The 67862-nt window shown below is 45.8% G+C and overlaps 1 protein-coding gene and 1 long non-coding RNA gene across 2 annotated transcripts; one reads left to right on the plus strand and one right to left on the minus strand.

Annotated features, from left to right (window-relative positions):
* Positions 1-38499: 38499 nt before the first annotated feature.
* Positions 38500-47263, plus strand: CCDC190 (coiled-coil domain containing 190). Its single transcript, XM_043567551.1, has 5 exons — positions 38500-38961; positions 40006-40204; positions 45179-45302; positions 45573-46140; positions 46330-47263. Exons 2-5 carry the CDS (start codon positions 40018-40020, stop codon positions 46444-46446), a joined length of 996 nt encoding a protein of 331 aa, XP_043423486.1. The 5' UTR covers positions 38500-38961; positions 40006-40017; the 3' UTR covers positions 46447-47263.
* Positions 46666-60472, minus strand: LOC122475606. Its single transcript, XR_006295254.1, has 4 exons — positions 60038-60472; positions 50344-50572; positions 49307-49426; positions 46666-46778 (listed from the first exon to the last, which is right to left on the minus strand). It is a non-coding gene; the product is annotated as an uncharacterized LOC122475606 (long non-coding RNA).
* Positions 60473-67862: the final 7390 nt, after the last annotated feature.

Raw genomic sequence — 67862 nt, forward strand, 5'->3', positions numbered from 1 at the left:
TTAGAAAACAAACACATCTTTTGTGGTAGAAAACATGGAAAATACAGAAAAGTAAAAGAAAGAAAATAAAAACATCAATAGTAAACCAGTAGTCACAGATCATCCTTGTTAGTATTTTGGTTTATTTATTTTAGGCATTTGAAGCACAGCCAACATTTTTATAAAACTGATCATACATTATAGACTTAGATCTATATAGATTTAGATTTGATTCCCGATTTTGAATTTAATATTGAACCATCAGATTTTAGCTCTGTATCATTAGATAGTCTTCAAAAATGTCATGAATGTGAAATTAATTAGTTGGAGACTTGTACATGCTAGAAATATTTTCCAGTGACTCTTCTGATAAGTAATACTGACTTCTACTTCTGCCCCCTGTGTTTAAGAGCACTCACCTTTGCACTGGATATTTTATTTGGAAGGTGACAGATGGTTTATTTGTTTATTTTTAAATGTTTATTTAATTTTGAGATAGAGACAGAACATGAATGGAGAGGGGCAGAGAGAGAGGGAGACACAGAATCCAAAGCAGGCTCCAGGCTCTGAACTGTCAGCACAGAGCCCAATGCAGGGCTGGAACCCATGAACTATGAGATCATGACCTGAGCTGAAGTCAAACACTTAACCAACTGAGCCACCCAGGCTCCCCAGTGACAGATGGTTTATTGTTAGGGGCCTTTTATATACTATGTGACTTTCTGGAAATGCAGTCTGCACAGAAGGAATGTCCTAGGACAAATTAAAGGAGAGCCCTGAAAGTCCTCAAGTCCTCACCTGTTCCAATTCTGAGGAATGTAAAACTTTCCTCCCAAATTCCCATGTGAACCCAGAACCCAAAGCAGGAAGTCACTGCCTCCCCTCTCGACAGGACTAAAGCCTCATCCAGCACAAAAGGCCCATCACTGGTTGGGCTGCTGGGACTCAGAGAAGTCAAATATTCCTTAGTCCTGTCTCCTGACTAGAGAACCTACCTTAGATCCAGACAAAGGTGGGATCTCCAGGGTAAATCAGGAGGAGAGGAAAGAATAAAAGGGAGGAAGAAAAGGAGAAGAAAATGTTTGCTGGGCCTCACCTCTGACTATCGTTTGTCCAGATACGTTTGTGGAAACCCAATGGCAGAGGCTTGCCCTGGGCCCCACATGAAATCCTAAGGCATGGGGTCTCAGTAAGGGAGTGGCTGTTTGTCAAGGAGTCATATGGTGTCTCCACTGTGAATAGCAGCAAGGGAACAGCCATGAGGCTCAGTGGACGGGATAGAGGAGGGACACCAAGCCTGTTTCCAGGCCTTCCCAGTGAGTGCATTCTTGCTGTAAGCTGTTGGAGAAGCTACTGAGCATCGCCCGTCTCAGAGGCTTTCTTTGTAAGCAAACTGGAAGAGAGACAGGGGAAGGCAACAAAAACAGCATTTGACAATGACTTTGTTCAAAAAAAACAAGGGCTTTGTATACGTGAATCACTGTTCTCTTATTTGATCTTCACAACAACCCTATTGGATGTTTTTCATTCTCATTTTACGGTTGAAAAACCGAGGCACAGAGAAGTTCCAAACCCGAGGTGGTTACGCATCTGGGAAGTCAGTGGTAGAGCCAGGACTTCAATGCCAATGTCTGATTCCAGGGCACGTGCTCAGGCCACAGAATTCTGGCTCTATCCTGAGCAGAGCACTTGCCTTCTGAAAACCTGACCATCCTCTTTTTAATGTGGAAGAAGCAGAAGTAATCACGCAAAGTTATCAGAGGCAGGCACATCCTACCGTGACCTAAAACATACGAAGTTATCTGTAAATCTCATCACAGGGATGCTTATGTGTTTGCAGCCTCAACAGGAGAGAGTCTGTGACTCAACATTTAATTTATTCCTACGATAACCTATTTATATGACAGGCAGTCAGCATGCTCTATAAATAGAGAGTAATGAAATCTTATTTTTAAAATTCATAAATTTAAATTTAATCATTGCCTAAATATGCTCATGTCCCCATCAACGATCAACTATTTAGTTCAAAACTATGCAAGTCTGATCCAGCACCAGAGGTAGACCCACTGCAAAATTCTCACGATAGCAAAGAAAGCTGACAGTGTCCCCCTTTGCTGTCTCTGCCCTCTTGCCATGTGTCCACTGAGCTCTTTATCTCTTTTCCTCTATTCCTCAAAACCCACTCTCAAGAGTCCTAGCATCAGGTATCTACAATTTAAGATAAACTTTAAGCATTGTGCTGCTGGGTATTTAAATTATTCATTGCTTAGCTCAGCTGCAGGAGGTACAGGAGCAGAGGAGAGGGGCAGGTGGGCAAGAGAGAGGACGTCAGGCTCAGTCCTTCATGCTGAGAGTGACACTGTCATCACATCAGCCCCCGGTACTGAGAAAGAGACGGAAAGAGGGGGGAAAGACAAGCATTTCTTCTCTCTCTACACAGGGATCACAGACATTGTTCAGTAATGTGGGCACAGGGTCACCTGGGTGGCTCAGTCGGTTAATCTTCCAACTCTTGATTTAGGCTCAGGTCATGATCTCACGGTTTCATGGGTTCAAGCCCCACATCGGGCTCTGTGCTGACAGCTCAGAGCCTGGAGCCTGCTTCGGATTCTGTGTTTCCCTCTTTCCTGCCCCTCCCCACCCACCCCCCCACACTCAGTCTCTGTCTCTGAAAAGTGAATAAACCTTTAGAAAAAAGTTTTTTTTAATTTATAAACAAGAAAAATGTGGATGGAAACAATGCATGAAATGGGAAAAACACTGGCCTTCAAGCCCTCAGGCCTGAGATTTAGCTTCCCTGCCAGTCTCCAGCGTCAAACTTCAGGTGGATCACTCTTCCTCTCTGGACCTCTATTTCTCCAACTACAAATTTAGAAGCTTGAAGTATCCACTTCTAAGGACCTTTTGACATTGAGTTTCTATGATGCTAATAGTTGAGCATTCTTGAAATCACAACATGCGAGTTAATGACCACCATGCTTAAAGTTTACAAATAAGCAGGTTTACACAAGAAGATTCTCATCCCCAAACTCCAAAAGCATACTTCCCCTCCCCTGGTACAGGGAATAAGTCCCCACATGCTGAGATCGAATCATCATTGGTTTTCACCCAAACTCCTATCAGCACGTGCCATTTCCACCACAACTTGGGACCACTCCTGCTGCCCACATGGCCCCCTTCCCCCCATCCCAGGACCACCCTCCTCTCTCCACTGAGCCCAGACCTCTTGGCTACCCTGTAGTGTGTGCTAATCCCCAGGCAAACCATGTAGGAAGAAATAAGCCTTCTTCAGGCTGAGAAACCCAAAGCATCACCCTCTTCACAACACATGGTCACAAACAGTCCCTGCCAGCCCTCAAAGTGCCCTGACTCCTTCTGAGAAATCCCTCCTCTGAACCCCTTCCTCCCCATACCCCCCCCCAGGCCTCCCCTCTCTTTCTCCCCCACTCATTCTCCTCCCTGCCGTGTCCAGGATGCCTCCCACCACAGCTGGGAAAGTACAGGCTGCTGAGGACAGGGCACGACTTGGCTCCTCTCCCAAAGCAAACAATTAGGAAGCATTAACTTCCCTTAATGGGCAAAGCAACATTAAGCAGATGGAAGTCAGACCCGGGTCACTTTGCACGGAGCCCAGGCTGTGATGGGGCCGCCAGTGTTCGTATGTGACCTCTAAATTGAAACTTAATCGGCCATTAATGGAATTCATCCAATTAAAAACACTTGTAATTAAGCATGAATAAGAAAAACAGCCTGAATTGGGGACTTGGAGAAAGCAGAACCACATTTGATATGGTCAATAAACCCATACTTAAGAGCATATTCAATTGTTTCCTGTCTCCTCTCATGCAGTGCGTGATTATACCACGTAAGAAAGCCCACGATAGTGCCGTCCACTCCCTGGCTTCACCCCTCACAATCCAGAAACTTCAGGACAGTTGGCAATAGGAGGTGTGGTAGCTCTGTGGTGTCCCCCAGCATGGAAGACAGGAACAACACGGAAAAACTTTAGAAACTGTAAGAAACTGCGGCAATACTTTGGAACAGATCGATGTGCCCCGTTTGGAACCCCAGAGTTCAAGAGGTCCTCCAAGATAAGAACAGAGTTTCACAAACTTATTTTTTGTGCATTTCAAAAATGCAAATAGAAATAGCACATTGACCTCCAAGGAGGAGGCAAACCGAAGAAAATAGATTCTCAGAGAGGTTAAGTCACTTGCCTGATGTCACAGAGCAGAACATGGCAGAGTGAAGGCTTTCTAGTCATCCTTCCTTCCCTCTCTCAGGGAAGGCTGGGTCATCAGAAGGCTGCAGTGAGGTGACATATGTGAAACCTATAACCTGTAAGTATCGGGTGGGGAGCTAGTAGGTCCAATTGTACCTACTTGGAAAGAAACAATGGCGGCCCAAGCCCATAACATCCCAATACAACCCCTGATGTGTACTCAGAACACTTAGCCCGGGGCATGTAGAACAAGGTCATCGGTAGCTCCTCTCCCAGCTCAAGCAGAGAGCCAAGATGCTCGTGTAATCCCAGGAGGGGGGGAGGGGTAGAAGGCTCCAAAGCTGCCCCGGATGCCAGAACAAGCCATCTCTGCGCTGCTCTTCCTGCAAGAGCGGCCACTCAAAGCCGGTGGCCTCGCACTACCCTGGGCTGGCCTATCTGAACCACCCATTCCGTGCCTTGTGACATCGGGGAGAGAAGACTGCTCCCTCCGGACCGCACCATCCCAAGCACAGCCTGAACTCATGGAACCGCATCCCCCCCACTGGATGAGGGAAGCCATTCTGAGACCCCCAGTGAATGCCTGAAACTGTGGATGTACCAAACCCCGTATATACTATGCTCTGTCCTACACACGCACACCTATGCTCGAGTTTAATTTATACTTTAGGCACCGTAAGAGATGAACAATGATAACTAACAACTAATAATAAAATAGAACGATTACAACAACAGACTGGGATAGAAGTTATGTGAATGTGGTCTCTCTCTCTCTCTCTCTCAAAATATGTCACTATGCTGGACTCACCCTTCCTCTGGTGAGGACGGGAGATGATAAAATGCCCACGTCATGAGACGAGAGGAGGGGAATGATGAAGGCATCGTGACACAGCTTTAGGCTACTATTGATGCTACATCAGAAGGAGGAACCTCTGGGGCGCCTGGGTGGCTTAGGCGGTTAATCATCAGATTCTTGATTTCAGCTCAGATCCTGATCTCACAGTCATGGGATCGAGCCCTGCATCAGGCTCTGCTTCCAGATAGCGGTTGAGCACGAGTAACTGAAACCTTGGAAGGCAAACCCACAGATAAGAGGCACAACTATAACATAAGCTTAGACCTGTGTGAGAGTCCCTTAGTGGACCCAGCCTGTCTTTGTCAGCCTACCACGCGGTGGGAGCCAGTACAGGCTTCGTGATACCCTAGCATCCGGGTCTTGTCTACTTCTGGCCCAGATGGAGGCCTATTCCCATCTGAAGACTAAACCCTGCCAGGACCAACTTCACTGGCATGTGACTGATGCAGAAGGGCTCCGTGCTTGGGGCTCTGTGGTGACCATCTTGAAATTCTTAATAATTTTATCTTTGAATTTATGTTATATAAGTGAAATCCAACAAGATTATGGAGCATGTGCTGTGACCTCCCCAGCTCCATGGGACAGGCTCTTAGCCTCCCTCTCCTCACCCCTTGCCCCATGACTGCTATTGTCCTCTGCTCAGGATGACTGCTTCATCTGGATGGGGGTGGGGTGGTCCTGGGTATGATGTCATCTAAATGAGGGTGGGGTGGTCCGAATATGACATCATCTGGATGAGGGTGGGGTGGTCCTAGGTATGATGTCATCTGGATGGGGGTGGGGTGGTCCTAGGTATGACGTCACCTGGATGGGGGTGGGGTGGTCCTAGGTATGACGTCATCTGAATGGGGATGGGGTGGTCCTAGGTATGACATCACCTGGATGGGGGTGGGGTGGTCCTAGGTATGACGTCATCTGAATGGGGATGGGGTGGTCCTAGGTATGACATCACCTGGATGGGGGTGGGGTGGTCCTAGGTATGACGTCATCTGGATGGGGGTGAGGGTGGTCCTGGGTACGACAGGAGAGTAGGGGCAGGTGTCCCAGCCAGGGCAATAGGCATCCCTCCACACCAGGCTGGCAGCACCAAAGAGCATTTGGCAGCAAAAAGGAGTGACAGGCAGGGCCTTGGTGGGGAGCTCTTGCCAAGTGTCTGCACCAATGTTGCGATCCCTTGACATCCTCCTGTCCGCCAGGGTTTGGGGCAGTGGGGGCCGTGGAAAGGGCGGACTGATTGCCCCATCCCTGCCCAGGGCCCACATTTTCATTCTGCACGGGTCAGCAAATTATGCTGTGAGCCCCAACACTTTGTAGGATGTTTGGCCATGTAATACCAATCACCTTTCTGGAAAACCCCATTTCTTCCACAGAAATATGGTCAGACTCCATGACCCCAACAAGCCAGTGTTCTTAGATGTTATCTGTGATTACTTATAACAGATACCATGCCAATATGAAATGTTATACCACAGGATTTTGGGCATTACTAAATTCCAAAACGTTGCCCTAAAGGTGTCTATCTTTTCAGGGCTCCTTTGGGATAATAATAATAATGGTAGGCAGACCTGAGACCCATGGATGGTCTTGATTCGCTACACAATTGGAAGCAATGAGAGGAAATATTTGTTCAGGAATGTTCTAATGAAAGCAAGGGCTGAGAATACCAAGGTAGGACTTGGTAATGTAACAAATCACACAGAGCCTTAGGAAAACAGGAGAATCATTTTCTAAACACAAAATTAACTTCATCAAAGCCAACTTAGGGAGTCATTTCTTTGGCCATAATGTGTCAGAAGCAGCCGGTAGAGCCACAGGGGCATCACCTCCTATTCGGGAAAATAAACATGACTCAAGACCATGTCTCATCTCACCTAACTCTCCAAAGCTCCCCTGTAGATATTAAGGCTCCTGTTGCCACATAGGACACCTCCATCTAAAAATGTCCGTGGCGGGGGGCACCTGGGTGGCTCGGTCAGTTGAGCATCCCACTTTGGCTCAGGTCATGATCTCATAGTTTGTGAGTTCAAGCCCCACATCAGGCTCTGTGCTGACAGAGCAGAATCTGCTTGGGATTCTCTCTCTCCCCCCCCCCCGCCCCTCCCCCACTTGTGCTCACTCTCTCTCTCTCTCTCAAAATAAGTAAATAAACTTAAAAAAAAAAATGAAAATGTCTGTGAACAAAGGTAGCCGTCCCCAACAGGAGGGGACAATTGGAGAGGTTTCTAAGGAATCTTGTGCTTTCCTAAGAGAATTGTGACTCAAACCAGACCATCTCATCCCACTTGTTCCCACTCACCCAAGAGGTAAATATTATTACTGGTTATGCAGAAGCAAATAACTCCCATGATGCTTGCAATGGTCTTTAATCTAGCTATCCCAGTGTTTATACGTTGTCCCTTTTACATAATTGTCAAGTCTTTGATGAGGTGAAGTGGCCACCTGCATTATTTATCCACTTTTTCGGTAGCTTTTGGCCACCCCTGTATTTCCTACGGACCAACCATGTGACTTGGGCAGAAAGGCAATGGCTGAATGGTGAGAACGCTGTCAGGAGCTGGGACAAACAGCAAGGACATTGGTGAGTAGATCTAAATGGTGGCTCTTCCTGTTCTACCGTGGCCACCCCTCCAAAAAAAGGTTCCCAAATTCCACCTAGAAAGCAGCTGAAGTTGTAATCTTCCTCAAGAGATTGTGGTTCCGATCCACCTGTGGGCCCAACTATGTGCCCTTCAAGGGTAGGAAGTGCGTCTGGTCCACGTCTTAATCTCCAGGATGTGACCCAGTGTTGACATACATTAGGTGCGGGGAACATGTGGAAGGAAGGAACGATCACACCAGCCATCACAAGATGGTAAAGAATGTGGGGTTTTTCCTCCACTAGTTGTGTGGAATCCTCTGGAAATGTATTTTGAGCACAGAGATAAGCATGGTAATAACTGAAAGCTGTGAACCTCTTCAGGTCCAGCACGTTTAGAATTTCACTGCTGAGTGTGGTGCCAGATATGTAGGGGGGTCAAGAATCACTTGTAAATTGAAAATGTGCCACTTTCTGTGACTGCACTGAGTCAGGTCAGGCCACCAGCCCCTCTTACTTTTTTACATATATAAACTTTTTTTTAAGTTTATTAATATTTTTTGAGAGAGAGAGAGGGGGGGGGGGGGAAGGGGCAGAGAGAGAGAATCCCAAGCAGGCTCCATACTGTCAGTGCAGAGTCTGACTTGGGGCTCGAACTTTGAACCATGAGATCATGACCTGAGCTGAAATCAAGAGTTAGATGCTTAACCGACTGAGCCACCTAGGCACCCCCCACCAGCCCCTCTTTTTTTTTTTTTTTTAATTTTTTTAACGTTTTATTTATTTTTGAGACAGAGAGAGACAGAGCATGAACGGGGGAGGGGCAGAGAGAGAGGGAGACACAGAATCGGAAACAGGCTCCAGGCTCTGAGCCATCAGCCCAGAGCCCGACGCGGGGCTCGAACTCACGGACCGCGAGATCGTGACCTGAGCTGAAGTCGGACGCTCAACCGACTGAGCCACCCAGGCGCCCCCCACCAGCCCCTCTTTATCACAACTGGACTTCATTGTTTGTCCACAATTTTGGATGCAGGACAAAGACCAAATCACAGAGCTTTCATGAAGGTCAGAGACTGGGGTGCTCCGTCTGCCTACCCCATCGGGAACTCCACAGGGCTCCCCACGTTGGTGAACCTTGCAGACCCCTCCCCTTCTTGCCAGCTGAATGACAGCGAGAAGTGCTCACAAACCAGTCAGGACTCACCTGTGTGGAGCAGGGGCCAGAGAACCCAGCAATCTCCCTCAACCACTTACTTCCCACTCTCTCCTTGCCCTGGGGCCTGAATTACAAGGTCAGAGGAAGTTAAACAACATAATGATGTGCTGTGCACAGCATGAAGGACACCTGGCAACCGTTCATCTCTGCAAATCCCTAATCAGGAAAGGCTCTATTGATCAAGCTGGTTAGCTTGGCCCAGCGGATGCCTGTTTGCAGAAACTCTCCCGATCTGAACCCACGAAGGGCAGCTGCCTGGTAGAATTTCGTTCTGGCCTGTCGGAGAAAAACACAGAGCTGCCCCCCCAACATTTGGGGCTGGATCATTCCTATCACCGGCAGGCCAAGATTGGAAGATGGATACGATCAATCTGACCTGCTCTGTTTGCAAGAAATACCAAAATAGAAACAAGAAAAGAGCAGGGTCCAGGTGAACCCGAATCCCTCCCCCACACGATTTGGCACCGGAACAGAATTGTTGTGGTTAAACTTCCATTAGACCCTGATGGATGGCTCCCTCCACCCACCACCACTGAGAGAGAAACACAGCTCCCACCCAGGAAAAATCCAGCCATAAAACATTTCAAGGTTCCAGAAAACATAACAAGACATCTAGTTTTAGAAAATACAAACATTTTCCTCAGCACAGACGCATCATTGTGTAAGGGGCAATAAACCGGGTGTTGGAAACACCAGCCTGGAACACCGACACTTGACAGATCTCTTGCCTCTAGGGGAAAATGCGCCCGAGATGGAAAAGCTCATTTCTAAGTTTTTCAATGTCATGTTTTTCCTTTAAGGGGCATGTGTACTTGTTACTGCCTCACGGATATAGAATAGGTAAGAGGTATGACTAATTGGTTTTGTTTTTGCAAAAATATTCACCAGGCAAAAGGCATAAGGATCAAAAGGCATCAATTCAAGGCAGGGCTCGTTCATCAACTTCTGATAACAACAATGTTATAAACAACAAGGGCCATTGCTTTTGATGTACAGAGTAGCTCAGTGGTCCTCAAATTGTGGCCCCCAGATCAAAATCAGTATCACCTGAGAGCTTGTTAGAAATGCAAATTGCTGGGGACACCCGGGTGGCTCAGCAGGTTAAGCGTCCCAGTCTTGATTTCAGCTCAGGTCATGGTCTCACAGTTTGAGTTCGAGCCCTGCATCGGACACTGCACTGATGGCATGCAGCCTGCTTGGGATATTCTCTCTCTCCTTCTCTCTCTGCCCCTCCTCTGCTCTCTCTCTCTCTCTCAAATATAAATAAACTTTAAAAAAATGCAAATTTCTGGGCCTTGCCCCAAACCCACTGAATTAGAAATTCTGAGGGTGAGACTCAGCCATCCGTGTTTGAACAATCCCTCTAGGGGGATACCCCTAGGGATATTCAATTTAATTGGTATAGGCTGTGATGGGGAGTTTTAAAAACTCCCCAGGTGATCCCAATGTGTGGCAAAGTGTGGGAACCACCAAGCTAAAAGTCGAAAATCGATCCCTACCCAGTCTCTGAGAATTCCTCTGTGTCTGGCATTTACAGCCACTTCAGTTTTGAAGAAGAACTTTTCAAGGAGTTACTCGCCTTTCAAAACGTTGATGGAAAAACCTAGATAGGTAGGCTGCCACCAGGTGAGAGCACTTTCCCATGGTCCCACGTTCCTCAACAGCCTCACTTACTGAGTCTGGTGCGCCCCTGTGTTCAAACGCTGCAGTTAGGTTCCCGTGAACCTTTTTTTTTTTTTTTTAATTTTTTTTTCAATGTTTATTTATTTTTGGGACAGAGAGAGACAGAGCATGAACGGGGGAGGGGCAGAGAGAGAGGGAGACACAGAATCGGAAACAGGCTCCAGGCTCTGAGCCATCAGCCCAGAGCCTGACGCGGGGCTCGAACTCACGGACCGCGAGATCGTGACCTGGCTGAAGTCGGACGCTTAACCGACTGCGCCACCCAGGCGCCCCCCGTGAACCTTTTTAAAAAATAAAAACACGTTTATCAAACCAGGTAAAATCAACAAAGATTAAGCACCCATCAGTTTTAAAAGCAATGGTTTAGAACAAAGTTTACAAGTGTTTGGTATGCAACAGTAACTTTCCCGATGATATTTCACTCTTGTCAACTCATCCCATATCATTGTAGGATTGACAACTGTCTTAGTAACTTAACTTTAACTTCCAGGTAGCTCAGCCTGAAAGTGACCACCCTGTTGCTTGTTTCTAAGGATACTTGTATACCTGGCTTCGGTGAGAGGCAATCCAGTTCGTGGCTTATATGCCTTGAGTTCCAGAAGGGATGTCCTACTTGGGCATGGGTAGTGGCAAAATGGAAACCTCTAGGAGACACTGGACCTGGGAGTTAGATGGCCCCAGAGGAGTAGAGGGTCATGGGATGAGTGCAGAGGCAGAAGGCAACACAGAGCAAGTAAGTCTGGATCAGGATATGGGGAACCATGCAGGGCCAATCAGTGATATGAACCAGGGATCTAGATTATACACTAAATTGGAGAAAATGTAAACAGTGGATGGGAGCACAGGCATCCGCAGACAGAGTAACAGGAGTCAAGAACTTAGAAACAGGCCAAATCCAAACACCGAATGACAGCAAGACATAAATGTCTGTAGTATTAATGTCCCTGATCCTGATTCTGTTTGAAACCAGATGCGGCTTATACCAGGACAAGGAGACGGCAGGGAACCAAGTTCCAGAGCCCAGTCCACCAGGGTAGCAGAGGACCACAAACAATAGATATTCAGTCAGGTTTATCGAGTGAATAGAGTTGCAAACTCATTCCTGGTTGTATTTGCATAGTTTTCTCTACCAGTGACCGTGGTGTGCCTACCACAGCCTGCCCTCATTCTCTGTTAGAAACGAATCTATCAAGGGGCACCTGGGCAGCTCAGTAGGTTAAGTCCAACTCTTGATTTCAGCTCAGGTCATGATCTCACAGCAGTTCGTGATTTCGAGCCCCGGCATCGAGCTCTGCGTTGACAGCACAGAGCCTGCTTGGGATTCTGTCTCCTTCCCTCTCTACCCCTCCCCCTCTCGCTCTTGCTCTCTCTCTCTCTCTCTCAAAATAAACAAAAATAAAAAAAAAAAAAGAAATGAATCTATCATGGCCGCTGGAGGGCAGAACATAAGTTTAGGTGTGCTTTGGGTAGAAAACACCAAGCTATGGGCTAGGAAATCTAGATTTGCACCCTAGCTCTGCTTCTAACTGTGTGGCTTCGGGCAAGTTCTTTTCTGCCTCTGCATCTCAGATCCCCTCGTAGACAATGAGGCAAGGAGGAAGGAAATATCTATTCCATGATCTCTAAAGCATGTCTCAATCCTCAAAACCTCTGGCCCCGCACAGCAGCGACATTCCTAAAAACCCATATCGAAGACTGATCTGCCAGGTCAGCTTACACAGGGCACCTGCCTCTTACTGGCTCCCCATGGCTGGTGATCTTCCGGACATTCTCAAGGCCTCCACAGTCAACGGGAAGTAAATCTGACCTTTCGGGGGTGTTCATGCGGCCAAAGGGCAACCCTGTGGATATACTGATGCCAGCCTTAGAGGGCTTTTCTTGGCTCCGTTTAACTGGAAGTTCTGCAGGGTTTCCCTGAGGAAAGCCCTTGTATTCAGGGCAGGGAAGCAGAAATCGGAGGCGCGGAACCAGACATCTGGTATTAGCTCTGGTCGTTGTGCGCTGGGGTCAGAGGTCGGGGTGGGAACCAGCAGGGCAGTGGAGAAAAGTATCCCAGACACATGGAGAGTGTTCTTCCCCCCTTCACGTCCTCCGGAGGGCCGGGCCCGCACCCGGGGCCGCTACGTGCTCCGCAGCACTCTTAGCCAGATGCAGGTTGGCCCGAAGGCCAGCCATCTGGACTGGAAAGCCAATTATAGCCATAACAGGCAGCTGATTCTAGTTATACACGACAGCCTCTCCCAGCCTGCATGTCTCAAGCTGGAAATCACACATTTAGGAAGCATCTGCTTGGGACACGAGACACCGCTCCCATGGGGACGGAGGGAGAAGAATGTGGGGCCATGGACACAGGCTCACAGGCTGCTGGTAGAAGCAGGTTCTGAGCAAGGTCTGCAGGCTCCTTCCTGCCATCCCAGCCCTGATCTGTTATCTTCTCTCACCTCCCTGGGAGGAGCACGTACGTCCAGGGCTGTCCAGCAAAGAGCACTGGGAATAGTCACATCCACAGACCGTCCAAGCCTTAGACAAGAGGAGGCTCTGCTGTGGGGCTGCTGAGGCCCTCGGGGGGGGCCACCCAGAAAACCCGGTGCTTACCTCCACAACCCTTTCTCCACGAACCTCCGGAGGACCCCATGCGGTGTCCAAAGGCTGATGGCCATTCAGAAGGTGGGACGCACAACAGCAAATCCCACCTTCCTCTGCTCAGGTGCCCTGATGCCCTAATGTGCCTCCCTTCCCCAGGATGGGCCAGGGTCCCCCCCTCAGCCCAAGTCAGCCTGATGTCCGAACTAGAAGACCAGAGCAGATGTCCTGAGAAGTCCTGAGAGCCCCAAGCCCCGGCCTCCCATGCCTGGCTGTGTCCCACCACAGCTAACTGGGCTTTTGTGAAGACCACCCCTCCCCCACCCTGTGTTCTCCTGCCTCCAAGACCAGCACAACCTGAGCTCTCTTTCTGGAATGTCTTCCTGCTCCACCCCACCTCTTCAACATACAGGAAGCAGAAGAGGGGGCAAGAACACCACCTCTGAGTGCCAGCTGTCCTGCGTTCAGAACCTAGCTGGGCCACCCTTAGTAGATGCTTCCCTGGCCTCTCTGTCCCTTACTTTCCTTTCCCGGAGTGTGAGGATGACGACTACCCAGTAGTTACTTCACATGGCTGCTTTGAGAATTAATCGAGCCAGGGCACCTGGCCGACTCAGTGGGTGGAGCGTGTGACTCTTGATCTCAGGGTTGGGAGTTCGAGTCCCACATTGGGTGTAGCGATTAAAATAAATCTTTAAAAAAAGATTTAAAAAATAAATCTTTAAAAAAAACAGATTTAAATAAGCTAATACTTATAAAAGATTTTTTTAAGTTTATTTATTTATTTTTGAAGGAGAGAGAGAGAGAGCACATGCTAGCAGAGGAGTGGCAGAGAGAGAGAGAGAGAGAGAGAGAGAGCGAGCGAGCGAGCAGGCTCCACATTGTCAGTGCAGAGTGCAATGCAGGGCTCAATCTCAGGAACCGTGAGATCATGACCTGAGCTGAAATCAAGAGCCGGCCGCTTAGCCAACAGAACCACCCAGGCGCCCCCCGGGAAAAATTTAAAACAACACCTGCTCCATAGGAAACACAGGATGGCTGCTGGTCTTTTTCCAGGAATACCCTCCTGACTCTCCCCATCCTCTCTCACCGCTTTCCCCAACAATTCCTAAGTAGAGCGCTCACACTGTTTCTCCATTATTAGTTCGGATGCCTATCTGCTGCTCTAGGAGTTTCTCAAGGAAAGAGATGGGGACTTATTTGTATTCCCATCTCCAGGACGAAGTGATGGGCATCAGGCAGGGATTTGAAAGGACGCGTCTTGAGTTAAATTGGATGGGAAACTGCTAGTAATGCCTTTCATTCAATGGGCGGAACCCACACCAGGACGTGTTGCTAAGAAGTTTATTTGTATTAATAAGTATTTTCTGTCAATTCCATTTCTCAAGTTCTCAGAGCTCACAAGTTGGGCTTTAAGAAGCGTGACGACACATTGCTACTATAAACCAAAATTTGAGGACTTAAGGAAAAAGAACTGGAGAAGTAGAGATAAAGACATGGGGCGCCCGGGGGGCTCAGTTGGTGAAGCAACTGACTTCAGCTCAGGTCATGATCTCCCAGTTTGTGAGTTCGAGTCCCGCGTCGGGCTCTGTGCTGACAGCTTGGAGACTGGAGCCTGCTTCGGATTCTGTGTCTCCCTCTCTCTGCCCCTCCCCCACTCACACTTTGTCTCTGTCTCAAAAATAAACATTAAAAAAATAAAAAAAAAAACAGACACACAGTGACCTCTACGGAGAGAGATACAGCAGAACTGTCACCTTGGAGTCTTTAGCACAAAAAAGGAGATTCTCTGTGGCCAAATGAGCTCTCAGGAAAGCAGACTTAAGTCCAGAAAAAACAAATATATAATCAGACATATGTCTAAAAATATATAACAGAAAATTACATAGAAATAATTCAAAATAATAGAAAAATGGGGCACCTGGGTGGCTCAGTCGGTTAAGCGTCCGACTTCAGCTCAGGTCGTGATCTTGTGGTCCATGAGTTGAGTCTGTGCTGACAGCTCAGAGCCTGGAACCTGCTTCGGATTCTGTGTCTCCCTCTCTTTCTGCCCCTCCCCTGCTCATGTTGTCTCTCTCTGTCCCCAAAATAAATAAAAACAAAAACAAAACAAAACAAATAATAGAAAAGTAAGTTCAGGGGATCCGCATAAAACAAACCAAAGTAGATGAATGGGAGGTTCTCTATGTTATACACACACACACACACACACACACACTCATGTCCTTGTATATATTATATGCATGGCTATATATTACGTAATATACATTATATTAATTGTTGTAGTGCTACAGTAATATACATTATATAATCTTAATTATACCAATATTCTATGTACTAAATAGAAATAGAATGATATATTATACACACATAAAGTAATAATATAAGATAAGGAGCCACAAAATGGAAGTAGCTCAGTCTGCACCCACTGAGGGTGGCCTGGGGCTGTGAGGACAGGTGTCAGAGAGGCAAACTTCTGGAGTGAACCGGGCAGGAGAAAAAGGCTTAGACAACAAAGGAGATTCTTCTCTGAGGTGGAACAGGTGCTCGGCCAGTGTTCAGATGAACAGAAAAGAGGGAGCTGCCCCTTAGGAAGGGCGCTGTCTGGGTGGATGATGGGGACTGTGTGCATCCCTCTCCTGGGAGGACAATCATCGGCCAGTTAGGAACTGGGGAAGAACTGATGACCAAAATAAGTGAAATGATAACAACAAAGTCCTCGGCGATGCAAAAGAACATAAACCTCTTGCCCGGGCAAAATTTTATAATGACAATCATCATTTTATGGTTTTTAAAAAGTCCTCTCTGCTATTTGATGAACTTAACTTCAAAATGGCTTAGGTGGTTCAGGATGAAGAGCTGATGTGGGTCTTTGGGCAGGGCCCTGCAGAAATAATTCTTGGACGCAGAAGAGTCGTCTTTCACTCACACCAAAGACAGAATCAACTCACGTGGAATAGTTTTACCATTTAAAAAAAGGTATTTTTGGGGCGCCTGGGTGGCCCAGTCGGTTGAGCATCCGACTTCGGCTCAGGTCATGATCTCACCATTTTTGAGTTCGAGCCCCGCGTCAGGCTCTGTGCGGACAGCTCAGAGCCTGGAGCCTGCTTCAGATTCTGTGTCTCCCTCTCTCTCTGCCCCTTCCCTGGTAATACTCTGTCTCTCTCTGTCTCTCAAAAACGAGTAAACGTTAAAAAAAATTTTTTTAATAAATAAATAATTAAAAAAAGTATTTTTTAAATGTATCCCAAATTCTATCATGAAGAAAACATTGCCGCAGCACAAGTCCCATTAAAAGAATAATCCCCTCCCTGCCAAAAAAAAAATGAAAACCCCATTTCACAAAACGGGATCTGGAGGACTGGAAGACCGGCAAACCGTTCAATGCGAGGAAAAGGGGGAGGGAGGGTCCCCTTGTTGGTGGAAACCCGGCTCAGCCCCGCTCTCACCTCCACCCCCCTCCCGCCTGCATTTCCCGCTCCCAGTGCAGCGCAGAGGCCTGAACGCCCAGCAAGCGGTTTAGCAGCGCCACCCGGTGCCAGAGTCACAAACCACAACAAGGTTTCACCTGAAAGGCTGTAACTGGAGGCCTCCTTCTGAAATTCGGCGCAGGCACAAACTTCTTGCCTGGGGTTATTTCTGGAGCCCAAGAAACCTAATTCCAGCACACTTTTAAGAGTTCTATACAGGAGAGGAGCCAAGATGGAGGAACAGCATGGAAGTTTTTTGTGTGTCTCGCGTCCGTGAAATGCAGCCAGACCGACACGAAACCATCCTACACACCTAGACAACTGATCGGAGGATGAACACAACAATCTGCACAACCTGAACCACAGCATTCAGCAGGTACGCGGCGCAGAGAGGTGAATCTGGGGAGCGAGAAGCCGCTGGGGATAGGGAACCGCTTTTGCGGGAGGAGAGAGGACGGAGACTGGGGAGGGGGGGAGAATACGGGAAAAGCACCCCTCCCCAAAAGCAGCTGGAGAGAAAGTGGAAAATTGCAAACGGCCGCAGGGACTAAACCAAAAAGGGAGAAAGGGGAGGGTTTCAATTCCACTAAGACTATAAACAAGAGGAGCTCAAAGGCTGCAACTCGGCAGCTCCCTACCTGGCGGTGCTCTGGTGGGAAGGGTGAATCCCCAGGAGCGGAGTGGGGTCCGGGAGGTTCTCGGGCCACAAGGGGAGAAGCGGTTCCACTGCCGGAGGGACTGTTGAAGCCACCTGGTCCCGGCAGACCCCAGAAAACGGCCACATTCGCTGGTGCTGGAACAGGGTCGTTGGGGGTGGACCCTGGTGCCAGATGTGTTGTGATTTCCCATCATCCCTGAAACGCTGCTGCTGCACTAGCTTGCGAAGTTTTTCTGGGCCGGGCTGGCACCTCGGCGCAGTCTCGGGCACCAGCAGCAGCAGGGTCCAGTGGGCGTCCCTGGGTGCAGCCGACATTCGGCCATTGCTCATTTGTCCGTTGCTCGGGGAGACCCTCCCGCAGAGGGGCGGAGCGGGTCAAGGCCGCAGCCCTTCGGAAGTAAGGGGCCGGGGAAAACAGCCGCGTCTGAGACAAAACTCGGGAGAGAGCTGCTGCCTGGGACCTGGTCACGGAGAGTGAAGAAGCGGGGAGTGGACGAGAGCTGAAGACGGAGGACGGGTGCGCGACTGCTGATCTGGGAGAACAGACCGGGTGACGCCATTTTTACCGCTCCCGCGCAGGCGCATACGCACCTATGAGCGCCGCAACACTCCGCCCCAGTAGGCTAGAAGCGCCATCTAGTGGAGACGGGAGCCATTACACTGAGCCCTGCCCAACGGGGTCAACCTCACTCTTCAAGGACACAAATCTCACCGCCGGCTTAGTTTATGGACTATAAAGAGCTTCATGATCTGACTTCTAGGGGAAAACGAAGTAATTTCAGTCGTATTTCAGTCTGTTAGCAGGTCCATCTATTCAATTTTCTTTCTTTTTTCTCTCTTTTACACTACTTTTTCTTGAATACAGAAAGAAAAAATTCATTTTTATTTTCAATTTTTATTAAAATATTTTTCGTTAATTTTTTTACCATATTTTTTACTTTTGTGTGAATTTTTCAAACTCCATCCTACTTCCATCATTTTATTTTAGTCTACCTCACTGTACTCACCTTTTCAAATTTTCAAACGATTTCCTTTTTTTTCTTTTTTCTCTGTTTCATTTCTTTTCTTTTTCTTGAATGCAGAAAGAGAAAAACTTCATTTTTACTTTCAACTCCTATTAAAAATATTTTCTTTAATTTTTCTACTACATTTTTTCTTTTGTATAAATTTTTTCAAATTCTATTTTACTTCCATCATTTTGTTAGTCTACTACAGTGTATTCACTTTTTCAAATTTTCAATTTCTTTTTTCTCTTTTTCCTCTTTTTTGTTTCTTTTCTTTTTCCTGAATACAGAAAGAGAAAAATTCATTTTTATTTTTAATTTTTATTACAAATATTTTTCTTTAATTTTTTCTACTATATTCTTTACTTTTGTGTAAATTTTTTCAAATTCTATCTTACTCCCATCATCTCACTTTAGTCTACTTCAGTGTATTCATTTTTTCAAATTCTCAAACGATTTCCTCCCCCCCCCCTTTTTTTGTCTAATCTGTCAAACCACTTTCAACACCCAGACCAAAACACACCTAGGATCTAGCATCATTTATTAGATTTTGTGTGTGTTGTGTGTAATTTTTAATTTTAATATTTTTAATTTTAATTTTTTTTAATTTTAATATTTCTACCTCATTAATTCCTTTTCTACCTTCAAAATGACAAAACGAATGAATTCAGCCCAAAAGAAAGACCACAAAGAAACGACAACCAGGGATTAAACCAACACAGATACAATCAAGATGTCTGAACCAGAATTTAGAATCACGATAATAAGAATACTAGCTGGATGGGGTGTCTGGGTGACTCAGTCGGTTGAGCGTCCGACTTCGGCTCAGGTCACGATCTCGCAGTCTGTGAGTTCGAGCCCTGCATCAGGCTCTGTGCTGACAGCTCACAGGCTGGAGCCTGCTTCAGATTCTGTGTCTCCCTCTCTCTCTGTCCCTCCCCCACTCATGCTCGCCCTCTCTCTCTCTCTCTCTCTCTCTGTCAAAGATAAATAAACATTAAAAAAAAAGAATACTAGCTGGAGTCGAAAATAGATTAGAATCCCTTTCTGCAGAGATACAATAAGTAAAAAATAGAATGAAATTAAAAATGCTATGACTGAGCTGCAATCACAGATGGATGCAGCAGCAGCAAGGATGGATGAGGCAGAACAGAGAATCAGCGATATAGAGGACAAACTTATAGAGAATAATGGAGCAGAAAAGAGCACAATTTAAGAATTAGAGAAATCAGTGACTTATTAAAAAGGAACATCAGAATCATAGGGGTTCCAGGAGAGGAAGAGAGAGAAATAGGGGTAGAAGTGTTATGTGAGCAAAGCATAGCAGAAAACTTTCCTAACCTGGGGAAAGACACAGACATCAAAATCCAGGAAGCACAGAGGATCCCCATTAGATTCAACAAAAACCGACCATCAACAAGGCATGTCATAGTCAAATTCACAAAATACTCAGGCGAGGAGAGAATCATGAAAGCAGCAAGGGAAAAAAAGTCCTTAACCTACAAGGGAAGACAGATCAGGTTTGCAGCAGACCCATCCACAGAAATTTGGCAGGCCAGAAAGGAGTGGCAGGATATATTCAGTGTGCTGAATCAGAAAAATATGCAGCCAAGAATTCTTTAGCCAGCAAGGCTGTCATTCAAAATAGAAGAAGAGATAAAAAGTTTCCCAGACCAACAAAAACTAAAGGAGTTTGTGACCACTAAACCAGCCCTGCAAGAAATTTTAAGGGGACTCTCTGAGGGGAGAAAAGATGAAATATATATATATACCAAAAGCAACAACGATTAGAAAGGACCAGAAAACGCCACCAGAAACTCCAACTCTACAAGCATGATAATGGCAATAAATTCCTATCTTTCACTACTCACTCTAAATGTCAATGGACTCAGTGCTCCAATCAAAAGACATAGGGTAACAGAATGGATGAGAAAACAAGATCCATCTATATACTGTTTACAAGAGACCCACTTTAGACCTAAAGACACCCTCAGACTGAAAATAAGGGGATGGAGAACCATCTATCATGCTAATGGTCAACAAAAGAAAGCCGGAGTAGCCATACTTATATCAGACAATCTAGACTTTAAAATAAAGACTGTATCAAGAGATGCAGAAGTGCATTATATCATAATCAAAGGGTCTATCCACCAAGAAGACCTAACAATTGTAAACATTTATGTGCCAAATGTGGAACAGCCAAGTATATAAATCAATTAATCACAAACATAAAGAAACTCATCGATAGTAATACCATAATAGTAGGAGACTTCAACACCCTGCTCATAGCAATGGACAGATCATCTAATCAAAAAATCAACGAGGAAACAATGGCTTTGAATGACACACTGGACCAGATGGACTTAACAGATATATTCAGAACATTTCACCCTAAAGCAGCAGAATATACATTCTTCTCCAGTGCACTTGGAACGTTCTCCAGAATAGACCATATACTGGGACACAAATCAGCCCTAAGTAAATACAAAAAGATCGAGATCATACCGTGCATATTTTTAGATCACAACACTATGAAACTCGAAATCAACCACAAGAAAAAAATTGGAAAAGTAACAAATACTTGGAGACTGAAGAACACCCTATTAAAGAATAAATGGGCTAACCAAGCAGTTAAAGAGGAAATTAAAAAGTATATGGAAGTCAATGAAAATGATAACACCACAACCCAAAACCTCTGGGACACAGCAAAGGCAGTCATAAGAGGAAAGAATATAGCAATCCAGGCCTTCCTAAAGAAGGAAGAAACATCTCAGATACACAACCTAACCTTGCGCCTTAAGGAACTGGAAAAAGAACAGCAAATAAAACCCAAAACCAGCAGAGGACAGGAAATAATAAAGATTAGAGCAGAAAGTAATGCTATCAAAACAAAACAAACAAAACAAAACAGGAGAACAGATCAGTGAAACCAGAAGCTGGTTCTTTGAAAGTATTAACAAAATTGATAAACCACTAGCCAGTTTGATCAAAAAGAAAAAGCAAAGGACCCAAATAAATAAAATAAAAAATGGAAGATAAGAGATCACAACCAACACAGCAGAAATAAAAACAATAATAGGAGAATATTATGAGCAATTATATGCCAATAAAATGGGCAATCTGGAAGAAATGGACAAACTCCTAGCAACATATACACTACCAAAACTGAAACAGGAAGAAATAGAAAATTTGAACAGACCCATAACCAGTAAAGAAATTGAATTAGTAATCAAAAATCTGCCAAAAAACAAGAGTTCAGGGCCAGATGGCTTTCCAGGGGAATTCTACCAAACATTTAAGGGAAGAGTTAACACCTATTCTCTTGAAGCTGTTCCAAAAAATAGAAATGGAAGGAAAACTTCCAAACTCTTTCCATAGAGCCAACATTACCCTGATTCCAAAACCAGACAGAGACCCCACTAAAAAGGAGAACTATAGACCAATTTCCCTGATGAACATGGATGCAAAAATCCTCAACAAGATATTAGCCAACTGGATCCAACAATACATTAAAAAAAATATTCACCACGACCAAGTGGGATTTATACCTGGGATACAGGATTGGTTCAATATCTGCAAAACAATTAATGTGATTCATCACATCAATAAAAGAAAGGACAAGAACCATATGATCCTCTCAATAGATACAGAGAAAGCATTGGACAAAATACAGCATCCTTTCTTGATAAAAACCCTCCAGAAAGTAGGGATAGAAGGAGCATACCTCGAGATCATAAAAGCCATATATGAACGACCCAAAGCTAATATCATCCACAATGGGGAAAAATTGAGAGCTTTCCCCCTAAGGTCAGGAACAAGACAGGGATGTCCACTCTCACCACTGTTATTCAACACAGTATTGGAAGTCTTAGCCTCTGCAATCAGACAACACAAAGAAATAAAATGCATCCAAACTGGCCAGAAGGAGGTCACACTTTCATTCTTCGCAGATGACATGATACTCTATATGGAAAACCCAAAAGATTCCACCAAAAACCTGCTAGAATTGATTCATGAATTCAGCAAAGTTGCAGGATATAAAATCAATGCACAGAAATCAGTTGCATTCCTATACACCAACAATGAAGTGACAGAAAGAGAAATCAAGGAATCAATCCCATATACAGTTGCACACATACACACACACACACACACACACACACACACACACACTGTAAAATACCCAGGAATAAATCTAACCAAAGAGGTGAAAAATCTGTACACTGAAAACTATAGAAAGCTTATGAAAGAAATTGAAGAAGACACACAACAAACAAACAAACAAACAAAAAATGGAAAAAGATTCCATGCTTCTGGATAGGAAGAACAAATATTGTTTAAATGTCGATACTACCCAAAGCAATCTACATATTCAATGCAATCCCTATCAAAGTAATACCAGCATTCTTCACAGAGCTATAACAAATAATCCTAAAATTTGTATGGAACCAGAAAAGACCCTGAATAGCCAAAGCGATCTTGAAAAAGAAAACCAAAGCAGGAGGCATCACAATCCCAGACTTCAAGCTATACTACAAAGTTGTAATCATCAAGACAGTATGGTACTGGCACAAGAACAGACACTCAGATCAATGGAACAGAATAGAGAACCCAGAAATGGACCCACAAATGTATGGCCAACTAATCTTTGACAAAGCAGGAAAGAATAGCCAGTGGAATAAAGACAGTCTCTTCAGCAAGTGGTGCTGGGAAAACTGGACAGCGACATGCAGAAGAATGAACCCGGACCACTTTCTTACACCAGACACAAAAATAAACTCAAAATAGATGAAAGACCTCAATGTAAGACAGGAAGCCATCAAAATCCTGGAGGAGAAAGCAGGCAAAAACCTCTTTGATCTTGGCCGCAGCAACTTCTTACTCAACACGTCTCCAGAGGCAAAAATGAATTACTGGGACCTCTTCAAAATAAAAATCTTCTGCACAGCGAAGGAAACAATCAGCAAAACTAAAAGGCAACTGACAGAATGGGAGAAGATATTTGCAAATGACATATCAGATAAAGGGTTATTATCCAATATCTATAAAGAATTATCAAACACAACACCCAAAAACAATACAGTGAAGAAATGGGAAAAAGACATGAATAGACACTTCTCCAAAGAAGACATCCAGATGGCCAACCAACACATGAAAAAATGCTCCAAATCACTCATCATCAGGGAAATACAAATCAAAACCACAAAGAGATACCACCTCACACCTGTCAGAATGGCTAACATTAACAACTCAGGCAACAACAGATGTTGGCGAGGATTCGGAGAAAGAGGATCTCTTTTGCATTGTTGGTGGGAATGCAAGCTGGTGCAGCCACTCTGGAAAACAGTATGGAGGTTCTTCAGAAAACTAAAAATAGACCCACCCTATGACTCAGCAATTGCACTACTAGGCTTTTATCCAAGGGATACAGGTGTGCTGTTTTGAAGGGGCACATGCACCCCAATGTTTATAGCAGCACTATCAATAATAGCCAAAGTATGGAAAGAGCCCAAATGACGTCCATCAATGGATGAATGAATAAAGAAAATGTGATATATATATATATATATATATATATATATATATATATATTCCACAATGGAGTATTACTGTGCAATCAAAAAGAATGACATCTTGCCATTTGCAACTACGTGGATGGAACTGGAGGGTATTATGCTAAGTGAAATTAGTCAGAGAAAGACAAAAATCATGACTTCACTCATCTGAAGACTTTAAGAGACAAAACAGAGGAACATAAGGGAAGGGAAACAAAAATAATATAAAAACAGGAAAGGGGACAAAACAGAAGAGACTCATAAATACGGAGAACAAACTGAGGGTTGCTGGAGGGGTTGTGGGAGGGGGGATGGGCTAAATGGGTAAGGGGCTCTAAGGAATCTACTCCTGAAATCATTGTTGCACTATATGCTAACTAATTTGGATGTAAATTTAAAACAACTTTTAAAAAAAAGAGTTCTATATAGGATGATTCACGCACTGTCTGAAGGCCAAATAGGGACCGGATATATATCATCACCATCATCGTCACTGATCACTAAGTACTCCCTTGACCATGTGGGCACGTGCCCTAAAGATTCAGGTGTTTCCAAGTGGAAGCCCTCCCCTTTGCTGAGTGTGTTAATGCCCTTGAGTCTCTTCTTCAAACCGCCCCACCTTTACACCCTACACCTGAGGGAATAACCAAGCCTCACCCCAAACCCTTCTTGTGTCTTGAAAATTCTGCCACCTCAGACATCAGTTCAATCTCCAAGATGTTCTTTTTGGTCCAAATTTTGCTGAATTTGGAATCAGGAAAGGATGTGCCTTGGTCTTAGGGATGGAAAAAGGAAGTAGAAAATGGATTAGGGCATGTGGGTGGGCAGGTGGGTCGGGGCACGGGGCAGGTGGGACAGAGCCTGGAGAGAAAAACAGGTGCTTCAGCTTCAAGGCACCCCTCCATCGTATTTCCCCCCTAATTCACCTAAAATGTTAACACACTTGGTGCCTCAGAACTTAATTTTCTCCCAATGATCATATAGATCAACCTATACAATCCTTGTAAAAACAAAAAGTCCTTAGCTCTACTTGCAAAATAGTAACCCTGACCTCATTGTGTTAAAAGTAAATCTGACTTCTTCTTTTCTTGGTTTTAATTACAAATGGTCCCCACATTAACTCAGATGCTTCTGCTGATTCCAGAACAGATGGCCTTTTATTGAAGTCATTTCTCTCTGGTCATAATTTTCCCAAACATGTGACCTATTCTTGTACAGACAATACCTTAAAAAGGGGAACAAACTCAATTTTGGAATCTCTTCATCTTTCTACCCACTAGTTCCCCTCAACCTGCTTTTCACTTCCTCGAAGCAAGAATTATTTTTACCTTCTCCACAGCTCTCCAACTACTGAGCACAGCGTAACTCTCAGTGCATGTGTGTGTTGGACTAACCCGCAAAGAATGACAGTTGATGTGGAGGAAACTTCTTGATAGTGGCAGTGACAGAATTTCAGAATGGGTGGTCATGGGCAGGAACAGAATCCCTGGCTCTGGGGCTCCTTAAGAAGGGAGTGGATGTGAGGGCAAGAAGCTCCAAATCTCAAGAAAGGACTCTAGCTTCTCAAACAGTAACCTCTTTGGATAAATAACCCAGCCTGTGAACCGCCATCCAGTGCAAAGATGGAGGAGATGAGGAGGTGATGGGAGTAGAGGGAGAGACCTACAGGGAAGAGCCTGAAAGGAATGTCCGTCTTCTGCATGTGAGGGAGGAGACACTGATACTCTTCCGTGGTCGTTTCCACTCTCCTCCGGGAGCTTCCAGTTCAATTGTTTGCATCCGCGAAGCCATTCCCAGGTTTCTCTTCTTAATGAAGGGGAAGTCGGATGGATCTTGGAAGCCAAGGATGTCTTTAATTTGTCCGTTTCAGGGACGAGGTCAGATGGGATCATACAAAGAGGGACATCAGCCTCTCTGCACGGGTAGTTGAGTTCAAAGTGGAACTCGTCTTCCTAGAAGCAAGAAGGCAGGTCTTCAGAGATGCCTGCGGGTCTCCATGGAGAGTGGCCAGAACCGTCCTGTCTCGTGCTCTTGCCCCCCACTCTTGAAGATCTCCTCTGGGAAGGTTCCCCCGGTGCTGCTGGTTTGCAATCGCCTTACTTCCTTTCTCTCCAGCAGGTGGCGCAATAAGATTCAAGATGCTTTGGAAAATCCTCAAGACCCCAATTCCTCTGAAGCTTGGTTTGGGGAGAAGCCTCAACTCAGCTCCTAGACATAAGAAAAGAACGTGTGGAAAACATTGAACATGGAATAAGCATGTATTGGCTAAGTTAAAATAGTCCGAGACTGAAGAGGTAGGGATAATAAGAGGGGTAAGGAGGTCTGTGGTGGCCTGGAGAGAGACTACACATTCATTAGACATTCATTAAACCGCCCTCGTTAGACACTTTTCCTCCTTAAAGACTAGACAGAAGAATTTCAAAATGTTAATAGGTTGATGAGCCCACAGAACGTTTTTCCACTATTTTACCGACAAAATTTTCCAAATTTTCTGCACAAAGTAGATCTTCATTTCATACCTACCAAGTATTAAACATTATTACAAAAATCTCTTTTATATCAATATTCAATATCTAAGTCATACTGGTTCTATTATCTCTGTTTGTAAGTAGTGAGTGACAAAATCTGACTTCTCTTGGATGATTGGGCATGTTGGAGATCATTGTGCTCGATGCTGTGGATATTATGTGCCCTGATGCCATATTGGTAAGACATACAGAACATGAACCCTTCTATCACCCACGCTAGAGAGTTGTTTCCATGTCAAGCTTCTAGTTCTCCCAAGTTAAAGCATTTCTCTCATTCTTCAAAGACATATTCTAGAAAAGTTTTAAACAATGGGGTTACATGAGTACTAACCCAATGGTATGAGGAGAGACCAAGGTTGGGAAATCAGTTAGGAATCCGTTATCATGGTTTAGGAGTCAAAAGCATGATGGCAGTGAGTATTAAGGAAGAAATGGAAGCAAGAGGTATTCTAACGGATGGGTACAGAGGGTTTAGTAATGGATAAGCAGTTCAAGGGGAAAAGAGGAATCAGTAATGGGGACAAGGCCAAGCAGCTGGAAACATTCGAGCACTGGTGACAGAAATAAGTAAGTCAAATGGCGAAGATGGTGCATTAAGACGTGTCATGTTACTGGAAGTTTTGAAATAGACTGGGGCGCCTGGGTGGCTCAGTCGGTTAAGCGTCTGACTTCGGCTCAGGTTACGATCTCCTGGCTCAGGAGTTCGAGCCCCGCGTCGGGCTCTGTGCTGACAGCTCAGAGCCTGGAGCCTGCTTCGGATTCTGTGTCTCCTCTCTCTGCCCCTCCCCTGCTTGTGCTCTGTCTCACTCTGTCTCTCAAAAATAAATAAATGTATGGGACGCCTGGGTGGCGCAGTCGGTTAAGCGTCCGACTTCAGCCAGGTCACGATCTCGCGGTCAGTGAGTTCGAGCCCCGCGTCAGGCTCTGGGCTGATGGCTCAGAGCCTGGAGCCTGTTTCCGATTCTGTGTCTCCCTCTCTCTCTACCCCTCCCCCGTTCATGCTCTGTCTCTCTCTGTCCCAAAAAAATAAATAAACATTGAAAATAAATAAATAAATGTAAAAAAAATTTTTTTAATAGATTAATAGGATATGTTGGGTCATTAAAATAGCGTAACACCTATTAGTGAATATAGTAAATGTTAATATTACAGCAATTTTGGGGGGCGCCTTGGTGGCTCAGTCGGTTAAGCATCTGACTTTGGCTCAGGTCATGATCTCACGGCTCATGAGTTCAAGCCCTGCATCAGGCTCTGTGCTGACAGCTGGGAGGCTAGAGCCTGCTTTGGATTCTGTCGCCCTCTCTCTCTGCCCCTCCCTCGCTCACACTTTGTCTCTCTCTCTCCTTCAAAAATAAACATTAAACAAAAATGTTTTAATGACAGCAATGCCTTTATTTTAAAAAACATACAGGGCACCTGGATGGCTCAGTTGGTTAAGCGTCTGACTCTTGATTTCAGCTCAGCTCATGATCTCACCATTCATGAGTTCGAGCCCCACATCAGGCTCTGCAGTGACAACACAGGTCCTGCTTGGGATTCTCTGTCTCTATCTCTCTCTCAAAAATAAATAAATAAACATTTTAAAACTATACATATACAAATTATCCATTTGCAAAAATTAGAACTAAAAAATTAAGGGAACCCAAAAGAAAGGGTTCCATAGGATTTCCCTGGTCCCTATGAATGTGAACTTACTTCAAAATAGGGTCTCTGCAGACGTAATCAATTTAAAATGATGAGTTCACACAGAATCAGGTGGGCCCTAATCCATTGTGACCAGAGTCCTTTGAAGACAAGAAAAAACATCGGGGCATCTGGGTGGCTCAGTCAAGTGTCCGGCTTCGGCTCAGGTCGTGATCTCACACTCTGTGAGTTCAAGCCCTGGGTGTAGGGCTCTGTGCTGACAGCTCGGAGCCTGGAGCCTGCTTCGGGTTCTGTGTGTGTGTCTCTCTCTCTGCCCCTGCCCTGCTCACGCTCTGTCTCTCTCTGTCTCAAAAATAAGTAGTCCTTTAAAAAAGAATACAAAAAGACAAGAACAGACATAAAAACAGACACAGAAGGGAGACAGCCAGGAGAGGATGGAGGCGGAGAGCAGCAGCATGCTGCCACAAGTCAAGTCCAGAGCTACCGGAAGCTGGGAGACTCCTCCTCCAGAAGCATAGGAGACAACACGTCCTGTCTACACCTTGATTTCAGACTTGTAGCCTCCAGAGCTACGAGGGAATACATTTCTGTTGTTTTAAACTGCCCACTTTGCTATGGCAGGACTGGAGACTAATACAGTCCCTCTTGAACGCTCAGAGCACGCGAGGAGAGGTAGATGTTTAGTTTTGAAGGCGGGGTGGATATGACAGGATTATGTCACTATGGAGAGCCACACGCCATGTAAAGTTACCCACGAAACAGATGGGGAGATTAGGAGCGTGTTGGTCCAATAACTCTGTGTACTTTTTCCTTGATAAGGGTGGCTGCTGCCCTTATCACTGTGTGATGAAGGCTGAAGCCTCGTCACCAGAAACAAAGAGGTGTTTGGCCAGCCCACTCTCCTAGCACACCCCATCCCCACCAAAGAAACACGTCCTAGGCACCTCAGTGTACCCCTTCCTCCCTGGTGAAGGCTGCTGGTGCTTGGAAGGCCAACAAGCTCACAGAATGTTCCAACATAACACGGGAAGACAAAAGGCAAGAAGCTCATCTATAAATCGAGAATGAGCCAGCTGGGGAGACAAAAGGGGAAAAGGAGTCAGGTTTCAATAATATGAGATAACCATGACAAGCACGGATGTGCCCCGTAGGCTACAGTCTTCCCCACTCGAAATGTTAGTAAGACATTTGGCATTCTCTTACAAAAAAACACTCTCCCCTTTTCAGTGTGGTAAGAGAAGCCCCAACATCCTCTTGGTTATTAATTAACAGGAAAATTTGAAGGTTGAGTTAGTTGTGTAAGTGTCCAGGGGAGATTATTTAACTTGCTGAATATTTTTTTCCTAAGGAAGTTTTAATTCAGCAAACACGCATTGAACACTTACCTGCTGAAGAGACCAAGAACTTTTTTCAAGTCTCTGCTCTCAAGGAGTATGCACGCCAGTGGGAGAGACAGACAAAGAAATAAATAGCTAGAGGATACTGACGTTTTAAAAAATTGCAGTGCAGTAACGGTCCCTGTTGGGGGTTGTGATAATAATAACGATAGTGGTAATAATAATGTCGAATGTACTATATGTTTTACATACGTTAAGGGAGCAGAGAGAAAAGTGTGCCCAGCTCCCTCTGGGGTGATAAGGGTGCCCGTCTGTCCCATTGGCAAGCTCCTATTCCTCCAAAGAGCCAAGGGAGGGAGAAAAGGGCCAGCAAGAGACCTGGAGCCTTAGGAATTCATGTAGTCTTTGCAGAAATGCCAACAGCCCAGGAGAGATGTGGGAGAGCGGGACACGAGGCCGGGGCCGTATCTTGAAAATCTGTGTGTGAGCCTCATTCCCTGACCCAGGTGTTTCCAGACTGGTGTCCATAAACACATGGGGGGATTTTGAACTTCTCTGTAAGAACGCATGCATGCATGTGATGGTGCCTTGTTTCAAATGTCATCTAAAAAACATCATATTAACATATTCTGACCATCTGGATAAACCACCTTATAAGAGAGCACTGCCAGTGATTTTAGGCTTTGCATTTGCATTTAGAACAACGTTTGCCCCAAGCAGTGCTTATTTGATTGTAGCCTGTCACATACTAAGTGTGGTGAACATTCGGCAACTCTTAGCTGTCTGTGTCTGTGTACTAGTAGGATCTGGGGCAGAGACTACTGGTTGTCTCCTAATACAAGTTTCTCCTTTTTTCAAAGTCATGAAACCCCAAAGACTTAGGCAGGCACATAGCTGTCCAGAAAAAAACAAAAAAAACAAAAACAAAAAAAAACAAAAACAAAAAAAAAACCCAGACAAACAAAAGCCACATTGCCCAGTCTTTTTTGAAGCTAGCTCAAGTTCAAGTCAACAAGTCAGGTATGAGCAGAAGTACCTTGTGACAGCTTCCAGGAAACTTTCTTTAAAAAAAAAAAAAAAAGATGTCTTTATGTGTTTATTTATTTTGAGACAGAGAGCGCGAGCCACTGGGGGAGGGGCAAAGAGAGAAGGAGAGAGAGAATCCCAGGCAGGCTTTGCAGTGACAGCACAGAGCCTGACGTGGGGCTCAATCCCACGAATGAAGAGATCATGACCTGAGCCAAAATCAAGAGTCAGATGCTTTACTCACTGGGCCACCCAGGCACCCCAGGGAACCTTTCGTAACAGCAAGGTGATTTTCTCTATATGTTCATAAGGTGAAGTTTACCACTGTGTTGTCCAAATGCCCCATGTCCTTATTGATTCTTAACTGATTCTGTTAATTACTGATACAGGCGAATTAACCTTTTCCACTGTGATTCTGGGTGTCTGTTTTCTTCTTATACCTATTTCAATTTTCACCTTATAAGTATCAAGTTCATGTTCGGGGGAACAATATGAAAATATTTGGATCATCTCAGTAACCATCATTTAATAGAGAAATTTCACATGATTCCCTCATTTCCATTTGTAGATTTATAACCATTTCGGTGCCAGTAGTGTTCTTTAAAAAAAACAAAAACAAAAACAAAACTCAGTCTTTTAATTAGAGCATTTAGTCATTTGTATACACAATTCCTGATATATGTTTGGACTTAAATTTCCACCTTATTTTATACATTCTTCTTTCCCCATCTTTCTCTCTCCCTTTTTAGACTGTTTTTTTTCCACTGGCATTCTTATCCTGTACCGGTTTGTAAATCATACTCTCTTATTTAATACTTTTAGTAGTTATCCCAGACATGGTAACATGAATCTTAGTTTACAGGTACGTAATGTTAATAAGTGTTTTTATTCTTCTCTTGGACGATGGAAGAAACTCAGGACATGTCACCACCCTCCTCCTTTGAAAGCCCCATACTTTACTACTGCACATTACATATCTTATTTTCCAAATCTCCGGTTTATAGAGCCTGCATTCATTTAGATGTACCCACATATTCATACTCTGCCCTTCATTCCTTCCTGAATCTTGGCCCTACATCTGGGAACATTTCCTTCTGCCTCAAGTACATCCTTTAGAATCTTATTTCGTGCAGAACAAATTCTCTGTTTTGTTCGTCTGAAAATATCTTTATTTTACTGTGTATAGAATTTTAGGCTGAGGGTGCCTGGTGGCTCAGTTGTTAAGCATCTGACTTTGGCTCAGGTCATGTTCTCACAGTTGGTGAGTTTGAGTCCCACATCGGGTGAGCACGATCCCTGCTTTGAGTAAAAACACGAGACCCAGGTGAGCCCCGCCTCTCTCTCTTTCTCTCTCTCTCTCTCTCTCTATCCCCAGCTCACTTGTGCCCTCTCTCTTAAAAAAAAAAAAAAAAAGAATTTCAGATTGATAGTGTTCTCTCTCAGGATATTGAAGATATCCCACGGTTTTCTGATTTCCGTTATTGCTGTTTAAAACTCAGCTAAAAGTGTACCTATCACTCCTTTGAATATAGTAAGTCTTCCCCTCAATCTGGCTGCCTCAAAAAAAAAAAAAATTCTAACTACTTGTTATGGAAATTTTAAAACATGTTCATAATTAGAAAGACTCATCTAATAAACCCTCTCATGCCCACATCCCAGCTTCAATAATTATCAACATTTTTTGCCACTTTTGTGTCAGCTCTTCCCACATATGCACACACTTAGGCACTAGTTTTAGGATTTTATTTTTACTGGTGTATTTTAGAACAGATACAAAATATTATCTCATGTCTTTTCATCTGTAAAGCCTTCAATATGCACCTCGAACTGATAAGGACTTTATTAACATAAGAGCCAAGCCATTATCACAACCAGTCAAATCAGCAAAACTCCTTAACTCTTCTAATACCCATTTTCTGTTCACATTTCCTGCTTGTCCCACAGGGGCTTTTCACAGCTGGTTGGTGGGAATCAGGATCTAAAGAAGTCCACGGGGCGCCTGGGTGGCACAGTCGGTTAAGCATTCGACTTCAGCCAGGTCACGATCTCGCGGTCCGTGAGTTCGAGCCCCGCGTCGGGCTCTGGGCTGATGGCTCAGAGCCTGGAGCCTGTTTGCGATTCTGTGTCTCCCTCTCTCTCTGCCCCTCCCCCGTTCATGCTCTGTCTCTCTCTGTCTCAAAAATAAATAAACGTTGAAAAAAAAACAAATTAAAAAAAAAAGAAGTCCACACATGGCCTTGGTTGTTATTTCTCTTAAGATGATTTTGTTAGAAGCGGCCCTTTCTTGATTTTTTTCTCCCCCTGCTATATACGTTTGTCAGAAAAACAAAACAAAACAGATAATTCTTTAGAAAGACCCACATTCTAGAGATTTGGTTTTCTCTAGTTGTTGGTTAATTTCTTCACATTGCTATGAATTGTCAGTCAGACCTAGAGGTTTGATTGGGTTTGAGTTCAGAATATTTGAGGCAAGTGAATTTTTTCAGCGTATTCATGATGAATAAAAGGTTTGCTTTTCCCTGTTTAGTGGCTCTAAGATTAAACAATGGTTTCAAAGTGTGTCAGCTGATGCCTCCATTATGAAGTCCCCCTCGACCTTCCACCCAAGGTTTTAGAACCACTGAGGACTGTTGCCCAGATTTGTGACTTCAACAGAGACTTAAAAGCAATGGTTTTCTTACTGCTCCCGTTCCTTCTGAGCAAGTAGCTGCAAACCTTCTAGAAAAACCTCTCCTCCACCTACTCTTTCAGTGTCCTAAAAATACAGTTTGTACAGGAAAGACAGCATAGATGCCGGATCCTTTCCCTCTTAATTTTCAGGACAGAAAATTAAGGTGCCTAAGCCACCTCCAAACACAGTTGGTCCATAGAGCCTTTTCAGAAGGATTCTTGTGGCTTTCTTCTTCTTCTCTTCTTCTTCTTCTTCTTCTTCTTCTTCTTCTTCTTCTTCTTTTTGGAAAAATCAGCTTTACTTGAATGTTCATCCAGGAAAATTCACCTATGTTGAGTATACAGTTTGAGGAGTCCTGATGAATGAAATATTTATGCAAACGCATCACAGTCAGGATTAGAACATCTCGGGACGCTGGCGGCTAAGCATCTGACTCTTGATTTCGACTCAGGTCATGGTCTCATGGTTCGTGGGATCGAGCCCCGTGTCAGGATCCATAGGGACAGCACAGAGGCTGCTTGGGATTCTCTTTCTCCCTCTCACTCTGCCCCTCCCCCGCTCTCTCTCTTTTTAAATCAATCAATCAATCAATCAATCAATCTTTTTTAAAAGATTAGAACATCTCCAGGACCCCCCAAAAACTTTTCTCTTGTCCTTTCAAGTCAATCTGTGCTCCCCACCCTGTCTCCAAGCAGCCTCTGTCTGCTTTCTATCACATTGTCTACGTTTCCTAGAATGTTCCATAAGTGAAATCACCCAGATTTAGTCTTTTCTATGGGCATCTTTCTCTCAGCATAATGTTTTTGAGATTAATCTATGCTGTTTCATGTGTTGGTAGTTCTTTTTATATGAATATACCCCATTTTATTTATTAATCCACAGTTTTGTGGGACATTTTATCCTTGCATAAGTAGATCAATACTCTGCCAAAGACTCGAAGGGACCCCTCTGCAGATCTCTGGACCTCCTACCCCCTCCCGTGTATTTACGTCCTGTTTGGTACTCTGTTCTGTACCTTCACCCTCTGCAGCCTGCCCAAACCCCATTGTCTGGATGCTCAACTCAAAGGGACAGTTGGGCTCTGTCTTGGTTGCCCCTTCCTGCACCACAGCCTGAAAACTTCTTCTAGGCACTAATTTAGGGCAGGTACAGAGCTCACCTTGTTTGTATCTTATCTCAGGGGGATCACAAACATGCATTGTCTGTCCAATGTCTGAAAACAGTCACTTTATATATTTTGTTCAGTCTTCCAGGTTTTTAAGGGAGAAGGGCAATTCGCGTAGAATTCAATCCTTCATGGTGGAAGCAGAAGCCTCCTGAATCTTTTTGACAAGTTGAAATTCGTTATTTTTTCAATCAACTTTACTGAGGTATAATCTATATACTTTAAAATTCACAGTTGATGTCTCCAGGTTGTTGATTTTGACAAATGCATGCAACATACAATCACCTCTATCTCCCCCAGAAAGTTCCCTCATTCCTTTTTGCCATCAGTCTTCATCCACACCTCTCAACCTGGGCAACCACTTATCTACTCTCTGTCACTACAGAGTAATTGCATCTGTCCTGATATTTTAAATATATAGAATCATTTTGTCTTTTGTAACTGGCTTCCTTCACCAGTATCATGTCTGAAGATTTATTCACGTCATTGTATGTAACAATGTTTTGGCTTTTTTATTTCTGGGTACATGCTTTCATTCCTTTTGGTTAAATACCTAGGAGTAGAATTGCTGGGTCTTATGTAAGTATATGCTAAATTTTATGAGAAATTGCCAAACTCTTTTCCAAAATGGTTACACAATTTTATATTTCCAGCAGCAAGGCCTAAAAGTTTCAATTGCTCTGTATTATCACCAAGAATGGTTTTGCCGCTTTTTAAAACTTCAATTTAATCTAAATACTGAATATAAGTGGTGAAGGTAGACATCTTTGCTTGGTCTGTGATCTTATGAGAAAGAATTCAATCGTTCACAATTAAGCACGATTGCTAGCTATCAGCTTTTCATAGCTATCCTTTATGAGACTGAATAAGTTCCCTCTCAGTCTTGGTTTGCTAACAGATTTTACCAAGAAGGAATTTTGGATTTTGTCATCCTTTTTCTTTATCGAGGGAGCTAATTATATACTTTTCTTTATTTGTCTGTTAATATGATGATTCACATTGATTTATTTTCCAATGTTAATCACCCTTCCATTCTTGGGATAACCACATTTGGTCATAATGAATTATCCTTTTTATATATTTGATATAGTTGATAAGATAGACCTTTACATTTATGATCACAAAGAATGTTGGGGCACCTGGGTGGCTCAGTCAGTTAGGTGTCCAACTTCAGCTCAGGCCAGGATCTCACACTCCGTGAGTTTGAGCCCCACGTCAGGCTCTGTGCTGACAGCTCAGAGCCTGGAGCCTGCTTCAGATTCTGTGTCTCCCTCTCTCTCTGCCCCTCCCCTGCTCATGCTCTGTGCCCCCCTCTCTCTCTCTCTCTCTCTCAAAAAAGGAATAAACAATTAAAAAAAATTTTTTTTAAGAATGTTGTTCTATAGTATTCATTTTTCTTGTAATGTCTTTTTCTGGTTGTGGTATCCAGGTTAGGCTAACCTCACAAAAATAATGCCTCCTTTTCAATTTTCTGGGAGAGTTTCTGTAAAATTGGTATTAGTTGCTCCTCAAATGTTTGGTAGAATTGCCCAGTTTACTGTGTGGGAAGGTTTAAACTACAAATTCTGTTTGTTTCATCTGTATGAGGGTATTTAGTTGATCAATGTCTTTGAATGATCTTTGGCATTTTATGTCTTTCAAGGAAGTTGTCTTTTTCATCTAGTTTGTCAGGTTGTTGGTGTAAACTTACTTATAATACTCTATTAGCTTTTTACTATCTATCGAGTCTGTAGTGATGTCCCCTCTGTCATTTCTGATATTGGTAAATGTTGTCTACTCTCTTTCTTTATTACTTTTTTTTTTTTTTTAGCAGTTAGATTTTGCATACTTTGGAGTCATTCTATTCGTGTTTCTTTTGCTTGGGATTCATTGAGCTTCTTGAATTTGGTACTCCTCCCTGCTGATCCTAGCTGCTTTGCTTTACTGGACTTCTAGCTCTGTCTCCTCAACTCAGGGAATCCACTGCCTGTCTGCCCATTCCTATGATGTGGCCTGCAAACTCTTTCCAGCAGTAAGCTTGGCAATAATAAAGATCCCTGGCTTGTTTCTGCTCTCTCAGGGACTGCCATCCTATCTGTCTGATGTCCAATGGAACAAAAAAATCATTTCATGAATTTTGTCTGATTTTTACATTGTTTCATATAGAAGAGTAAATCTAGTTCCTGCTACTCCATCTTTGCTGGAAACCAGGAACTAACTTCTACTGAATATCTACTATGCACACACACTTTTCATTTCTTCTTTCATTCAATTCTATTAGAAGTCCTTTGATGAACATACACTATTAATCCTTTTCACAGATGAGGAAACCAGGGAATACGACAAATTAATGAACAAAGTCATACATCGTATTAAATGACAGAACTAGGGGCAACTGGATGCCTTGGTAAGTTAAGCATCTGACTCTTAATTTCAGTTCAGGTCATGATCTCATGATTCGTGTGACTGAGCCCCGTGTCAGACTCTGAGCTGACAGCACAGAGCCTGCTTGGAATTCTCTCTCCTTCTCTCTTGGCACCTCCCCTGCTTGTGCTTTCTCTCCCTCTCAAAATAAATAAACTTAAATAAATAAATAAATAACAGAATTATTTGATCACAGATGTGTTTTACTACAAAAGGATGCTACCTCCACATAAAGCAGAGAATGCAATTAAATAAAATCCACTCTGTAAAATGTATTTTAATCATAACTATTTAAATCATCAGTTGAAACTGCCCCTTTCTCTAGTGATGACAGCAAGATGTGATCTGGGAACGACAATTTTACATTTCCAATGACTATCTTTGTTGATTTTCCTTTCTTGCCCTTTAATGGTATCATGGGCAGATTCTCCACATTTCTGGCCACTTTGGCTATAAAAGGTCCAGTCCACTTTGAAGTTCCAATCCCATATGCAATCTAAACCCTTCCCTCACTAGACTCCAAGGGACTTGGAGAGAATTTACCAGTCTTCCTTCTCCAACCCCTGGGGTGGCACGAGGAACACGGTCTTGTTTTGTATACTTCCCCTCCCTGTCTTCTCAATATCTGACCCCTCTGAGGTTGAGGGGTCAAAGGGGAACAGAAGAGGCAGAGCTCTTCCTGTATAACTGCTGCTTGGGTGGTGCTGAGGCACTACTAGTCTTTTCCTGACCTGTGAGGTTCCTATTTTCCTGCTGTGCTCTGCTCTTAAGATGTATTTTCATGAGGAAGCCACCTTCAGTAGGCTCTCTCTGTCCCTGCTCCTTTGGCCCTGCGTGTGGTTCTATGCCCGCTCTGGTGAAGTATTACCTTATTTAACCTAGAGTCTTCCATGGTTTCTGCCTCCTTCTATAACCCCTCTGCCCCTTCACGTGGAGCCAGGAAGCTGCCGAGGTCCTCTTTGGCACTCTCGAAGGACCAAGGGGAGCTAGGCTGGGTTTGGCCACCATTCCCTTCCACACTCACCACACTAAGGCTTAATTCTGTCCTCCAGCCTTGGATTATCTCTCCAAGCCTCCCTTCTCAGCTCCCTCTCAAGATGACATGGAGTAACCAGCTTTTCTAAGAAATCCCTCACCATCATCAGCCCTGGCGGCAGCGAAGGGGAATATTTCTGAGGTCCTGTGGGTCATCGAGTCCCTCTGGGGAGCGAGCTGCCAGTCTCTTCCCCTGTTGGCACTCTAAGCTCTAGGTTGGTATTCTTGGAACCCTGGCACCTTCATTTAAATTCTGGGGGTGAGAGAATTACCTCATGGGAAGGGATGGGAAGGGAATTACCTCCTGCTGAGAGAACAATGGCTTTCCCCTTTCCCTCCTCCTGTCCCCAGTAATCTCTTCATAATAGCTTGTTTGCTAGGTGATGACTGTGGGTAATAGGGCTGTTTTCGGTCCTCTCAGCAAGCTGGGGGGGGGGGGGGGGAAGGGGGGGGTGGACAGGTCCTAGGACTGGCAGTCCTCTTTAGACTGACACAGGAGTGCCTCTTGTTTTCCAGCGAAGCAACCCCCCCCCCCGCAACAGTAAAAATCCCACTTAATATCCTGTTCTACAACCCCGCAGTTCAACTGGCCTTCTGCCGCAGCTCTCCAAACTCTGATGACAAAAGTCAACTTCGAGTTCAGTTTGCCTAATTCTGTGGTCACAGCTGAAAATCTCAAGAAGCTATGAAGCACACAAGACGGGTAGAAGCCCGAGAAAAGTCAGCAGGGTGTGCAAAACAATGCAGAAAGAAACAATTCGCGACTCTCGCCACAAAATGTGCCCAATCTGACCAAGGCAAAAGCCAAAACCGAAACCGGGTGCCTTCTCTGGGAGCGTGATTCCCAAGAGGCAGGAAGGAGTGTAGTGGGCGGGGGGGGGGGGGGGGGGGGGGGGGGGTATGGCAAACCAGGAGGAAAAAGGGGGGGGGGCGGGGAAGGAGAGAGACTGTGAGTACAGCAAGACACTCTCTGCTTTCATTCTTGGTTCCCATGGACACAACCCAGAAGGAGCGCTGTGGGCCCCGCTCTGGGAGGGCTGGAAGCTGGCAGGCTTCCTTAACTCACAGAGCTATTTAGAGCACTGGGATTGGTGCCCGTGTCCAGGGAGTTAGCATGCCTGTGTAGGGGAGGTGGCATGGGAGAGAGCTTAAAGCGTATTCACACATTCTCCACCCCCCCCCCCCCCCCCCCCCCCCCGGCCTCTCCCTCCTCGCTCCTCAACACCAAACTCCTAAATTTTCTGAAGGAAAACAAGCGCATTAATCCAGTCTCAGCGCATTAATCCAGTCTCAGCCTGACGCCGCAAAAGATACAAGCAGCATTCTCCCGGTGAGCAACCTGGCTCTGTAGGTAAGTGCCACTCACCTGTCCTTTGTTTAAAGTTCAGTCTACACTTAGACTATAAAGCGAGCTGTCTTAACGCGTCCTTCCTGGGCCCTGGTCTTATCCTCCCTTTCAACGCCAAGCTTTCTCCTGCATTATTACCACCAAAGCTCCATCGATAGAGATGCATTTATATCCTGGGCACATAGTGTGCTCTTAGCGCCGAATATGTATTGCAAAGGACTCCAAGGCCAGGAAGGTGTGTCCAGCCTGTGTGTGCGCGATAGAGTTCCCCAGAGGACGAAGCCAGCTTGGGCTTGGGGATCGGGGGACAAGAAGGGCAGAGACCACGGGGCTCTGAAAAGACGGGTGAGGGCGTCCCACCCAAGCTCTCTCACCAGTGCCGCCCAGACTGCTGGTCTGGGGCGCCTGCACCGTTTTGTGACCAGTAGGTCCCGACCCTTCCCATATTCGAAATGTTGATTGTTCAGATTTGGTGTGGATCCTGGGATTCCACAGCCACAAGTCTGAAAGCCCCCTTGGGAGTAGACACTGTGACTCAGTCACCACCACCCTCAGCACTTAGCATAGCACCTAGCACCTGGTAGGCTAACAGGCTGCGTGGACCCATGCATGTGTGAATGAATGAACAGAAGGGGCCCCAGAATGTCTCCGCCTAAGTCCCAGATCCTCTCTAGACCCCCGAGCAGGCTTTTTGGGGAGGCTTCAAGGAATAGAAGGATCTCTTTTATTGGGTGCATCATGCCTTAGAGATGTAAAGCGTTTTCTATTTTTTTCCCAAAGAGTTATTCGTATGCTTGATCCTCACGGCAGTGTGACTGGGGCCCTGGGGGACCCTATCATCTATCGCTATCTTATTGACAAGGACACTGAGCCTCAGAGCAATGATTTTGCCCTCAATCTGGGAATCCATTAGGATAGGGCAAAATTTCCCAATGGTGTGACTTCATCAAACGCTGAAACCTGATTGAAAGCCAGGGGTCTGGGTCCCCATCTTGCTCTATCGGGTGAATCGCGGGGCCTGGGAGAATCTTGTTTTACTGGCCCTAGATCGGGAAGAGGATGGAGAGGCACATGGTCGGGGGGCCTCTGTATAAGCACTTCGATTTGGAGAGGAAGAACGCCAGGCAGGCCGACGCCAGGCTCAGCCAAAGACTGCAGAGACTGGAGCGGGTCTGCCTCTACCACATGAAGTCGCTGACCCGCGAGCAGAGACATTTCCAGAAGGAACTGCAGAGGCTGCAGGAAGGTGAGGCCTCGGGCTCTGGGTAAAGGCAGGGTGGCGAGCCATCGGGCTGAGGCCAGAGTGACACCGTCACCTCCTAGGAGGGCTCTCTCAGAGGCCTGAATCCCAAGGAAGCAAGACCCTGACCCGACCTGGATTTCAGGCTGCCCTCCCTTCCACAGCCCTCCTTCCTCGTGTACACAGCTCGCTGGAGAGGCTCACACGACAAGCCTTTTTGAGCTAATACCTCTCAGGCTTCCAGTCACCTCTGTGTTTCAGATGAGCTCTGCCTCGCTTAAGTTCTTCATTTCCTTCTTTCTTATGTCTCCTTCCGCTGTCCTTTCACTACATCTGGGTGGATTTGGTTTCACCTCTTTTTTTTTTTTTTTACACCTGGTCAACAACCATGGATTGAGCAACTGTTAATGCGCGCAAGCAAGCCGCCTTAGGAAAGGGAAATGAAAACAGCCAAAAAAAGACCCCGGGCTTAGCAACCACAGAGCAGTTATCCTCGAACTGATGGCCACCCTCCGAGAGGGCTGAGGACAGAGCATTCCGCCATTTTCAACCCATTTTCAACGCTCTCCAATGTTGGAGACACGGGGGGGGGGGGGGGCTCCTTGCCTTCTGGGCAAAAGGAACTTCAACGCTCTCCAATGTTGGAGACACGGGGGGGGGGGGGGGGGGGGGGGCTCCTTGCCTTCTGGGCAAAAGGAACTTCTCAACCACCCTTCTTGGGCTCTAACGTGTGTTCCCACTAAAGCCTGCAGATCTGGCTTCGATTAGAAAATTTCAGATAAGCCATTGTGGTGTATTGGTACTGTGTTTTCTTTGACTCCATAAGCCAAAGGGCAAATATTTCTGTCATTTTCCCAAAGAGGCCTCTTTACCTATAAGCTGTGTGCTCCCATTCTTGATAACATTGCTCTTCCAAAACACCCCCAGTCTCCACAGAATAACCCTTTCCAAATGTATACATCACTTAGAAGGCTATCTGGTTCCCAGAGACTATAGCGTTAAGTAGTGATAACAAAAATAATGTAACTAACTTCAAAAACTAGTTCCTAGTTCGTAGCTACTGGTCATCCCAGAACGAAGGACTACACAGTGGTGTCCAGAATCTCGGACTTTCCAAAGGTGTCTACACCATTCAGTAAAAATTGAGAAGGAGAACTCCCTTCTCAATGATCCCATTAAAACATGGTGGCTTGGGGCATGTGGGTGGCTCAGTCAGTTAAGCGTCTGACTCTTGATTTCGGCTCAGGTCACGATCTCACAGTTTGTGAGTTTGAGCTCCCCCTTGGGCTCTGTGCTGACAGCACAGAGCCTGCTTGGGATTCTGTCTCCCTCTTTCTGCCCCTCCCCCTCTTGTTCTTTCTCTCTCTCTCAAAATAAATAAAAATAAACTTAAAAAAAAAAAACATGGTGGCTAAGAACATAGACTCTGGACCCAGACTGTCAGGGTTGAAACACCGACTCTGTCACTTACTAGCAGTGAGGCCTTGGGTGGCTTGCTGGACCTGTCTGTGCCTCAGTTTCCTCACATGTAAAATGGGAAAGACGTTCCCTACCTTGTGACGTTATCTGAGGATTCAGCGAGCACTTGGAACAGCACCTAAACACACAATCAGTGTCATATAAGTGTTTTCTCCTAGGCCTTAATCAATCAGTCAATAAAAGATGATTACAGGATTAAACCTTGCTACTGCTTTGTTGAAAATTGCCACCGTTGTGTAGTTTATAGAAACCGCATCCATCCTTGAAATCATTAGGTTGTGATATTACTTCAAAATTCAGCATGCATGGGGGAGGGGAAGGAAAAAAAGAGTTAGAGAGGGAGGGAGCCAAACCAAAAGAGACTCTTAAAAAAAAACTGAGAATAAACTGAAGGTTGATGGGGGGGGTGGGAGGGAGGGGAAAGGGGGTGATGGGCATTGAGGAGGGCACCTGTGGGGATGAGCACTGGGGGTTGTATGGAAACCAATTTGACAATAAATTTCATTAAAAAAAAAAAAAAATTCAGCACGGAAAGGATCCACCCCAGCTCGGCAAAACTATGGCCCTTCTCACTGAAGGCAGGTGCCGGAACTCAGAAGCTCTAAAAATGCTGCAGGATGTTCCAGAGGAAAACCTGGCATCGTGAATCAATGTAAATGTGTTTAGGTCTACACAGCTAATATGTGGACACAGGAGTGAAGAGTCATGTCCAAACAGCTGGTCTGGGGATTATTTCTAACCCAGGTTGGGTCTGAAAGATGACTCAGGGCAAGTGGCTGAACTTCTCCGCTTTCCATTTCCCTGTCTTAAATGGTTACAACAAACTAGACTAAGAGCTCACACGCTGGCAAAGAATCTTCGAAGCCATCTGGCTGAATCCCACTTCCATTCTCAGAAAGGACACTGAAGGCCATATACCTATTTTCAGGGAGGGGGCGCTGGTCATGCAAAAGGCCAGGCCCCGAGGTAGCTGGCTGTGCTGGCTGAGTAGAGAGTTTGCCCCAGCGGCAGGGGGTGTGGGGAAAATCTGGACCAGGAGGCAGAAAACTGATTCAGGGGCCTCCAACTCTACGTCCTTCAGAACGTTACATCCTCTCTAACCCTCAGACTTTTAGATGGCAAAGTTAAGGGAAAGGGGAAGAAATAATATATATTAAGTCTCAGTATTTATCAGGCACTGTACTAGGCAGTGTTTTCCCATGATTCACTCACCAAAATTGTTACTGAGATTCAACTATATGCCAGTTGATGGACTGTCTAAAGTGCATATTCCCAGCCCTCATCTGTAGAGATTTGGATCGGCAGGTTGGGAACCAGGCTCAAAAATCTACATTTGCAACTGAGGTGGTACTAAGGCAGATTATTCTGGGACAGGTATTTCGTGGACCGGACTTTACAAAGCACTGTGACAGCTACTCCCATAGACGAAGGAACGTAAATGTGAAAAAAACAAAACAAAACAAAAAACCATGGTCTGTGCCCCTTCGATGCTCACATTTGATTTGGAAGGTAGCGGAGCTTGTGAAAAAATTGTGATACAAGATACTAATTACTAAATTAGAGTTATTTGCATAGTAGGGCACGAGTGTAAGAAGATTCCTGTGTCTGTCAAAGGAACTGAGGTGAGATCTCCCCAAAGAGGCAGAGGGTAAGCAGAATCTTAGAGGAGGGGGAGAATGAAGGGGTGGGGGGGTGTGGTTTGTCATGAGCACATGTGGAGTGAGGCCGCTCCTGCGAGAAGGAAGAGCACGTACAAACACATGTGCATGCGTGCACAAGGCTTGCTACAAACAGCCCGGTACGGAGGAGGCTAAGGGGCGAGGAGAAGATGAGGGAGGCGCTGTGTAGACGCAAAGCGGTGTAGACAGTGTCTCTGATCATGAAGAGGGTGATGGGTCTTCCAAAAGAGTTTAGATTTCACCCTATCGCGTCTGGGAGTGGGGAGATGACACATTCCCTCTGGCTGCAATGTTTAGGAGAATTCCAAAGCCCAGGCCTAAACTAGGGAATCGGCCAAGTGAGGAAAAGAAGTATTTTGCGATAATCAGAAAGTGGAATTGTCAGAGCTTTGTGATTAATTATGCGTCCAGGAGGAGCTAAAACCAGAGTCAAGAGTCTATTGCCTGGCACAGGGCAGGCATCCAAACAGCCTTGTGAGTTGGATAGCTGGATGCGTACAGGTGGCATGCCTCCACAGGAGAACCCTGGAGAAAGATCAAGTTTTGGAGAAAAGATACATTCATTTCTGAGCCTGTTGGCCCAACAGGGCTAAACTGCAGACGAATGGCCTGGGAGGGAGAAGTGGCTTAAAATCTCCTGGCTTATAGGAAACAGATGAAGTTCTTACATGGTTCAGACCTACACACATACAGGCAGGCACGCACACACTCAAGCAGGTGACGGAGGAAGAAGGGCTCACAAAAGACTGTCTCTTGTCTCGACTACCTTCCAAGGCAATGATCGGATGAAACAGTGTTAGGAGATGAATGTGAATTCTAGTCCCCTCATCTGGACGTGTTCCCTCTGCCCGGTGCCTGCTAACCCCAGTGCAGGTTCAGGGAACCCACTCCCATTAAAGCAAACCGGTGCAAGACTTTCAACCCCAAGTGAGCGACTCATGAGGTGTCTTGAAAACTAACTGGGTCCTCCACAGCGACCATGACTACAAGATGCCGAAACATTTACTCCAAGAGTGAAAAACCCACTTAATCATAGCCAGCAGTTGCCACTCGTGGTTTGGGCGAGAAGGAGGTCACATAATTGAGGTGAATGAAACAATAGGGCGCCATCTCTGGGTATCGCTCACACCTATTTTGCCTTGAAAACACCAGGCTTGCCACATACAACATTCAAAAGCAAACCCTCCATGGGCCTCACAGCCGGTTTAAACCTCTGATCTCAGTGTTTCTAAATCCCTATTAACATGTTGTAGATCGCGCCACACTGGGGAATAGCTGTAAGGTTTTCTGTCTTCATCCATCATGGCAGATCAGCCTTATGTGTATGTGGTCAGAGGGTATTCACATGCTCCTTCTTTGCCCAGAGTCCAGCATCCTTTCCCTTCTTCTCTTACTAGATTAGTTTTTAGGGCTTCCATAAGAGAGAACCACTAACTGGGTGACTTATTTATTGTCACATGGTTCTGGAGGCTACAAGTCCAAGATCAAGGTGTCCGGAAGGTTGATTCCTTCTGAGGCTGTGTGGGAAGGACTTCTTCTAGGCCTCTCTCCTTACAGTGTCGATGGCTGTCTTTCCCCTACATCTCTTCACACTGTCTTCCCTCTGTCTGTGTCTGTGTCCAAATTTCCCCTTTTTATAAGGCTACCAGTCCTATGGATTAGGGCTCCCCCTAATGACCTCATCTTAACTTGACTATCTCTGCAAAGGCCCTATTTCCAAATAAGATCACATTCTGAGGTGCTGTGGGGATTAGGACTTCAACATGTGACATTTGGGGAAGACACAATCAACCCATAACACTTATTCATTAACTCAAAGCAGATATTGTCAAGAAAAAGCTCTCCTCTGATTTGCGGAATGGAATTCAGAAGAGACCAGAAGACGTCCTTGTGTCCTCACCACCAAGAGGGAAGAAGCATGGAGGTCCACACACTAATAACGTTAGGTAAGAAAATGCTTGCTAAACTCATGGAGATGTCATTGAATCCCTCTTCCCAACTGACCTCCCAAAGTCATCCTCTCCCTGAGAAAATGCTGCCTTTTCTCCTTAAGCAACAAGACACTTCCCCATTCTGTGACCACCCCCTTCTCAGCCACTTCATTACCTCAGCTGATACCAACTGAAGGGGACCATGGTCTGACAACTGGAAAACTCAAAATGTAGGCCTTCTTGTTGTTTTTCACAGATCTTTCTTCTTTTTACCTCCTTCCCCAGAGTGCTGGCCACCAACATGACCCAAGAAATGTACAGAACTAAGTCCCAGATGCCTCTTTTCCATCACGCTGGCTTCAAAGACGCCATGAAAAGCAAAGAGCAGTCGCTATCTCAAAATTACAGAGCTTCTCACTTCACAGCCGAGAAGCCACAAGCCCAAGAAAAAGATTTTATGAGCCCACCAAAAGGCAAAGACTCCAACAAGGGCATCTCTATTCTGTGTCAACATCAAGACGTCTCCATCAACACCCTAGACCAAGGCCCTGGTTCCAGCCCAGTTTGTGAAAGTGGAACAGCACACATGGATGAGACCAGACCAAAGGATGTCAGCCTAAAGCCAGACCCCAATGCTGGGAAACAAAGTCCCTTGAATCCCATGGAATGTGCAAGAAACTTGAAAGGCGAGTCCGTAACACCTACCTTCTTAGAGCTGTTTGCTAAGGTCAGAAATGCCCACTACCTCCGGCACAGGGTCCCCCCGGAGTCTGAGAGATTGCTTAGCATTGGGGAGATATTCGGGCACAAGGAATCCTTACAGCCCAGAACAGGACAGGAGTGCAAGAACAGGGTGAGCATCTAATTTCCTTCCTCTCTAACCACCTAGTGTAACCTCACAATAACTTGCTAAAAAGATGTATTCCTCAAGTAATTGTGTATATACATACACATATATAGGTACACACACACACACACACACATACATATATGTCAATTTTATTTTAAACCCTCAGGTTTTTCTTTTTTTTCCCTTTTACAGGGATATAATCTCTCACTGAATGAGCAATACAAGTATACAAAAAAGGAGGGGAGAGATGAATCTTCTGACAACACTTTAAGGGGTGCGCATATGTCACGGATGTCATCAAAAATATGAATCTACATCGACGACTAGGCTTTTCTCGAAAGGAAAAATATGAAGGGTCCTGCTTACGTTGGCCACCCTTTTCTTATAGGAAGTTCTTATGGTGCCACCTTCTGGCACAATGACATAGCTCTTCTCTTCGAGTTCACATCTAACGTCCATGCGGGGAGAGGGACTCCGTTGGAAACAGTTACCGTCACGCGGTCTATAATTAAAACCTGCTCTCTCCTGCCACAGCCCTGGGCTCATCGGGAAGTCCTTGCCTCACCTCTTTCCTTCCCACGTGGCTCCGTTTTAGCTTTCTCATTCTCGTTTCCATGTGCTCACATCACACTTTCTGGATCCTAGCAGCAGAATAATACACAACTTACAACATTTCCTCTACCATCTGACGTTTCTCTCAAGAAGCAAAGCAAGAGAGGAAGGCGGGCCGGGGCGACAAAACCGATTCATGGATACTGGATGTATTCACACTGGCCCGTGACCAAGCTAGCAGCAACAGGGTCACATAGTTTACAGAACCCCTCTGCAAAGTGCCCCCAGCCCTTTCTTTTACGTCCTTCCTTCGTTCTTCCTCCTTGTCTTCTGCTTAAACCCCATCTGTCTCCATTACAATCACCCTCCAAGGGTGAATTTCCAAAAATGATTTACCCTACTTCTATGTGAGCCTTTTCTCTGGCTCAGCCACCGGAGGACGGGCCCTCACCAAGGCAGCCGGGAGGGTGGCCCCAGCCTGAGCCTCTGCTCCACAACGCCATCAAATCCTCCACTCCAAGGACACCTCCGTCTTGTGAGCTCGAGAAATAAACATTCTGCACATGCCTCCTCATAACTGCGCTTGTGTCTTCATAGACCTGACGGGCCCGGATCTGTCTGTGCTTCAGACGCCAGTATTTTGGACACGCTACTTTGAATGGCATGTGATGCATTGCCACAAAATTGTGCATTTCCAGGGTGGCTTAGTCGGTTAAGCGTCCCACTTCGGCTCAGGTCATGATCTCACGATTTGTGAGTTCCAGCCCCACGTCGGGCTCTGTGCTGACAGCTCAGAGCCTGGAGCCCGCTTCGGATTCTGTGTCTCCCTCTCTCTCTCTGACCCTCCCCTGCTTGTACTCTGTCTCTCTCTCTCTCTCTCTCAAAAGTAAATAAAAAACATTTTTAAAAAAAGAAGGAGGAGGAGGAAGAGAAGGAGAAGAGCAGTTGAAATCCCGGGGCTTCACAAGGCATATCAAGCTCCAGGATGGCTTGTACCCAGTCATCCTGAAGTCGCTCATTCATACCCTGGTCTCAGCTGGGGAGACACGTGCTCCCCAAAAGACATTCGGCAGTGTCCAGAGACAATTCCAGTTGTACAACCCAGGCAAGGGGTTTAAGAAACCCCAACCTATATACCGTTGCATTAAATCTTTGCAAAACCCTCTGAAGGGTAGGAAATCCGTGAGACGACTGCTTCTGTTTTACAGAAAAGAAAATCGAGCCTCATGATAAGCCAAGCGACTCTCTCCGTTCCAGAGTGTGACTGAGGCACAAAGGTCAGGACACTGCTTTCCTGTCCTAACTTCTCTCTCAAAAAGGGGGTGGCGGGGAGGGGGGTCATGGCACAATTGTCCAATGGCTTGTGTCCTCATTTTCACTTTGAAATACTTTCTCCCTATAAATAAAAATCTTAAACAATCAAATTAGATAGAAATGGTGAAAAGGAAAACTGAGTACTTCAATTTTGAGGGAATATGACACTTTTTACTACATCCATTCATGTATTTAGAGATATATTGAGGAGAATGTCTTCTCCATTTAGCCCCCCTGCCCATGAGGAAAAGGGGGCTTTCACCTTGATACCTGAACCCATCCAATGGGAGGGGATCCATGCTTCACCTGTAGGCAGAGGCACCTGGAAACTCTGAGGTGATTGCTCAGCCTCTTACCCAGGGTCCCGAAGTTCTGGAGGCTGTTGAGAGGGACCCCAAAGGTTCCCACAACCCACGGTGATTAGGTAAGTTGCTACCAGTAACTCTGGAGCAGCAGCCCCCCTGAGGGTGAAAGCCCCAGGGGCAAGGCGAAGGGAGGAGAACTTGGAGGGCGTCGCCCGCACACCAAGAACCCCAGGAGAGCAGAGGCTCAGTCCAACCAAACAGAAGTCAATGGTCCCACATCACCAGCAACAGCCACCAGCATAGCAAGAACTGCTGAAAAACAAAGGAAAGCCAGGACGCCTGGGTGGCTCAGTCGGTTGAGCATCTGACTCTTGATTTTGGTTCAGGTCATGATCCCGGGGTCGTTGGATCGAGCCCTGCCTCAGGCTCCACGCTGAGCATGGAGCTTGCTTGAGATTCTCCCTCTCCCCCACTCATGAGCTCTCTCTCTCTCTATAAAATACATTTTTTAAAAAATTAAAAAACAAAGGGAAGCCAGGGAGGTGTGAGCCAAGTCCTTCCCTCGCCTGACCCGACCCGACCCCAGCCCTGTGCAGGTGTTGGGACACTGAGGGCAGAAGGAGGGAGACAGAGGAGGTCCAACCTCACACTTGTGCTGAGCCCAAGCTGCACTGGGGTGGGGAAGAAAGACTTTAAACCGGACAAGGACCCAAAGTGATAATATCTAATGTGGTCAAAGAATGTCTACCAGAGATGAAACTTGTAAAACAGAAGTGACCGGAAGTTGTCAGATCAGACTGAGGTCGGATTAAGCCAAGCTGGTAGCAGTTACCGGGAGAAGAGCCCCCCACCCCACCCCATCCCATGGTTACACATCATCGAGCTGGGATTTCTCAGTCTACTCTACATGGAACAGCATCGTGCTGAGAAACATTCAGCAAGGAACACACGTGCTTATTACAAACCTCATCTCAGATGGGGCTGGGGATGTGGCTCACCTGAGACTTATAGGAGAAAATTTCCTAATTAGATGTTGTATGAACTAGGCACCAGTCCTCCCATCGTCCTGCCCCTGCCGTGAACGTGCTCTGGGTCCCAACAGCTGCATCACTTAGAATCTGTGGATGAGATGTAATGTAATCAGTTCAATTACTTTGAATTGCTCAAGTTTAATTCCCTTCGAGTTGCACCACGAAGCTGGGCCAGGAAGAAACCTTCCCAGGAAAAGGAAAACACGTGCAACTATACATATAAAGACTCCAAACACACTTAACACACGTTGCTTGGAATCAAACCCAATGTTAGCATGGGGCTTCTCAACTCAAAACTATTTGTAATAAAATATTATTCCAAAAGTGTGTGACAAAGAGAAAATGTAGGCGAGCTATCGATAAAGATGTCTAATTCTGCAATTCACTGCTGGGAATCTTTTTTCATGTTTATTTAGTTTTGAGAGAGAGGAGGAGGAGGAGGAGGGGCAGAGAGCAAGGAGGACAGAGGATCCGAAGACAGCTCTGTGCTGACAGCAGCGAGCCCGATGTGGGGCTCGAACTCACGAACCGTGAGATCATGACCCGAGCCAAAGTTGGAAACTCAACCGGATGGGCCACCCAGGCGCCCCACTACTCGGAAATTTTGAACACTCTTGCTGAGGACTATTTGTGCGTGTTGAGGCAAAAGAAATGAGACAACAGACAATATGTTCAAAAGCAAAGGATAAAAGCTAAGACTGCAGGAGGAGGTCTGACAGTGCTGGAGAAGCCACCGGAAGTGGGAAGTAGGCTCCTACATGGCCATCACTGTGGCCTCAGCCTGTTCCCCACTTCAGGCTAAGCCCTAGCAAATAGGATGGTATGAGCAGAACAATGAGCGATTCCAACAGTTGTCTCAACATCATTACATAAAACGTTAGGTCGAATGTTGTAGAATATGCACAAGCATTCATATTTGAAAGATAATTTCCCTAAAGACTTTTCCTTCATTTTCTTAGGGGGTACACACTCACACAAACAGTCACACACAACACTCTTCTAACCTGGCCGTGAAAGCCAGGTGCCCCATGGTCTCAGGGCACCTGGGCTGGTTCACTACAAATGCTCCCACGAACAACATGGCAGCTCTCGGCATGTGGGTGGGAGGTGGTGGTGTTTCAGGGAGCTTCATCCTCAGTTTCAGATATGAGATGTGAACAGTCGACCTAATACGCGTTTCACATTCTAGCAAATTTGGTAAAAATTTTCAGCAGTGTCTTCATCCAGGCCCATCTGGAAGTGAAAGCAAAAATAGATATAATTTGGTCTTAAAATTAAAGGAAAACAAGATTAATAAAATTTGGATTAAAATGGGTGGTATTTAACATGTATAGGAAGGGTGGAAAGCTATAAATTGGAAAGAGACCAGTGAGTTGGGCTCCTCTAGGAATTACTGGCAAACTGAAAACATATGATCTCATGGTCCCAACCCTGTCCCTTACCAGGTCAGCTGGGACCCTCAGGAGCAGAAAAGCTGACAGATCTGAGCTTTGCTGCCCGTAACGCCCTTGTTTTGGGGCAGAAGCTAACTACTGGTGCCATGACCCAAGAAGAGACAAGCCCCTATATTAAAAACACAACAGGGACCTCAATTCTGAACTCAAGACTCATTCATAATTATCTGAGCAACTATAAGTATAAACTTTTTTCCTATTACAACTGATTCTCAACAGACATTCCTTCAGTATAGAAAATAAGCAGTAATCGTTGGGGTACCTGGGTGGCTCAGTTGGTTCTGTGTCTGACTCTTGATTTTGGCTCAGGTCATGATCTCACTCTTGGATCTCATGGTTTGTAAGTTTGAGCCCCATGTCGGGCTCTGGGCTGACAGGGAGGGACTTGCTTGGGATTCTCTCTCTCCCCCTCTCTCTGCCCCCCCTCCTCAAAACAAATAAATAAACATTAAAAAACAGAGAACAAGCAATAATTGTTCAGCCATATATACTATACTTTTGCCCCAGAGGCAGCCCAGCAGAGGCTGTAAACGATCCACACTGAGGAAATAATTCACACTCTCTGAAATCCGACTTAGAGTGATCAGAACCCCTAGGGTGAAGGGTTCTACAGCTCACCCCCACGTTACTGTTTAAACCTAAATATCACTAAAAAAAACAAAGAAAGAAAGAAAAGAAGCCTATGTTTGATAAAATAGAAATAACCATCTTATTTATACTCATCTTGGAGTTTTTCATAGGATGGGGTTGGGAAAGGCTTTGGGTATGAAGCAGTTCAAGCTCAGTCCCAAGGCATAAGATGACTTCTTCAAAACAAACAGAAAATAAAAATACTCGCCTTCAGTGACTCTCCCACCAATAACCTGGGTCTAGAGTTGTTCTAGAGTTTTGGCCTGGAGTCCGGTCTAGAGTCTAAAGAGTCTAGACTCCATGTACACCAATGACCTTCCCTCGTAAGGAAGATGGGAGGTCTGAGCACCTAACCTTGAGAAGCAGGGGTTTAGTTATTAGACTGATATGATTCCCTAGAAGGCATTCCCAGAGATGTTGCTGAGTGCCAGAGGAAAAAAAAGGACCCTGGGCTAAAATAAGTTTGGGGGGACATGGGTTAAACAATAAAGACAAGAGTCTCTCTCCAAAGGGACCTAAGTCTCTAATGTGCTAACGTTATGATGAATGTCTGAGGGGAAATTGTGTTCCCCTAAATGACACAATCATGAAATTTTTTGTGCATAAATCATCTTCGGGTGCTGTGGTAATTTGCTAGCCGCACTTTAGAAACATTGTCTTGGAATAAAAACTAGATTGGGAGAGTTTTGTTTTTTCCTCAGGTCAGTCTAAGAGTCAACCAAGAGCTTACAAATTCCAGATGACAGTAGCACGAATGACACTTTTTGTAGAGACTATTTTCCTTTCAGGTGTCCCTGCTTGTGCGCGCGCACACACACACACACACAAACGTCACAATGGCCTCACTCAAAAAATGTCTTCGGGCAAAATGACAAAAATGGTAAGAAGGCGAGGCAATGTTTGTGGCTGTTTCAGCCACTTTATATAGGTTACATGTGTTGGGCAGTAATCTTTGCTTCATTTCACAGGTGAGAAATCTGAATTCTGGATCCTGCATAGGCAGTAAATACAGAACCGGGATCAAGCCTCTTTCTGCCCACATTCCATAACCTTGCTTACTTCCACCCAAAAGCTCAACAATAATAATCACTGACTCCAAGCACTGGGCTAAGGGCAACCAGCACAGGCGCTGGTCTCGTGGAGTTTGCCATTGAGGGGAATGAACAGACCCAAAGACAAATTCAGCTAAGATTGGCGTTGTAGTCACTATTGGGCTCTGTTCTCTAACATCTATTCTACCCCAAAGGATCAAACAAAACCAATCATGGTGACTCTATTCTGTCTGCCAGGAACTCATTCAGGAAAGGGCATGTGACTCGATCCTTGCCAATCAGACATGAGGAGAAGTCAGCCAAGGGCTCTGGAACAGGTCTCCCCAGTCCCAAGAAAGCAACACGGAGAAAACAGTTGTGCTCGTCTTTTAGACGCTGTCGTACCTGCATGTGATTCCCTAAACGGCTGCAATCGTCCTGCTTGAGACTGAGGAGGAAGCCCAGTCAGTGAGGAGCAGGAGGCAGAGCTGGACAAGTGGGTGGGAGGCAGATCATAAAAGGCTTTATGTGTTGGGTGACTATATAATTTACCACCCAACCCGGAGCACTTCTGAGAGTGAGCTCGAGGATGCTACTAATAAATATGCTGAGCTAACAGGCACAAAAGGGACAGATCTTCTTGTATCCGATGCCAAGGAGTGTGGGCTTTGCCCGGGTCTGGGCACTGCACAGCTTTTAAGGAAAGGAAGGCAGCTTAGTTACACCTTGCTGGCCACAGTGGGGAGAAGAGGTTCATGGAACAGGCCAAGAATTGGGATAAGGCTGGAGGCATGTCCATAGTAGAGAGGTGGAAGGACTGACCATGGGCATGTCGTCGAGATGAAAAGGATGAACAGTGTTTAGAAGGAAAATAACTAGGAGAACCTGGAGGCTGAGTAGCTCTGAAGGAAGAAGATGGGATTCTGAGGATGGAATCCAGTTCCTGGCATGGACGTCTACATGAAAGATGGTGTCACTTCCCAGGACTGGGGCCACATGAAGGCCACAGTCCTCACCTCACCCCGGGGAAGGCCTCGGTGACCAAACTCTGAAGACTGGGGTAGGCTGAGCTCCCCTGGACCCGCTGAAGAGGCTTGTGTGTGAGATGGCATCTTGAGGGGATTCGTAGAAAGTAAATTAGGGGTGGGGGGCAATTGTTTGTTCTGACAAAGATTAAGAATGAGAGAAAAATGTGAGGGACAAGAATCAGTTAGTGGCTCCTCTATCAGACTGTCGACAAGGAAAGACTGAGGGCAACATATCGTGACGTGTCTGAGGCCCAGGACACATCAAGGAGACAAACTCTCACTTCGTGCCTGGATTTTAGATCACATGCATGCTGTGACTCTGTTCAAATCATTCCCTTTCTCCCCCAGATCAATCTGTCTCTCCCTCATTTCCTCTCCTTGTTGTCTTATCAGTTTTACTAGCATTAGGGGGCCCAACTTTTATTACGCATTCCAATGCCCGGCCGAGGCAATGTATGCAATGTGGTGTTACTGGCCGGGGGATAAAATGCCCACTGCCTTATTCCTTGGGAATTCATTAACTCATTCATTTAACAAATACCTCTACTGAACACCATTATGTGATAGGTCTGTCATTTCATCACAGAGAACAGAAAACAAGGCATGATCAGTGCATGTCCGGCCAACTTCCAGGCTGTTTGTTCATGCCTGTAATCTAATCCAATAAGGACATCTGATAGGCTGGTGTTTGTCCAGAAAACACGCCGCTCTCTCTCCTCCCAATTTCCCTTCCAAATCGATGACCTTACGACGCACTCTACAAGAGCCACAGAGAAAAACATGAAGAGGCTAACTGAAGTTGGCCTTGAGTGTGACCACGATCAAATAATACACGGTTTCTGTAGGCCAACGATGAGTTTTCTCTTTTCCTATTATAGCTCATCTTGCAAAAAGACCCTTCGGAGCCTAAGAAGACCTTCCCTCTTTCTGTAGGCACTGTCGTCAGTGCCTTCAAAACCACAGCGTCTATCGCCAACTCTCATGGCTGGTGGTGCTCAAAGCGAGAGCGGCCTTAGGATGACTCAAAAATAGTTCACCTCTTAAGGGAAAACTCCTTTCAGTTAATGAGAGCTCTCCTATTTGGTCATTCATTCAACGTGTTTTCTATTGGCTACTCTCTATAAAGTCCCCGTCCCAGGTGTTGGGGACACAGAAAACACCCATAAATAACCCTCCCTCTTGGAGCTTTTACTCTGGCAGGGACATCAAACAGTAAGACAGTAATTATTCAACTAATGTTTTAATCACAATTATGATGAGTGCTAGGAAAGAGTACAGGGGCTAAGAAAGCCTGGAACAGGGGACCTGACCTCATCCGGAGAGATAAGGAAGGCTTCCCGGAGGGAAAGGAGACGTCGCCAAGGGAAAAGGGGAGGTGAGTTTCTAGAAGGAAGATGAACCTGAGATAAGGGCCTTAGATGAGAAGAAGCATGGGGTTAGGGGATCCCTAAGGAAGAGCAGTGTGGCTGGCGCTTAGAGAGAAGAAGCACAGAAAGGTCTGGAAAAGTCGTAGAGGAGGCAGTTTTCAGTTAAACAGTGTTCACGTAACTTACAGTTGACCCTCGAACCACACAGGTTTGAACTGCGTAGGTCCACCTATAAGGGGATTTTCTGTGATAAATAAGGTACAGTACTGTACATGGATTTTCTCTTCCTTATGATTTTCTTAACGTTTCCTTTTCTCTAGCTTGCTTTATTGTAGGAAGACAGCATGTAATACATATAACATACCAAATGTGTGTTAATCGACTGTTTATTTTATGGGTAGGGCTTCCGGCCAACAGTAGGCTATTAGTGGTTAAGTTTTGGGGGCAGTCTAAAGTTATATGTGGAATTTCAACTGCTTGAGGGGTCAATGCCCCAGCCCCCGTGTTGTTGCTCATGGGTCAACGGTACTTTGGGGGGATTCATACCACTGCCTCGAAGGCCTGCGATCATGGTGAGTGGACCAGGAGACTCAGACTTTTGCTGGCACGGGCACAACCAGAAAAGAAACAGGAATATGTATGACTCATTCCTACCGAAGCCAAGGGAGGGAGTCTCTGGTGCTGTTCACCTAGTACCTGACGGTGAGCAACCTCATAAGACCCTTATTCTTATATTTGTCATCTCTCTGGTGATTGCATGTACCTGGAAAATAAGCCAGAGGAAGGAAGTAGGACCAACTGATGAGCAGTGTCCTCGCAAGTTACTTCAGGGAAAAAAAGTCCCATCACGGCTGTCTCCTGCCCTCGGGCTTATGGGATATAACTTAGCACAGCCTGCGTCGACACAAGACACAAATCCCTAATCTCCTGGGACTTGAAAATGGGCTGGGAAGACATGGATCTAAACAGACCCCTCAACCATAACTAATTCAACATGTGTTATAGACACCGCTTGGCATAGAATTATTATTCTGCTAGTTTTCCGAGTAAAAATGGAGACCAGTCACATCCAAAAGGCAGGTTAGACAGATAATAAAGGGCTAAGCCTTATGCCTACTAGAGCACCTCATCCTTTCCAAATTACCAGAGGACAGCAAACTACATCCCTAACACAAGCTCAAACGCCGATGTGAGTAGAGATATACATATGCACAAGCATGTACGTTTATACATATGGAAATAGGCACATAAATATTCATTGCCATATTTCATCTGACCCAGGATACCATATTTTATGACATGAGCCATTATTTTCTAGTAAGAAAGAAAAAAAATGCTGCCAATTAAACTGACATCCTGTTGACTGGAAGACCCATCACAATTTCCAAGAAGTTAAAACGTGAAAATGTAAGTGTTAGAATTGAAGAAACGAGGTCTCTCTGAGGGTGTATACTGGGTGCGTGGCACACACCTACTTTTTTTCATGTCTGTGAGCCTGTCCACAACCAAACATCATGTTAGAACATAGTCTTGGGTGATTGTCTCCTGTTGCCCAAATCATAAGAGATCGGAAAAAGATCACATCGGCACATTTCGATTGTGCTGACATCCCTTTATTCCCGCTGAAGCCCCACCGGATGCATGAAGCCTTTCCCGACGGATCGCCCTTCCCATCACTGCTAGAAGACCTGCGTTCATGCTACGCGATCCCAAACTCGATACAGAAAGTCTGATTTTCACCTCTCACCATTTCTGTTTTCAGTGGTGTTCCAGCATCAGGAATAAAGGTTCTTGCAAGTGTGTGTGTGTGTGTGTGTGTGTGTGTGTGTGTGTGTATGAGGGGGAGGGATTACTGGGGACCACACTTTCTATCTATCCCAGGGAGTTTTAGCAAGTACATCCGTAAATACCCATGCTCTTGACTTGTTCTCCCCCCAGCGCTCTAAAATGCAAAGTGTGAACGCTCCCACTAGGTTGCTTATTAGTGTTACTGGCTCTTTTCAAAAAGAGAAAGCCTCATCAGAAAATCGATGCAAGATTTGTCACTCGGACGACAAATCTCCCTTTCGGTAAATCCTTTACTTGGTTTGAATCCAGCCACCAAGTATGTTTTTATTTATTTTTGAGACAGAGAGAGACAGAGCATGAGCAGGGGAGGGGCAGAGAGAGAGGGAGACAGAATCTGAAGCAGGCTCCGGGCTCCGAGCTGTCAGCCCAGAGCCCAACGTGGGGCTCGAACTCACGGACCGTGAGATGATGACCTGAGCCGAAGTCGGACGCTTAACCGACTGAGTCACCTGAGAGCCCCTCCAGCCACCAGCTATGAAGTATTAGTTAGGAGTAGGCACTACCGAGGTAGTGGCAGAGATGCAAAGAGAAGAGTGACACTGCTCTTGGACCCCCTCCCCGGGCCAGATGAGGGCTGGAGGCTGCTCACAGAGAGGCTGTGGGGGGGCAGACACCCCATCGTGCAAGCATAATGCCCTGTGATACAAGACACATATGTCACAATGCACGTGACCCAAGAAAGGTTTGGGCCATAATGGTAGCTGCTTCGGGGTGACGGTGCTGAAAAGGGTTCTGAGGCCCTAGAACTCACCCACCGATCTGTGCCACCGGAAGGCATGGCTGGGAAGGAATTCACAAACAGCACAGCTGAGCAAAGAGTGACAGGTCACTCATTAACAACTTGCAACATTTTGGTCGTTGGGCCAGGGTCACGGAGAGGCAACACGGTTACTATGCTAGCATGTTTCTTGCCAGTTTGTTTGTAAGCATCCTCAAAAAGGAGAAACATTACGACAACAATAAATATACAGGAAGGACAGCAGTCTCCAGAGTGTATTCACAGGGCATTCTCGCCACAAGATGCTCTCAAAAAGGGGATCTGCGACCAAATGCATTTGGGGTGCACCGCATCGTGGGATGGGGGGAGGGACCGCCGGAACATGGGATTAGCATAACAAAGATCCTGGAGGTTTCGCGGTAAAGAATTCCCATGGAAATTTCCCTTTTTTTGTTACTGTCTACCTTCCCTCCTTCCTTCCTTCCTTCCTTCCTTCCTTCCTTCCTTCCTTCCTCCCTCCCTCCCTCCCTTCCTTCCTTCCTTCTTTCCTTCCTTCCTTCTTCCCTCCCTTCCTCCCTCCCTCCCTTCCTTCCCTCCTTCCTTCTTCCCACCCTCTCCCTCTCCTCTCTCCTCTCCTTCCTTTCTTTCTGCCCTACTTGCTTTTATTACCAGCCAGCATTTTGCAGCAGAGTAACATTCCTACAGGACACGCAGGGGAAATAGTTTCTCCGTTGATGTTCCCTCATCCCCACATTTATATGTTCCCCCGAGCCAAGCAACCAACATGAGGGAAGCAGGCCGTTCTCCCAAGTGCTAAGTGCTCACGACGGTAAATGCTAAGAGGCTCGCGCCGCGCGTGGAACGCTAGCTTGGAAAATCCTGCGTGGGCGGGACTAGACTGTCAGACAAAACCCTTCTGGGCAGGACCCACTGGAATGGGTAGGATAAAGGCAAAGTAAACTCTGAAAACTCTTAAAACTTTCAATTTACATAAATATCCGCTATCTTCATTTCCCAGACCTGAAATGCGTCTATGATCCACAGTGAATGCACTTTTATACGTAAAACATACTCCTTATTTGCCAACAGTATGATGGGCCCCAGCAGCAGCCGCATGAAAGGAAACAGGACTCCAAATTTGGACCCCTGCACCGTGGGAATAAAGGCCCTGAGGGCAGGGGGGCAGGCGCTGTGAGCATCTGGAGTCATCGGATACCCACTAAGTCATCAGTATCTGCAAGTTACCTCGGCCTTTCGGCTAAGATCAAGTGCAGGAAACGTTCTCTTAATTTTCTGTGAAACCGAACGTCGGGTTTGACCACCACGTACTGCGTGTCCACTCTGTGAAAGGAGGCTGCAATTTGAAAGAAAGGCTCTAATCCCCAGAATCTTCTAGTATGAAAACACTGGCAGCTATCCGGTGCCTTTACCTAGGAAATGGCTGGGGGATGGGCCGTGTCCCCAGAAGGGGGAGCTTCTGGCCCCAGAGAAGCCTCAAAGTGAGACGCTTAGCCAAGGTCCCCTCACTCCAGAAAATTCTGCCCCTACAATGAACAGCATAGCATTTTGTGTGCATAGCCACTTACTGTATTTCATATAAAGGCTTGATCTTCAGTGATACCCACAGCCAAATTGCTCTACTGTTTTATCTAGTTTAATCGTGGGTGATTTATCTTCATTACTGATCATGTACCTTTGAAACTTATGTACTATTTGTCACCTTGGTTTCCATTCATTTTAAACCTAAATTTTGATCTATTTTTCATAAGCACGATAATAATCCTGTTACATAATTACAGACCATATGATTATACATAATTACGTGATATGATTATAACTATCATATATAACCTTACCGTAATTATTTTCAGTAACAAAGTATGCTAGTCTTCATCGTCTTAACCTTAATTCTTTTCCTTGAAGTGAGGAATAGAAAATGCTGACGTTCGTGAGCTAGCCCGTGTTTGGCCTCCGCCCTCAATAAAAGAAGTCCGAGGCCTTTCTTCTTCCCTAGTCAGTGGGACAGAAGTCTGTGATCCCTTAAAGCACAACTCCTATTGAGTTCCTTGGGTTGTTTTGTTTTTTTGTTTTTTGGGGGTTTTTTTTGGCTTTCAGGCTATCACAATGTCCCCATCGGGGCAGAATTCATCAAGGAAATCTAGTTCCTTGTGTGGTTAAATGAGAAGCCCCTAATATCCTCTGGGGAAGGTCAGGTAAATAGCCTTAGACTCACCATCACGGCCCTTGGCAACTCATTATTTATTTTTTACTTATTTATTTTAATAAACACTAATATAGCAGTACCTGCTGTATGCCAGATACTGTTCTAAGCATTTTATAAATACTGACCCAGAACTTGCCCCCAAAAGAGTAATGAGCCCCACCTCAAGGAGCGCCCAGAAGAGCTGAGAGAGCTATGTTGCCATCTTATTTTTAGAACATGCACTAAGTCCCTCGGCAAGGAAATCTCGGAACAAAAACTCAGAGTCCCCAACACATAAATCAATATTAGAAAAAGAACGAGAGCAGAAAGTCACAGCCTCGCGGGCCCCTCCCTCGTTATAATTGCATTGCACCCGCTGTTCTGACCCCTTCCAGAACTTTCTGGGAGCAAAAGTTTACCTGATGAACCCAGGGGAAACACCAAGAAGCAGTAGTTGGTGCTGGAACAATGGTTCCTGAAGTGTGATCCAGGAAACTCGGGCAGAGGGCCCACGAGGTCAAAACTATTTCCACAGCAATACATTACTGCCTTTCCACTCTTTTCTCTCACAAGTATATATAGACCCGAAGTTTCCAAAAGCTCCATGACGTGTGGCTCCAGGACATCGCCCAGAAGCTGCTGGACCTCCGGCCGCCTCTGCCGGTCCGCCCTGTGGGATGACGGGTGACTCACACATGACATGAAACAAAGGGAATGAGCGGACACACTGAGCTCACCCAGAGCTGGCCTGCCCCCAGGCCGTGCAAATTCTCTTTCCTGCGCCCGTAAGGCAGGCTCTGCCACCAGAGCGGAGGCTGACGACATGCATCCGTGCAGGGTGATCTCAGTTCACAGAGAAAGGACTAGCAAAATCTACTTTGAGCCTCAGGCCCAGATTGGCGGAAATAAAGCCTATCCGGTAATCCCTGTGTGCACGTGACTCAAATAGTGCCCACGTGGGAAGGGAAAGGGTAGCAGTGGGTTATTTATTGACCTTAGGTAAGTAGAGTCTCCTCTGTACCTTCGTCACCCCCTCTGGAATATGGAGACATCCCAGGTGCCTCGCAGGCTTGTGAGCTAATACAGATAGTCTGGTACAGTGCCAGAACAGATAGCCGTTGCTTTATTACCATTCGTTAGATACGCGAGAGGCCCCAGCAAGCTTCAGAGTGTGCAAGAATGAGCTCCCTGTCAGTGGAAGGCCACGAACCCCCATTCACTGCTCTAGAATGTTCCCTCATGCCACCTAGCAACACTCGGGTTCTACCTCGTCCTCCCGGCGATCGTGCTCAAGTGGCTGCAATGTACTTTGTGAAACAACGGTGGTTATCTGGTGGTCAGTCTCATCATCAGGAATTAAATGGTAATAAAGAGGCTCTTTTGCTGCGATTTCCACATCACCGAAACAGGCCTCCCCTGTGGGCTGAAGCCACACTCAGGAAGTCAGCGGAGTATACGGAAGAGCTGGAAGGTTCCTGGCCTACGCTGCGCTGCCTGTCCTCAAGACTGAAATGAGATTTCGAGGCACCGCAGGATGACGTCCAGATGAGCTGAGGTGGATGGTCGGAGTGACAAAGGGCACACAAGAAACAAAACTTTTCTTTTAATGTTTATTTTTGAGAGAGAGAGAGACAGACAGACAGAGTGCAAGCAGGGGAAGGGCAGGGAGAGACGGGGACACAGATCTGAAGCAGGCTCCAGGCTCTGAGCTGTCAGCACAGAGCCCAATGCAGGACTCGAACTCACGAACCTGACCCGAAGGCAGATGCTTAACCTACTAAGCCATCCAGGCGCCCCCAGAACTGGACCTTGAAAACCAGCTCACTTTTGGACATGTTATGGTGATACTGTGATTAATAATAAGAAATACACATTTGGTCTCCGTCCCCCATTCCTCTGGCACAGAGCTCCTAAAATCCTCGGAATTTCCTAAGTGAAAGGCAAGAAGAAACAGACACCAGAATCCAAAGAGAGCTGTGGCTGTGGCTGTAGCTATAAGAGGGCACCTGCTGAGGCTGTGGCCTTCAGTAAAACATAGCCTCTTCCCAACTTGGGCCCAGCAGGGAGGGACCCAAGGAAGTAAATACTCCAATTCTCCTTTTCTCCCATCTTGCCATCTCACCTCCTCCTTCCAATGGCTAAAACCAATGGAAGCCAGATGGCGGGGGGCTCTGGTAGATCGTTTATAATGACAGCAACTCTAGCCACACAGCAGCGTGGACCAAGGGGCCGGGTGGGTCTGGAGGTGTATACAAAGAACAAGGACGAAGAACGGCACCCCAGAGAACCCCAACATTTAGACGTCAAAGGGAAAAGGAACTTGCGAAGGAATCACTGGCAAGGTAGAAGGACCATCAGGAAAGCACCGAGTCCTGGAAGCTAAGTGAGAAAGGGTTTCGCCAAAGTAGAAGTGATCCACGGAGTCAAACGCTGCGGAAGGCTCCAGAAGACAGACTCCATGCCAAGAAGCAGTGAAGGTCATTGTTGAGGTGGTTAAGAGCTGTTTGGGTAGAGCGGTGAGAGTGAAAGTCTGAAGTGGATTTAAGAGAGGAAGGGAGGAGAGGCATTGAAGACAGACATTCAAGACAGGTCTTCTGAATGTTGCTACAAGAAGAGCAAAACACTGGAGTAGTAAGTTGCCGGGGTGAATGGAGTAAAGAGGTTTTGGTTTGACTGATTTTTGTAAAGAAGGAAAACGCTGACACATTGATTCATTCATTCCAAGTATTACTAATTGCCTATTCCAGCCTGAAAAAAATCCAATTTTTGTAGTATCCCGAGACTTTGAATCCTATTAAAACATCCATGCCCAGCAGCATTTCTCATCATAGAAATGTTCCTTTCATAATATGCAATACCCATTCCTCCCCCATTCACCCTATTCCACCTCCCCTCGTGTTTTGCCACCACGATTTCGTACTTCAAGGACAAAACGAGGCAGAAAAGTGAAGACTTTCACTCCAAGGATACATCTAGACTATAGAAGTTACCTTGAAAAGAGGCCAGAGAAAAATGCTTTCCTGTCCAGCGGAGGATCAAGCGGGATTCCAGCATTTAGTTGCGCATAGTGTAATCTCCAAGTTGTAAACGGAGCACAAACGTGGTATTGTTAGCTGCAACTAGTAAGATTAGGCCCCTCCTCCCAAACAAGGGAAACGCACTATTCTTTTCCAAGGAAAAGAAGATAGAGGCCGTGGTGTCCAGTATCCCCAGGTTCAACTGTCTACCTTCTATGCAGATACATTTGCTCTATCTTGCGGAAGGGACCTCCCCTGAAGGGAAATTGCGTATAGCGTGCTGCCCTGAGAGATTTAATGTAGGAGTTAGAAGTACAGAATCTGGAAACTAGACTGGCCGGGGTTGAACCCTGACTCTATTTCTTACTAGCTGTATACCTTGGGCAAGTTACCCTCTGCCTCGTGCGTAATACGTGAATAATGATGGTGCCTACCCCATAGCGTTAAAATCACCAGAAAAATACACATCGCATACTTAGAGCTGTACCCGGTACCTGGTTAATGTTATTTAATTGTTTAACATAGCTTTCTCCAAGACTGTTTCTGAGCTTATGGGCACCATTTAGGGGCCGCTGGGTGGAAGGCAGTGTTTCTTCCCGGAGGTTGGGGTGCCTGGAAGGCTAAGGATTCACTGGGTGTGGCCAAGGTGCTCTCAAGCACTAAAGAGCTGTTCTAGTTAATAGAGAGTATAGGGAAATACAGTCAGTGCTGTGTAATTTTAATTAAACCCGTTAAATCTAGCACCAGCATAGACTGTAAGTGCCGGCTTCCAAAAGTAACAAAATGTATCGGTTAATGTCTAAAGCCTTGCCTCTTCGTGGGCCTGTGCTGGAAAGGCAAATGAGCCAAACATCCAAACAGAGTCAACAGGATGAGGCACTGGAGTTCTGGTGGTCTTTGATCCCGTCCATATTCGAAAGGTAAATGATTCTTCCCTCCAATCGGTTAGTCGCCCAGCAAGAACTGACAGAAACCAGCCAGTGCGCTCCACAAGCTCCCTCCCCCCAGTTCCTGTCCCACTTGATCATTAGATCTAAATAGAAGATAATCAGATCTTCTCTCCGCGGAGAGAAGGGTACACGGCACACAACTGGAAACCATCCCGGATCCCCGGGGTCAGGACCACCGGCTCCCGTTCTGAGCGGAGTCAGAGCTGGTCATGCCCATCACGCCTGGATCACTGCTTGGATCTGCGTGGCGGCGGGACTCCGGTTGCTGCTGAATCTGGTTGATTCAACTGCACGTTCGCTGAGCCCTCTCCCCCCACCCCCCGCGGGGCGCCATGGGGCGGGGGGGCGGGGGGCGGCGAGCTTAGGGGATCGGGTCGCCACCGCCCCGGGTGGAGCCGGCAGGTGCCTCCGGTGGGGTCCGCGGGAGGGCGCTCACCCGCTCGCCCCTTGACCAAGACCACCCTCCTCCTCCGCGCGGCGGGCAGAAGAGCGAGCACCCAGCGGGGGAACTACAGATTCCCGGAGTTGATTTCCACCCGCGACGACCCCTGTGGCCCGGCCCACCGCGCAGCCCCGGGTCCCCGGCACGCTCGCTCTCGGTACCCCGCGCCACTCCCGGCGGGAGGGCGACCCCTACTGGCACGGCGGGGCCCCTTGGGCCACCTGGCTCCCGGGCTGCACCTGTGCGTCCCGCCCCCCCCCCCCACCCCCCGACAGGCTCCAGCTGTTCCAGAGCTTCCCCCCGCCCCACCCCGAGCTAACATTTTGAATCGTTGTTTCACTTGTTCTTTCGCTTCCTTTTGAATGTAAAAATCGAGCCTGTGTATCGTTTTCGAGTTCACGTTCCAATCCCTCCATTGCCACGACACTCCTAATTTCAGTTGCCTTCCAGAAAACTCTCCATTTGTCTTTCTTTGTTTGCAGGCGGAAGGGGCAAGTAATCTGGGTTTTGGTAAGGAATTATATGTACTATGACAGGATGTGTAATTTCATGACGTAGAAGAGGTGATCCCCTTCTACCGCCTGTGGTTAAAACTGAACGTCTATAAAATATTTCAATTTCTTCCCGTCACTTTTTCTCTGCTACTCAGGGCCGTCTTCCCAAATATCCACCCTCAGAGAGGTGGCAAGGGCCGTGTTGGATACCTGGGGACAGAGAAATCTGAGCCAACCATTTAATATCCTCGAGATTTTTTTTTCTTTTTGAGTAATACATGTTGGCAATTAAAGATAAAAATATATAAACTACAAAGTCAGTGCAAGAGAAACGCAGAGAAAAGCCCGTCTAGTTCATCTTCCCAGAAAAACCAGTCACTGTCACAAAACCCTGGTTTCTTTCTGTCCTTCGAGATTCTGTGTGTGTGTGCATGTGTGTGTGTGTGCGCGCGTGTAACACAAATGGAAGCAAAATATACACACTTCACAGCATCTTTTTTTTTTCAACATTTTATTTTTGGGACAGAGAGAGACAGAGCATGAACGGGGGAGGGGCAGAGAGAGAGGGAGACACAGAATCGGAAACAGGCTCCAGGCTCTGAGCCATCAGCCCAGAGCCCGACGCGGGGCTCGAACTCACGGACCGCGAGATCGTGACCTGGCTGAAGTCGGACGCTTAACTGACTGCGCCACCCAGGTGCCCCTTCACAGCATCTTTTTATTCACTTAATAACGTCAACCCATATATACCTCCTTACAGTCTTTTTACTTAAGGATTTTTAATAATTTTATTACTTTAAATATTTTCATTACATTTTTATGGCTATGACATCGTTCTTTACCCAGTACCCTCGTGGCTAGATAAAGATGTTTAAGTTGTTTCTCCTCTTTTGCTGTTACAGGACCAAAAAAAAACATGCTGCAATGAATGTTCTTGTCTAAAATCCTTGTCTGCAATTCCGAAGCCCAAACAGCTTTAAAAAATGCAAGTCTCTTCAAATTTTTGGCACACTCATTTGGCAGCTAAACTATAGCTTGAACCAATGTAAGGCTATTTATACTCTTTATACTACTTAATGTGAATTCATATATCTTTTTGCTGACATGTTACTGGGTTTCATTACAGGTTGTTATCCCAACTCCCACTGGAGTTGTTGCAAAAAAAATACTGTGTTGTATGCACAGACTTATCTTTCTAAAATGCAGGCAATTTTAAGTTCTAACGCACATTCAGCACTAACAGTTTTAGAGCGGTGATGGTAGCCCTGTATAGATATCTTGGTACATACTTATGAGTTTGTATCTTCAGGATACATTTGCAAAAGTAGACTTGCTAATGATATGTGCATCTGAAATTTTGACAGACTGTCAAATTGTTCTTCAAAGGAGCAAACGATTTACATCACAAACAGGATTAAATAAAAATGCCTGTTCTTTCACCCCCATACAAAACCTTTCCGATATTTGCTAATGTGATCAGTGAAAAGAGAGTAACTTGCATAGTTTTGAGTTCATTTTATTATGGGTGAGATTAAGCATCTTTAGAATTCACCCTGATTTTATGTACATTCTTTAAGTATTAGGTTAATTACACCATTGACTCTCAACCTGTGTGCCAAATATTTTTTTCCCAGTTTGTGTTTTCGTTTGGTTTTATGATAACTTATTGTACAGATGTAATTTATTTTGTAATTATATTTACTCATCACTGCTCCAACTGGAATTTAATTTGATGTAAGGAATTGTTTGCATGCCATAACAAATTGTCACAAAGTTAGCAGTTTAAAAAATGTATTGTCTCTCGATTGTGTAGACCAGAAGTCCAGCATGGCTGATATTACAATCAGCACAGCCTGGGGGCACCCGGGTGGCTCAGTCGGTTAGGCAACCAACTTCAGCTCAGGTTATGATCTTGCAGTTCGTGAGTTCGAGCCCTGCGTCGGGCTCTGTGCTGACAGCTCAAAGCCTGGAGCCTGCTTCAGATTCTGTGTCTCCCTCTCTCTCTCTCAAAAATAAATGAATATTTTTAAAAAATTAAAAAAAACCCAGCACAGCCTGATTCAGAGTCTCACTGGGCTAAAATCAAAGTATTGGCAGGCAGGATTCTAGCTCCTTGCACAGCAGGTCTGAAGTCCCTCTTTTCCTGGTGTCAGGAAGGGGACCAACCTCGGCTTCTACAGGACACCTATCCTCTCTGGTCACATGGCCCTTCCCACAATATGATGGTTTGTTTCTTGAGCAGCCACAGACTCCCATCTACTCTAGCTTCGGCCTGACTTGAGCTCTATTTCTCTCCTGCTTATAAAGGCCCGTGTGTTTACACTGGGCCCACTTCAAAATTCTGGGATCATCTCCCTATCTGAAGGTCAACTGTGCCCAAAGACAACACAACCATGAGAGTCACTCTGGGCAAAGATCATGGGGCACGTTTTGAATTCTGCCTACCACAAGCAATGCAGAACTCCAAAACAACTCCAACTTCTTTCAATTGTTAGGCAGTTGTCCCCAGATTATCTTGAAGAAACCACCGACACCAATTTGTTTGGTTGTTCGAAATTCGGAGGTCTGGACAATTCAGGAATTCGATGATCTGAGTGGAACTCAGCCCATACCTTGCGGCCACCTCAACTCCTCTAGGAGCAAGAGATCAGTATTTGTCAATTCTAAAACTCCCGGAAGTCAGAATAGTCCCATTCTGGGGCCAGTCCCGCAGACTCCAGATGAAAGGTCCAGGGCTCAGTGGTGCCACGTGAGGGAAGAAAGAGTGGAAACTCAGGTGTGTGGCTGTTCCATGAAGAGCTCACCCCTGTAGAGATGAGGGAAGGGTCTGGATCTTGTAGGTTCAGTGCTCATTAGACTCTGGGAGTGACAGACAGAGAAAATTGAGCCCTGGGGGCTTCAAGGCATTGGAGCACTGCTGGCAGCACCCCCCCTCCACCCCCCACCATCTACCCCCGACCCCGCACCCTGCGGGAAAGACCTAGTTGCTTGTATTTCCAGAGACTGGGCTTCGACTTCAACTTGGCCTCCACTGAAAAAGTGACCTTCACGCGGCTGCAGACTTTGAACGGCTGAGCCGTTAAAAATGACAGAGAAGCCAGGACAGCATTTGGGAGGATCGCAATGTCATTTACTCAAGCTGTTAAACTGTTGTATTTTGTAAAGGATAGTTGTCATCACATCGTCCTTCTGTCCACATCTCCATGCGTGCTTCCAAGAACTCCAGTGCTCCAGCCTTGACTTTTGTTTTGTTGTGGTGGATAGTTTGGTGTCTGGACACCCGGCAGGACAGCCTGGTCGGGATAACCCTATTCCTGTACAGTCTTTGATCCAGTCCCTTA

The sequence above is a fragment of the Prionailurus bengalensis genome, chromosome E4 (genome assembly GCF_016509475.1).
Source record: "Prionailurus bengalensis isolate Pbe53 chromosome E4, Fcat_Pben_1.1_paternal_pri, whole genome shotgun sequence".
Taxonomy (NCBI): Eukaryota; Metazoa; Chordata; class Mammalia; order Carnivora; family Felidae; genus Prionailurus; species Prionailurus bengalensis.

Bases quoted from the DNA above. Each gene is read 5' to 3' on its own strand.
- CCDC190 (XM_043567551.1), top strand. From the start codon at position 40,018: ATGGAGAGGCACATGGTCGGGGGGCCTCTGTATAAGCACTTCGATTTG. The intron at 40,205-45,178 runs GTGAGGCCTCGG...AACTCAAAGCAG, and splicing joins ACTGCAGAGGCTGCAGGAAG to ATATTGTCAAGAAAAAGCTC. The intron at 46,141-46,329 runs GTGAGCATCTAA...TCCCTTTTACAG, and splicing joins GACAGGAGTGCAAGAACAGG to GGATATAATCTCTCACTGAA.